This window comes from Symphalangus syndactylus, chromosome 4, assembly GCF_028878055.3.
Source record: "Symphalangus syndactylus isolate Jambi chromosome 4, NHGRI_mSymSyn1-v2.1_pri, whole genome shotgun sequence".
Lineage (NCBI taxonomy): Eukaryota > Metazoa > Chordata > Mammalia > Primates > Hylobatidae > Symphalangus > Symphalangus syndactylus.
Genome location: NC_072426.2, coordinates 68499556 through 68571644, shown reverse-complemented (window position 1 = coordinate 68571644; position 72089 = coordinate 68499556). Strand labels below are relative to the sequence as shown.

Here is a 72089-nt window from a genome sequence, read left to right as displayed (position 1 = left end):
CTGCTGCCATGTAAGACATGCCTTTCACCTTCTGCCAAGATTGTGAGGCCTCCCCAGCCATGTGGAACTGTGAGTCCATTAAACCTCTTTTTCTTTATAAATTACCCAGGTATGTCTTTATAAATTACTTTATAAATTACCCAGGTATTTCTTTATAAGTTACTCAGCTATGTCTTTATCAGCAGCGTGAGAATAGACTAATACAGTTAAGGACCTCGAGATGGAGATATTACCCTGGATTATCTGGATAGGGCCAATGTATTCACAAGAGTCCTTGCAAGAGAGGGGCAGGAGGATCTTACTCAGAGAAGGGGATGTGATGACAGAAGCAGAGATGAGAGGAAGAGAGAGATCTGAAGACAGTGCTGCTGGTTTTGAAGCTGGAGGAAGAGGCCCTAGCCAAGGAATGTGGGCGGCCTCTAGAAGCCCAAAACAGCAAGGAAGTAGACCTTCCCCTTGAGATTCCAGAAAAATGCAGCCCTGTCAACACCTTGATTTTAGAACGTCTAACTTCTTGAACTATAAGACAATACATCTGTGTTGTTTTAAGCCACTAAGTCTGTGGTTACTTGTTTGGTAACAATAGGAAACTAACACATGTCTCCATCCCTGGTGAAAAGTTACTGACTTATGACTCTATTCCCTCAAATCTTGATAGCCCTTCCAGTTCTCAAAGTTCATGTTTCTGTGATTACTAACTAGGGGACCATGTGGAAACCTTGTTCCTTTTTCTTTCAATATGTTGACAGTACATTCCTCTAAACAAATTACGAGTCCTGATTTGAAAGATTCAGAGACAAAAACGCTGGGGCCACAGAAATGAGGTAACTTCACACATGAATTGCAGCTGATAAAAAAAAAAAAATAGCAGAACTGCACCCACGAGACAAGGTACCACTTCCCTAGAGGGAAGCTCAGCTTCATGCACATCCTCTGCGTCCCTCCCTGTATAACCTTGGAATCCACATTCACTTCCAAGAATCCATGTACTTTCAACCTACTGAGGGAATACCTTTCACTTAAAAGTACTGAAATGGTAATCTCCCCTCATCAATATAAACACACATCTAAGAATCACCAGATAGCTGAGAAAATAACAGTGTGAAAAAGAATCAACACATGAAGAAACAGAATTTACAAAGGAAACAAGAGAAGACTGCAAAATAATCATTAGTATCCTCAGAGAAAGGAGAAGCTATCACAACAAGAAAAGGTTTCTCAGAAAAGAAGTGATCAGAGTGGTTGGAAAATAGAAATGATTGTCATCCCCCAACTCCACAAATAAATCTCAATCTGTGGGCTAAGATACAGAAAGGAAATATGTGAAGATTAAATTGGCAACCTGGAAATGCAAGCTGAGGGATCCTCCAGGATACAGTGCAAAAGAAGAAGTAATAAAGTGATGGGGAAAAGGTTAAGAGACAAAGAAAATAGATACGCCAGCTGAAACCCTAGCAGAAGTTGTGAGGAGAAACTCATAGAAGATACATCTTACCGAAATTTTTGATGAGAATAAAGAAGTTTTCACTGCATTTTCTCACTTATAAGTGGGAGCTGAACAATGAGAACACATGGACACAGGGAGGGGAACAACACACACTGGGGCCTGCCGGGGGTTGCAGGGCCAGAGAGAGCACCAGGAAAAATAGTTAATGCATGCTGGGCTTAATACCTAGATGATGGGTTGATAGGTGCAGCAAACCACCATAGCACACATTTACCTATTAACAAACTTGCACGTCCTGCACATGTATCCCGGAACATAAAATAAAATACAAAGAAAAAAGAATTTTTCTTATTACCGATTTCTATTTTAATTCTGTTAAAGTCTGAAAAAATACTCTGTAAGATTTTATTACTAGAAATGTATTCAGACTTGTTTCGTGGCTCAGGATATGATACATTTTGGTGAACATTCCATATGATTTTAAGAAGAATGTGGGCAACATGGTGAGACCTCATCTCTACAAAAAATAAAAATTGCCTGGCATGGTGGTATGCACCTGTAGTCCTAGCTACTTGGGAGGCTGAGCCGGGAGGATTGCTGGAGCCCAGGAGTTTGAGGCTGCAATGAGTGATCATCATGCCACTGCAATCTAGTCTAGGCAACAGAGTAAGACCCTGTCTTTAAAAAAAAACAAAAAGAAGAATGCATATTTTGCAGCTGTTGAGATAATGTTCTATAAAAGAGATTTATTGTGAGAATTAAGTGGATTAATGTGTGTGAAATGACATAATAACATTGAAATATCTCAATAAACACTAGCTGTTATTTTGCTATTGAAAAACAGTTTTCTTTTTTTGTTGTTGTTGTTGAGATGGAGTCTCGCTCTGTCGCCCAGGCTGGAGTGCAGTGGTGCGATCTCGGCTCACTGCAAGCTCCGCCACCTCCCAGGTTCATGCCATTCTCCTGCCTCAGCCTCCTGAGTAGCTGGGACTACAGGCGCCTGCCACCACGCCTGGCTAATTTTTTTGTATTTTTAGCAGAGACAGGGTTTCACCGTGTTCGCCAGGATGGTCTTGATCTGTTGACCTCGTGATCTGCCCGCCTCGGCCTCCCAAAGTGCTGGGATTACAGGCATGAGCCACCACACCCAACCTTCTTTTTTTCAAGTAAGATAAAAATAGATATCTGATATTCCATATTTACCCACATATTTACCACTTGGGTGTTCTTCATTGCTTTCTGTAATTCCAAGTTTCCGTCTGTCATTACCGTACCCTGAACTTTCAACTTTAGATTTGTAGTGTTGATGGGCTGGCAAAAAAAAAAAAATTCTCAGCTTTCATTTCTCACAAAATTTCTTCATTCTGTTTTGAATGATATTCTAGATGGTTATGATATTCTGGGCAAGCAAATTTTTTTCATCTCAACACATTTAATATGCTGTTCCATTATCTCTGGGCTCCACTGCTCAGATGAAATATAAGACATCATCTGTATCCTTGTTCCTTTGGCTATTTTCAAAATTTTCTCTCTAGCTTTTGATTTTACCTTCAGTTCACTCATCTTCAGTTCACGCTAGTTTCTTTTGCCATCTCTAGTCTACTGGTTAAACCCGCCCTGAAAACATTTCATTTCAGATATAGTACTTTTCATTTCTGGAATTTCCATTTGATTTCTTTTATCCATTTCTCCGATAAAATTATAAGTTTGTTTAGTCATTATGGTCATTTCCCTTTAAGTCTTTGAAGATGACCATAATAGCTCCTTCCAAGATTTTGTCTGCTAATTCAAATATCTCAGGGTTTGTTTGTCTTAACTATGGATTCCATGTTCTTGCTTGTTCACCTTTCTAGTGAATTTCAATTGTGTAAAAGATTAACCTATGCCATGGTTTCAATGTGTCCCCTAAAGTTCATGTATTGGAAACTTGATCCCCAGTGTGGAGATGGTGGGAGATGGGACCTTTAAGGGTGTTTAGTTTGTAAAAGCTCTGCCCTCATAAATGGATTAATGCCATTATTGTGAGAGTAGGTTTATTATCACAGGAGTGCGTTTCTTTCCTTTTCTTTTTTCTTTTTTTTTTTTTTTTTGATGGAGTCTCACTCTGTTGCCCAGGCTGGAATGCAGTGGCGTGACCTCAGCTCACTGCAACCTCCGCCTCCTGGGTTCAAGCAATTCTCCTGCCTCATCCTCCTGAGTAGCTGGAATTACAGGTGCATGCCACCATGCCTGGCTAATTTTTGTATTTTTAGTAGAGATGGGGTTTCACCATGTTGGCCAGGCTGGTCTTGAACTCCTGACCTCAGGTGATCCACCTGCCTCAGCCTCCTAAAGTGCTGGGATTACAGGCATGAGCCACTGTGCCCAGCCTAGGAGTGAGTTTCTTATAAAAGGATGAGTTTTGTCCCCTCTTGCTGTCTCTCTCGTCCATATGATGTATTCCATCACGTTATGATGCATAAGAAGGCCGTCAACAGATACTAGTACTTTATATTGGACTTCTCGGCCCCCATAACTATAAGCCAATAAATGTCTGTTCATTATAAATTACCCAGTCTGTGGTATTCTGTTTTGGTAGCACAAAATAGACTAAGCCTATTATGAGCTACTCGTCTATTACCAAGGATTATTATTTTTGCTTTTTAGAAAAATACTTTACTAACAATGTAATAGTTAGACTGAATGACGGAAGGTCAGATTCAGAGAGATCCATTAGAGAATGTTAATGTTACAGATTACAGTGGTAATGGAGAAGTTCAGGTTTTAACAAAGACCTGAACTAAGGATACAGAACTCTATTTATGTATGCCAAGATGTGGAAAATAATCTAAATGTCCATTGACAGATGAATGGATAAAGAAAATATATGCAAACAATGAAGTATTATTCAGCATTAGAAAAGAAGGAAATCCTACAGTATGAGACAACATGGACGAACGTGGAGGACATTACACTATGTGAAATAAGGCAGTCACAGGACAACAAATACTTATAAGTAACAAATACTTTTTTAGATGCTTCATATAAGTGGTTCCACTTATATGAAGCATCTAAAAATAGCCAAAGCTTTTTTAGACGAATGTCAATATGAATGTCAGACACTTCATATAAGTGGTTCCACTTATATGAAGCATCTAAAAATAGCCAAAGCTAAACCCATACAGAGAGTAAGAAGGGTGGTTGCCAGAGGCTGGCGGCAGGGAGGGGGAAATGGGGAGTTGATATTCAATGAGTATAAAGATTTAGTTATACAAGATGAATAAGTTCTAGACATCTGCTGTACAATTAAATGTCTATAGTTAATACTTAAAAGTTTGTTGAAAGACTAGGTCTCGTGTTAAATGCTATTACTACAATTTTTAAAAAGAGAAATGCTGGAAATCAAAAACACTGTAAGAGAAATGAAGAGCCTTTGATGACCTCATTAGTAGACTGAATATGACTGAGGATAGAATCACTAAGTTTGAGGAAATGTCAATAGAAATATTCAAATTGGAAAAACAGAAAATGAAGAAGTGAGAAAGGAACAGAAGAGATTAACTGAAGCAATAATCATTGAGAATTTTGCCCAAATAAATGTCAGACACCAAACCACAAATCCAGGAAGCTCAGAGAGCACCAAGCAGGATAAATCTCTCTCTCTCTTTCTCTTTCTCTCTGTCTCTCTCTCTCTCACACACACACACACAGACACACACACACACACCCTACATGTAGGCATATCATATTCAAACTGAAGAAAAATCAAAGATAAAGTGTTTCAAGAAAGCAAAAGAAGGAAAAAACACTTTACCTCTAGAGGAGCAAAGATAAGAATTACATGTGATGTCTCCTCAGCAAGTAGGCAAGCAAGAATAGAGTGAAGTGAAGTCTTTAAAGTGTTGAGATAAAAGGCCACCAACCTAGAATACTGTACCCTGAGGAATTATTCAAAAGTGAAGGAGAAATGGACTTTCTCAAACAAACAAAAATCGAGTTTGTTGTCAGTAGACCTGCCTTGCAAGAAATGTTGAAGCATGTTCTTCAAAGAGGAGGAAACTGATACAGTCAGAAACTCAGATCTACATAAAGAAAAGATTAGCACTGGAAAATGAATAAGATATGGTTTAACAAAAACTTTTACTTTTCTTATTACTCATTTTTCTAACCAATAAATGTTCAAAATAATAATAGAGGCTGGGTGCAGTGGCTCACACCTGTAATTCTAGCACTTTGGAAGGTGGAGGTGAGAGGATCTCTTGAACCCAAGAGTTTGGGACCAGTCTGGGCAACACAATGAGACCCTGTCTCTACAACAACAACAAAATTAGCCTGGCATGGTGGCTTGCACCTGTAGTGCTACTCAGGAGGTTGAGGCAGGAGGACGTTTGAGCCCCAGAGGTCAAGGCTGCAGTGAGCCATGATTACAATGTTGCACTCCAGCCTGGGCAACAGAGCAAGACCCTGCCTCAAAATAATAATAATAATTGAAGGGAATGGTGGTATATGTCTGTGGCCTCAGCTACTTGGGAGGCTAAGAGTGTCACTTAAGCCCAGCAGGTTGAGGCTGCAGTGAGCCATGATCACACCAATGCACTTCAGCCTAGGCAACAGAGTGAGACTCTGTCTCAAAATAAGAATAATAGTAATAGAAACAGTATCTTTTATTATCTATGCTTATATATACATATTTGTATGTTTATGTAAGTTTATGTATAAGTGAAAACTTTTTAAAAATGGGCCAATTTCTTTGAAATTTCACAATCTAACAAAACTCACAAAAGAAGAAATACTTTGACTAGGCCTATATCTATTAAAGAAAGTGAATCAATAATTAATAACCTTCCAAAACAGGAAGCACCAGACCCAGATGGGTTCACTGGTGAATCTACCAAATATTGAGGAAGAAATTATGGCAATTTTCTACAATCTCTTCCAAAAGACAGAAGCAGAGGGAATATTTCCTAATTTATTCTATGAGGCCAACATTACCTTAATACGAAAACTAGAGAAAGACATTATTAAGAAAGAAGACTACAGATCAATATCCCTCATGAACAAAAATCCCCAATAAAATCTTAACCAAAAGAATGCAACAATTTATAAAAAGATTACACACTATGACCAAGTGAGATTTATGTAAGGTGTGCAAGGTAGTTTCAACATTCAAAAATTAATTAGTGTAATTCCATCACATCAATAGGCTGAAGAAAAATTACATGATCACACAAATAGATGCAGAAAAAGCATTTAATAAAATCCTACATGCATTCATGATAAACCATTCAGAAAACTAGTAATAGAAGGAAACTTTCAACTTGATAAGAAGAAATCTCCAAAAACCTACAGCTAACATCATAGTTAATGGCAAGAAACTAGAAGTTTTCCCACTAAAATCATGAAAAAAGGTAAGGCTCTCCTCTCACTACTCCTTTTCAGTATCATACTGGTAGTCCTAGTTAATACAACAAGACCAGAAAAGGAAATAAAATGTATACAGATTGAGAAAGAAGAAATAAAACTGTGGTTGTTTTCAGATGACATGATTGTATATGTAGAAAATCTGAATGAATTGACAAAGAAATAAACCGCCTAGAACTAATAAGAAATTATAGCAAGATTACAGGACACAGGCTAACATACAAATGTCAATCATATCTTAGTGGTATAGTGGTGAGCAGAGCTGCCTTCCAAATATCAACCATTTTCCTATATAACAGCAAGGAACACATGGAATTTGAAATTAAAACACATTATTACTCACATTAGCACCACCGAAAATGAAATACTTAGCTGTAAATCTAACAAAATCTGTGTAATATCTATATAAGAGAAACTACAAAATTCTGATGAAAGACATCAAAGAACTAAATAAATGGAGAGATATTCCATGTTCATGGATACAAAAAATTAATGGTTTCAAAATGTCAGTTTTTCTAACTTGATCTATAAATCTAATACAATTCCAAAATCCCAAAGGCAAAAGATCCAGAAGGGCCTTCTCAATATTGAAGAACAAAGTCAGAGGATGGCCACTATCTGACTTGAAGACTTTGATCTTTGACAAAAGAATAAAGGCCATACAATGAAGCAAAGAAAGTCTTTTCAAGAAATGTTGCTGGAACAATTGGAAATCCACATGTAAAAGAAAGTCAATCTAGATAGATATAACACCCTTAACTAAATTAACTGAAAATGGATTATAAACCTAAATGTAAAATGCAAAACTATAAAACTTCTAGAAGCTAATACAGGAGAAAACCTAGACGACCTTGGGATGGCAATGACTTTATAAATTCAACACCTAAGGCGTGATCCATGAAAGAAATAATTGATAAGCTGGACTTCATTAAAATTAAATTTTCTTCTCTGCAAAAGACAAGTCAATAGAATAAAAAGAAAAGCTACAGACTGGGAAATAATATTTGCAAAAGACATTATCAGATAAAGAACTGTTATTCAAAATACACAAAGAACTCTTAAAACTCAACAATAAGAAGGCAAATAACCCAACTAAAAAAGGCTTTAACAGATGACTCACCAAAGAAGACACAAGAATGGTAAATACGCATATAAAAAGACGCTCAACAACATATGTCATTAGAGAATTGCAAATTGAAACAACAACAAGCTAACGCTGCACATCTATTCGAATTGCCAAAACCCAAAACGCTGACAACATCATATGCTGGTGAGGATGTGAAGCAACTGGAATTAGCATTCATTGCTAATGGGCATGCAAAAAACCACTTTGTAAAAGCTTGGCAGTCTCAGGTATTCCCCCAAATGAATTGAGAACTTAAATCCATGCAAAAACCTGTATGCACAAGTTCATGACAGCTTTATTTATGATTGTCAAAACTTGGAAGCAAACAAGATGTCCTTCAGTAGGTGAGCAGAAATACAAATGGGTATAGACAAAGAATAAAATGTTCTTCAGTGCTAAAATAGAAATGAATGATTTAAGTCACTAAAAGACATGGGGGAAACTTAGTGCATATTACTAAGTGAAATAAGCCAATCTGAAAATCCTACATATTGTAATGATTTCAATTATACAACATTCAGGAAAAGGCAAAACTATGGATATGATAAAAATATCAGTGATTGGCCAGGCATGGTGGCTCATGCCTGTAATCCCAGCACTTTGGGAGGCCAAGGTGGGTGGATCATGAGGTCAGGAGATCGAAGGCATCCTGGCCAACATAGTGAAACCCTGTCTCTACTAAAAAAAAAAATACAAAAATTAGCCAGGTGTGGTGGGGTATGCCTGTAGTCCCAGCTACTCAGGAGACTGAGGTAGGAGAATGGCTTGAACCTGGGAGGCAGAGGTTGTAGTGAGCCAAGATCTTGCCACTGCACTTCAGCCTGGTGACAGAGCAAGAATCCGTCTCAAAAAAAAAAAAAAAAAAAAAAAAAAAAAAAAAAAAATATATATATATATATATATATATATATATATATATATATATGCAGTGATTGCCAGGTCTTAAAGGAGAGGGTGGGATGAATAGACACAGATAATTTTTTTTTTTTTTTTTGAGACGGAGTTTCATTCTTGTTGCCCAGGCTGGAATGCAATGGCACCATCTCAGCTCACTGCAACCTCTGCCTCCTGGGTTCAAGCGATTCTCCTGCCTCAGCCTCCTGAGTAGCTGGGATTACAGGCCCCCACCACCATGCCCAGCTAATTTTGTATCTTTAGTAGAGACAGGGTTTCACCTTGTTGGTCAGGCTGGTTTCGAACTCCTGACCTCAGGTGATCTGCCCACCTCAGCCTCCCAAAGTTCTGGGATTACAGGCATGAGCTACCACGCCCAGCCCACAGAGAATTTTAGGGCAGTAAAACTACTCTATATGATACCACAATGGTAGATACATGTCATTGAACACTTGTCAAAACTCACAGAACATACAACACTGAGAGTGAACTCTAATGTAAACTATGGACTTTGGTGATAATCACGTGTCTCTATAGGTTCATTGATGGTAACAAAGGCACTTCTCTGGTGTAGGTTGTTGATAATGGAGAGGCTGTGCATGTGTGATGGCAGAGGATATATGGGAATTCTGTTCTTCCTGATCAATTTTGCTGTAAACAAAAAACAACTCTAAAAACAGTATTTGTGAAAAAGTACAGAATGGAATTAATCACTCTAGGACAAAAATTAAGAAAATAGAAACAACAACCATAAAAATGTAGACTATCACCAGAACCAAGATTTTTGAAATGGTAAGTGTGATCAATAGTATTAGCAGAGGCCAGGCACGGTGGCTCATGCCTGTAATCCCAGCACTTTGGGAGGAGAGGCAGGCAGATCAGTAGGTCAAGAGATTGAGACCATCCTGGCCAACATGGTGAAACCCTGTCTCAACTAAAAATACAAAAATTAGCTGGGCATGGTGGCCCACGCCTGTAGTCCCAGCTACTCGGGAGGCTGAGGCAGGAGAACTGCTTGAACCCAGGAGGCGGAGGTGGCAGTGAGCTGAGATCGCGTCACTGCACTGCAACCTGGCGAAAGAGCAAGACTCTGTCTCAAAAAAAAAAAAAAAAAAAGAATGTTAGCAGAAAAAGGCTTCTGAACTTTCTAAAAATGACTTTAACATTACAGACATATACTTAGATCAAGCATGTCTATCATTACTCATCCAGAATAGCGTAATTTAAGCAAAGAAAGGCAGAGAAAGAGGGACAGTGCCAGGTTCTGATGAAGAACACAATGAAAGGATTGTCTTATAATTTGAAACATTTGGAGAAGGAAGCCTATTAGAATTAAATGTATTCAATATATTAGAGTCAAAATCATCAAACAATTTAGTTTTAAAAGTTTGGTGGAAAATGAAGTGCAATTTTAAATTCTTTATTTTAACTGAGTGTTTCCAGAAAACAGTTCTTTCTCACAAAAGGAAGCATAGTATAATCTCTAAAATGGTTTTAAAGGAAAAATATAAAAATATATAAATAAGTAATTTTAAAGCCCTAAATTGGCTCAGTTTTATAAAATACTGGTAGCATCCTCATTTTATCTGTAATGCCTCTATTCAACCCCCCAAAACTTCTATATAAAAAAGATAAATGTATGCAATAGAAAGGAAGCAATTCTCTCCTCCAAAATTGCAAGATCGGTTATGCTTCCATTTCCTCCACCTCTAGCTAAGTCAATCTCTGTGGCTGCTGAATTATAATTTGGCCCCAGGATTGCTGTGAAATTTGTCTGTTGACCAGTATAAGCAGTCCATCTTACAACAGGAAGGCCCAGATACAATAAAAAGGTGATTTGTTGCTGAATTTTCTCAAAAAGAAAATAAAAGAAACAAAGTCGCAGAGGAAACCTGGCCAAACAAAGTACAGCCTGTGAAAATTCTCAGCTGGACAGTGCCTAAGGCGTGTTTGAACTTGACCTTCACCACAGGGTCTCTCATGTTACTGAGGAGCTGCTGCCACCTCATGGAGAACTGAGAGATCTCATTTTCCAAGCGCACGGGTTTCTAATAGCCAAACGATCTTTGACAAAATAAAGGCAACGCAATGAAGCAAAGAAAGTCTTTTCAAGAAATGTTGCTGGAACAATTGGAAATGCACATGCAAAAGAAAACCAATCTGGATAGACATAGCAATTATTTTCTAGGTGCATGGATTCCGCAATCACTCATTTATATCTTGCCTTTTCTCTTTTGTTGGACTATTTAAAAGAAAGCATAACAACCACATGAATCTCACATAGAAAAGCCCATTCTCGTTGGGTGCAATTCTCCTAATTCAATTTTTGATAACCATAGTATTATACAGCACATGCATATGAAATAAATAATATATCATCTCATTTTGAGTGATTACTGCGTGGATTTAGATCTATCATCAGTCAAATTATGTTCCCCAAACTGACTGCAGAGAAATAGCCTAACACCTACAGGCTACAATTCTGCCCTGAATATACACTTTACAAAGCTAATAGCTAAATTGCAAAATTTAGAGAATAACAAAATTAAAAGGGTCTTGATGCTCCTTTTCCACCTTCCCTGCAACATCCTCATTGAAAATCAAAAGATCTTTCCTTGTTTTTTGTATTACTGTCTCTCAACTTTTTTTTTGTTTTGTTTGTTTGAGATGGTGTCTCGCTCTGTCGCCCAAGCGGGAGTGCAGTGGCGCGATTTCGGGTCACTGCAACCTCTGATTCCCGAGTTCAAGCGATTCTCCTTCCTCACCTCCGGAGTAGCTGGGACTACAGGCGCGTGCCACTACGCCCGGCTAATTTTTGCATTTTTAGTAGAGACGGGGTTTCGCCACGTTGGCCAGGCTGGTCTCAAACTCCTGACCTCAAGTGATCCGCCCGCGTGGGCCTCCCAAAGCGCTAGGATTACAGGGGTGAGTCACCACGCTCGGCCGTCTCTCAACTTTCAAGTTCTGTCTTAAGCCACGTGATCCGAGCAATAGAAATGGGCAAGTCTTTCTAGCTTGGTGCAGTGTTTCATGCCTGTAATCCCAACACTTGAGAAGTCCAAGGTGGGAGAATCCCTTAAGGCTGGGAGTTCAAGATCATTCTGGGGAACATAGCAAGACCTCGGCTCTACAAAAAAAAAAAAAAAATTCGGGAAGTCAAGGCGGCAGTGAGCTATGATTATGCCATTGCACTCCAGCCTGGGCGACAAAGTGAGACTTTGTCTCAATTCTTCAAAAAAATGAAGAAGAAATGGGCAAGCCCAAGAACTAAAATAAAATTATAAATTCATTTCCAAGGAACTTTTGTATCTTACTTGCAGAGAAAAACAGTGTTGGGTGTTTTTGTAGAAGCGCCATCGTGTGGATTTTGATCTAGAAAAAATTACCTCAAAGTGTAAAATGTAATTTTTATGAATGATATTCTTCACTGGAGACAGAATGGGATTTCTAATAATTGCATCTTCATCATTTGAAACTCAGTGAGTTTTGGCATTTCCATGGCTTTTGTTTGTTTGTTTGTTTTTAATGCTTTAAGCAGGTACTGTCCCCCAGGAAATTTGTAGATAAAAGCAAGTTATTTACAAATTTGTTCACCTACTTTTGATCCCACCCCAGCTCTGTACTCTGGGCTCACACTTCAACAAATCTTAGTAAAGCTTAAAAACAAATCTGAATTTTCATATTTGTATTTCACATGTCCTTCAAATATTTAGAAAGTTGGAAGAGAAAATCTGAAAGTAAAATGTCTGCTTTCAATTTCTTCACCACAGTCAGTTTACATAGAAACTTAAGGAACCTCCAAAAATAAGTTGTAAAATAATAGGTTATACCACATAAATGTGTATAGATGCATACACACACACACAGACACACAATAGGACTTCAATAGGTGTTTATCATATTACTGTTTACAATGTATCTATGTTACCTATATTCTTTTATAAAGATGAAAATTTTATTAAAAATGAAATAAAAAAGACACATGATGGTAAGATTATCGGATTAGACAAAATTCAAGGCTGAAGCTAATTAAACAAGAAAAAGAGGGAATATTATGTAATGGCAAAAGATGCAACAATAAAGAATATACACGTTGTATTTCTTCATGAACTAAATAACATAAAGCTAAAAATTCCAAAATTGTAAGAATGTGATAAAATCATGTCATGATAATAACCTTAATACAACTCTTTCAGAATTTGACAAAGTACACAAAGTTACAATGTTATAGAAGATGTGAATAATATGTTTTACTTAATACGCATATCTATATAAAACGTTGTATTCCACAAATCCTATAAATTAAACTTCTTACATGTATGAAGTAGCTTTAAAAATCAGTCAAGGCCAGGCACGGTGGCTCACACCTGTAATCCCAGCACTTTGGGAGGCCAAGGCGGGTGGATCACCTGAGGTCAGGAGTTTGAGACCAGCCTGGCCAACATGGCAAAACCCCATCTCTACTAAAAATACAAAAATTAGCCGGGCGTGGTGGTGGGCACCTGTAGTCTCAGCTACTTGGGAGGCTGAGGCAGAAGAATCACTTGAACCCGGGAGGTGGAGGTTATAGTGAGCTGAGATTGCACCAGTGCACTCCAGCCTGGGTGACAGAGTGAGACTCCGTCTCAAAAAAAAAAAAAAAAAAAAAAAAAAAAAAAAAAAAAAAAAAAATCAGTCAAAATTCCAACTCTATTTGTTAGCTTTGTGACCTTGGAAAAGTTCTTTAATCTTTCTAAATTCCTGTTTCCGTCTCTGTAAAATAAAAACTGTCACACTTACTCACTTGACTATTGCGAAGGTTTAAATGATTAATAGGAGTAAGAGCCAAGCATGGGACCTAGCACTTATAAAACAGTAAATAACAGTGTTTTTTCTTTCTGTTATCGTATTTCTTCCTGGTCGTCATCTTCTCCAAGTTGAATGCTAAGTATTTTTCACTCCATCTTCATATCACACCTCTCTATTACTTGGAAAAATTTTAGATGCCACAAACTGAGCTACCCAACATACTCCAACATCATTGCAGCTTCGAATCAGAGTCAGGCAGTTTTATAGACCAGCATGTCAAATGAACTGGTCTTGCCCTTAGCCGCGCTGTATTATCCAACCGTAAGTCTAAAATAAGTAATCATAAAATATTAACAAACCAGTCAGAAAAAAAAAAACTGAATTCTTGGCCATGAAGAAAACCTTAATGAATTTCAAAAAATAGATTTTATGTCACACATTCTCTAACCATAATTGAATTATAAACTAGAAGTTTACAACAAGAAGGAAAATAATAGCCTAAAGCAGAACAATATGAAATTAAGGCATACTCTTCAAAATAGTTCCTATCCAAAGAGGTACTTAAAACTGATATTACAGTCTGGGCAAGATGGCTCATGTTTGGAATCCCAGCACTTTGGGAGGTCAAGGCATGAGGACTGCTTAGGACCAGGAGTTTGAAACCAGCCTGGACAACATGATGAAACCTCATCTCTACAGAAAATTAAAAATTAGCCAGGTGTGGTGGCACAAGACTGTAAGCCCAGCTATTCGGGAGGCTGAGATGGGAGATCACTTGAGCCCGGAAGGTAGAGGCTGTAGTGAGCCATGATTGTGCCATTGCATTCAGACTAAACAACAGAGTGAGACCCTGTCTCAAAAAAAACAAAAACAAAAAACAACAACAAAAAAAACACTGATATTACGAATAAAAAGAATAGTTGATATAAAAATATCTAGGCATAGCTAAACTCTATACTACAGTAGGAAATATCTTAAATGCTTCTATTACTAAAAAGAAAAACTAACAATAAATAAACTAAGTAAGCCAACTAATGAACTTTCTAAAAATTATGATAAATCAAAAGAAAGTCACAGAGAATGAAAAATCAAGGATATTGACCAACCAATCACACTTCTGGCCACACAGTATCTGTACGCAATTGTTCATAGCAGCTTTATTTGTAATAGCCAAGGACAGAAAACAATCAAAATGTCCTACGACAGGTGAATGATTCAATCTATCTGTGGAACATACATGCCTTGAAATATTACTAAGCAATAAAAACAAGTTGTTGATATGCCCAACAACTTGCATTAATATCATGAGCATTATGCCAAGTGGAAAAAGCTAATCTTAAAAGATCACATGCTGGCTGGGCACACTGGCTCACATTTGTAATCCTAACACTTTGAGAGGCTAGTCACTTAAGGCCAGGAGTTAGAGACCAGCTTAGGCAAAATAGCAAGACCCTGTCTCTAAAAAAAAATTTTTAATTAGTTGGGCATGGTGGCATGCACCTGTAGTCGTAGCTACTCAGGAGGCTGAGGAGAGAGGATCACTTGAGCCCAGAAATTCAAGGCTGCAGTGAGCTATGATCACACCACTGCATGCCAGCCTGGGTGACAGACAAGACCCTGTCTCTAAAAAGAAAAAAATAATTTTAAAAATCACATACTATATGATTTCATTTATATAATACTTTTGAAATGACAAAATTATCTATATGGAGCACAAAGTAGTAGTTTCCAAAGGTTAGGGAAAGTAAGAGAAGGAGGAAGCATGACTGTAAAGGGACAGAACAAGAGAGACCTTTGCGGGGAAGAGCCTGTTCCATATCTTCATTGTGGTGGTGACTACACTAATCCACACATGTGATCAAATGGCCCAGAAATACATACATGCCTTGTACTAAGGTTGATCTCCTAGTTTTGATATGTAAGCCATAACCATTGGGAAAACTGGATCAAGGGTACATGGGAATGCTCTGTATTATCTTTATAACTTCTCATGGATCTATAATTAGCTTAAAAAAAGATTTTTTTTAAAAAAAAAAGATTAAATTTTGAAATAAAAAGTATTTAAAATTTATTTCAAAGTTTTTAAATAAAATCTTGGTTTTTGAAAACACGAATGAAACAGATTAAACCTCCAACAGGGCTGAACAAGGGGGAAAAAGAGAGACTATGGAAAATATACAAGTAGGAAGAAGAAATAAGATATTACCCCAACTACAGGTGATATTAAAAGTAAGAGAAATTATATACACAATTCAGTGACAATACGTTTGGAAACTTAGGGTAAACTGATCTACTATGGGCCAGACACGTTTTTAGGCAGGGTCTCCCTGGATAATCACATAATTTTTGCTCACGGAATCCCCAGGAGGCACCATTCCCATAGAACACAATGGAACCCCCTAGAAATCTATAGGGGGAGTACAACTGTGTCTATGAACTGCCCTCATTATAGGAGCTTAATGTAGATCAATTTACAAGACCCCATCTATGCCTTTCTGCAGCATATAGATGCAAAAGCTATAAATACACACATGAGTAAGTCGAATCCAGCAGTGCATTGAAAAAAACGCAACATGGACAAAATACATTCCAAGAATGTAAAGATGGTTTTGAAATAGAAAATCTTCAACATAATTCATTATATAAACTAGCAACAAAACCATTTGATTATATCAATAGTTGGCAAAAAAAAATCTGAAAAAATTTAGCTGCTATTCCAAAAAAGATTAAAGTAAAATATTAAAATAATACAGTTAACTCAATATTCTAAAATAGTAGACTATTTCTTGAAATAAAAGAAACAAAAAAGCAAATGGTACCTTAAAAGACAAAGTACTAAAACTATTGTTATAAAACAGGAACAGACAAAATTATCTTTACTCACACATATTGTGATGAACCTAAAAAACAAGAAACACTAAAAAGAGATTAGCATTAGTAGCAAATTTGGTAAGATGCTGTTATAAGAAATACATAAACAGTAATTTTTTTCTTTTTATGGAGAAAAATAAATGAGAAATGGAAATGGAAAAAAACCTAGACGCGTGATAGTAACCACATATGATAAAATACCTAGAAATACATTAACAAATGTAGTTAGACAGTCTATATGAAGGAAACTCTAAAATTTTATTAACAGACATAAAACAAGAACTGAACAAATGGAAAGGTATGTCATGTTTCTGGATAGGAAGACTTTTTAAAATGTCACTTTTATAAATTAATACATAAATTTAATGCAGCTCCGATCAGGATTCCAAAGGACTTTATTTTGTAACTGGGTAAAATGCTTGCCAAAATAGTAGTTACTAAAAAAAAAAAAAAAAAAAAATAGTGAGAGGAGAACTTAATTTATAAATATACTGTAAATCAAAATGGTTGTGATTTTGGCATAGGACTATGTCAGTGAACAGAACAGAATCTAGAAACAGACTCTACTGTATATGGGAACTTACTCTTTGAAGAAACAGAAGCCATCATTCTCAGCAAACTATCACAAGGACAAAAAACCAAACACCGCATGTTCTCACTCATAGGTGGGAATTGAACAATGAGAACTCATGGACACAGGAAGGGGAACATCACACTCTGGGGACTGTTGTGGGGTGGAGGGGAGGGGGGAGGGATAGCATTAGGAGATATACCTAATGTTATATGATGAGTTAATGGGTGCAGCACACCAACATGGCACATGTATACATATATAACAAACCTGCACGTTGTGCACATGTACCCTAAAACTTAAAGTATAATTTAAAAAAAAAAATGATTCATGCAGCACCGGGGCCTCCTCCCTTTCAACTTTCTCCCAGGTTATAACCTGGAACTACCATCAATGTCTGAATGTCAAACCTCTCTCTGACATTTCTTTCCAGGTCCCTTGCCTGAGTATATCCAGGCTGAAATATTTGGCCACATTAGGAACACCCACCCTTTGGTTCTATCTACTTTTTTCGCCCTCCATCATCAGCTTCTCACTGACTTCACTTCTCTCTTTATCCAGTTCAGATTCATAATGCATCATTATAATTTGTCCCTTGTGTTTACTTTTAGATAACTTGTGGGGACGGACCTATCCCCATTTTGCTCCCTTAGGAAAATCCCAGCTCTGCTTAAATTCAACTTTTTACCAACTCTGTGTCCCTAGATGAATATGCCTAGAAAAACACACAGAATTAAACTGACTGGCCTCTATTTTTGACCACACACTTTAAAAAATCACTTTGCACTACTGATAAGTTCTATTATATTACCCTAATAGAGTTTCTTTCCTATTGTCCTAGATAATTATTTCCCATTTTCTCTTTTCTCAAATCCTCTCTTCCATTTACCTTAGTGATGATCTTGCTTTTTACACGAATAACACAGAAGCAATCCGAAGACAACTCTCACATCCTCCTACCCAAACCTACAAGTCTGTCCATGTGTGCTCCCCTGCGGTCTTGCCATCTGATACCAGGGCTGCACTATCTCTGCCCCTGTCTGAGGTCACTGTCTCCACTCAAGAAGTAGAACCCATTCCTTCTTACCTACTAAAGAGCTTTGTTCCTACCAGTTTCCCTTTTCGTGACTGTTATTTTCTTTATAGTACATCATTTCTGATGCAGGGCAGGTGAGCCCCCAAACTGGGGGTTAGCCCAGGGGACCTCTTGATTTCGCCCAGAAAAGAATTTAACAGCAAGCCAGTGATGTTGGACAGTAACTTTTACTGAAGCAGCAGTACACGGCAGCAGCAGAGGGACTGCTCCTCATGGAACGGGGCTACCCATCAGCAGTGCACCCAGAGCAGCAGCCCAGGGGCAGTTCTGCAGTCATATTTATACCAACTTTAAATCATATGCAAATTAATGGACAGGTTATTTAGAAATTTCTAGAAAAAGAGTGGTAACTTCTGAGTGTTGCCATGGCAATGGTGAACTGACATGGCACTGGTGGACGTGTCTTATGGAGACGTGCTTTCACCTCTTCCATACAGCCAGTCTTCAATCTGGTCCAGAGTAAAGTCCTGCCGCCTACCTCACTGTCTCATTCCCATCAACACAAAAGCATTCTGTAACGTCTCCCATTTTCTCTCTTCCTAGGCCCACTTACCCTCTCTTCACTTCCAGCGAGTACTCTATTCCAACAAGATGTCTATTCTCTCTGCCTCCACTTGCTTCTTTCCCTATCTTCCTTTAACCCACTATCTCTAGGCTTTCATTCCACCCACCTCTGAAATCTGTCAAAGTCACCAGTGACCTCCATATTACCAAATCCAAATGTGAATTCCCTGTTCCTATATGTCTCAGCTCTCAACAGCAGGGGATAGTGTCTAAAAGCACTTTACACCAGAGGACAAGAATCTGGTCTTGAATCAACTGTGAAAATATGGGCAAGTTACCTCCCTGTGCCAAGGTTTCCTCATTTGTAAAAGGATGATGATCATACTACTCTAACACTATATTATAGGGTCTTGGAAGCGTTCTGTGATTTAATATGTATAGAGCACTTAGACCTTGTCTGGCACAACATAACAATTCAATAAATGTTGGCTGTTGTTAGTATTGATTGTTCGCTTCTTCTTGAAACCTTTTTTTAGACTGACTTCTAGGACACCACACACCCCGGATTTTTCTGGCAACTTTCCAGTCTCCTTTGCTGACTCTTTCTTCTACTGTCTAAACAGCAAAGGGTTCTAGGATTACTTAGCACTTTCTTATTATCTATCTATTTTATAGATATATTCTCCCCTTGGTGATCTACTATATATCTCATGTGTCTATGGCTTTAAATTTCATCTATGTGCTAATAATCCTCAAATATGTATTTCCAGATCTCTATTCTCTCCTGAGCCCCATACTCTTATATTCAAATATCTATTCAAGGCGGGGCACGGTGGCTCACGCCTGTAATCCCAGCACTTTGGGAGGCCAAGGTAGGCGGATCACCTGAGGTCGGGAGTTTGAAACCAGCCCGACCAACATAGAGAAACCCTGTCTCTACTAAAAATACAAAAATTAGCCAGGTGTGGTGGCACATGCCTGTAATCCCAGCCACTCGGCTACTCAGGAGGCTGAGGCAGGAGAATCATTTGAACCTGGGAGGCAGAGGTTGAGGTGAGCCGAGATTGTGCCATTGCACTCCAGCCTGGGCAACAAGAGCGAAAACTCCATCTCAATAAATAAATAAATAAACAAACAAAACACCTTTATTCAAAATTTCCACTTGGATATCTAACTGGCAACTCAAATTTAGTAAGGGCAAAATAATTTTTGCCCAAGTCTGTTTCTCCCTCTGTATTTCCCATCTTATAATGGAGCACCATTACCCCGTTGCTAATGCTAAACACCCAGGAATCATCCTTTGATTCCTCTCTTTTCCTCATCCAATCTATTAGCAGGTCTTACTGTATTTACCTTCAGAATACATCTTGGATCTGACCAGTTCTCACTACCACCCTTAGTCCAATCCACCATCATCCCTTCATTAGACTTAAGCAACACCCTCCTCATAGATCTCCTTTCACTCTTGCTCCCAAATGCCAGTTTAGCAAATTTTTTGAAACAAGTATCAGATCACATTTCTTCTATGGCAAAGTTGGTTAATTATCTTCCCAATAACCACGTAACACTTCTTCCTTATTTCCTTACTGCCATTGGAGACAGCAATGTGCCTAACCTAGACTATATTTTCTAGCTTTTTTTGTTAGGTGTGGCCAGGAGATTACATTCCAGCCAGTGAAATAAATGGGAACACTATATATATATCTTCAGGAAGTTCCTCCAAAAGACAACTGACTCAGTAGAGAGTGTGCCCTTTTGTCTTCCTCTCTTTCCTGCTGCCTGGAATATGGATGTGATAAACAGAGCTCTCCCACCCTGCAGCCACTTTGGACCATGAGGTAGTCTTGAAGATGGATAGAAATGGCCAATAGAGTCACTCTCAACAGTCCTGAATGATCATTTTTGGACTTCTCTGGTATGAGAAAACAAACCCTGGTACATTTAAACAATTATTATTCTGAATTTTCAGTTAATATACATCCAAACCTAATCCTAAATAATACAACTCCTCTGTTTTTTCTTAGTCATGCTAGTTAACATATCCACCCCTTCATGTACTTATTTTTCTGTGGTGAGAACTTTTTTATTGGTACATAATTTTTGTATGTATTTATGGAATACAAGTGATATTTTCATACATGTGTAAAATGTGCAATAATCAAGTTATTTGATTATTCAGGCTACCCATCACCTCAAGCATTTATCATTTCTTTGTGGTAAGAACATTCAAAATCCCCTCTTCTAGCTATCTTGAAATATACAATATAGTGTTAACTATAGTCACCCTACCGTGCTATTGAACATTAGAAATTATTCCCTCTATCTGTATTTTTGTAACCCTTAACCAACTTCTCTTCATCCTCCTGCCCATCTTCCCTTTCCAGCCTCTGGTAACTATCATTCTACTCTCTACCTCTGTTAGATCAACTTTTTTAGCTCCCACATATGAGTGAGAACATTCAATATCTGTCTTTCTGTGCCTGGTTTATTTCACTTAACATAATAACCTCCAGTTCCAACCATGTTGCTGCAAATGATTTCATTCTTTTTTATGGTCTAATAGTATTCTTCTTTCTTTATCCGTTCATCCACTGATAGACACTTAGGTTGATTCCATCTTTTGGCTATTGTGAATAGTGCTGCAATAAACACTGGAATGCAGATATTCCTTTCATAAACTGATTTTTTTCCTTTGAATAAATACCCAGTGGTGGAATTGCTGGATCAAATGGTAGTTCCATTTTTAGTTTTTTTGAGAAATCTCCATTCCATGGTCGCTGTGCTAACTTACATTCCCACCAAGAGTGTAGACGAGTTCCCTTTTCTCTGCATCCTCACCAGCATTTATTTTTGTCTTTTTGATAATTGCCATTCTAAAAGGTGTGAAATAATATCTTGTTATGGTTTTGATTTGCATTTCCCTGATGATTAGTGATGTTGAGTATTTCTTTTTCATATACCTATTGGCCATCTGTATGTCTTCTTTTGAGAAAAGTTTACTCAGATCCTTTGCCCACTTTTTAATGGGATCATTTGTTTTGCTGTTGTTTGTAACTTCTGTATTTAAAGCTCTTCAGTGGTTTCCCATCACACTCAGCGTAACATCCAAACTCCACAAAGGATCTACGTGGTCTGACTCCTGCTTCCTTCTTCTAACACCTTCCTGCTCACTTTCTGTGCTACATAAACACTGGCCTTGTTATTCCCTGAACTCACCAAGCACGATCTGCTCAGGCCCTTTCACACTTGCCAGTCCCTCTCCAGTAAACTCTCTTCTCCCACACGTATGCGTATGCATAGCAACATCTTTTCTTGTTGAGAAATGACTAGAGTCTCTGCTCAAATGTCACTTGCCCAGAGAGGACTTGCTTGAGACCGATACACTTTTGATACACTTTTTATCCAGTTAGTGTGGTCTATTTTCTTCCCAGTCTTATTTCAAAATCATGTAATTCATCTTTTTACTCTCTTTTCCACCCTACTATATACACTAACACGAGGACATTGACCCTGATTTATTCACCACTCTATCCCTAGGACTTAGAACCGTGTCTGACAAATAGGAGGTCTGAAATAAATCTTTACTGAATGGATCAACAAGTTATGGAATTTCTATTCAGGGGAGAAAATATTTATTAAATTGTGTTGGCATAGTTTGCTATCTGCCTGGAAGAAAATAAACATCATAAAAACACCATAAACATAAATAAATTCCAGATGGATTACATAATAAAATATAAAGACAAATAAGCAAACAACAAAACTATGAAAATAGTAGGAAAAAAAATGTTTGAGAATGGCTGTACAACCTTGGGATGGGGTTGCCTTCTTAACTAAAAGGGAAACACAAAAGCCATAAAGGATTAATAATGTCATCCACACAAAAGTGAAATAATTAAATTTAAGAGTTAAAAAACAAATGATTGACCAGGTGCAGTGGCTCACACCTATAATCCTAGCACTTTGGGAGACCAAGGTAGTGGATCACTTGAGCTCAGGAGGTCAAGACCAACCTGGGCAACACAGTGAAATCCTCACCTCTACAAAACGAAAACAAAAAAGCCAAATGACTGCTCTGAACCACTGCGCCCGGCCAAGAACAAATGCTCGGTCTCTGACAAGGACATGAGTTGGTTCTTATGCCCTCCCTGAGAACATGTTAAAAATATATTTTAAACATTAAAGAACTTTGGGAGGCCGAGGCGGGCGGATCACGAGGTCAGTAGATTGAGACCATCCTGGCTAACATGGTGAAACCCCATCTCTACTAAACATACAAAAAATTAGCCGGGTGTGGTGGCGGGCACCTGTAGTCCCAGCTACTCGGGAGGCTGAGGCAGGAGAATGGTGTGAACCCGGGAGGTGGAGGTTGCAGTGAGCCGAGATCGGGCCACTGCACTCCAGCCTCGGTGACACAGCGAGCCTCCGTCTCAAAAAAAAAAAAAAAAAAAATTAAAGAACAAATCTTTGTTGTTGTTTTTGTGACGGAGTCTTGCTCTGTCGCCCAGGCTGGAGTGCAGTGGCACAATCTCGGCTCACTGCAACCTCCGCCTCCTGGGTTCAAGTGATTCTCCTGCCTCCCGAGTAGCTGGGACTACAGGCGACCACCACCATGCTTGGCTAATTTTTGCATTTTTAGTAGAGACGGAGTTTCACCATGTTGGTCAGAATGCTCTCGGACTCCTGACCTCAAGTGAACTGCCCACCTTGGCCTCCCAAAGTGCTGGGATTACAGGCGTGAACCATTGCACCCAGCCAAGAACAAATCTTAATAGTAAAGGGCTGAGGCAGAAGGATCACCTAAGCCCAGGAGATCAAGACCAGCCCGGGCAACATAGAGACCCTATCTCTCCAAAAAGTAGAAAAATCTGCAGGGCACAGTAGTGCCTACCTGTAGTCCCCACTACTTGGGAGGCTGAGATGGGATGATTGCATGAGCCCAGGAAGCTGCAGTGAGCTATGATGGCAGCATTGCACTCCTGCCTGAGCAACAGGGCGAGATCCTAACTAAAAATAAAATAGTGAAGGCAGCGAAGAATATTATCCTATGAGATATTTCTACAGATTTATGCAAGATAGAGGCCTCTAATAGATAAAGGAAGAGAAAAAGGAAGTCTAGAACACGTAGGTAGAGACTGCAGAGTGATGAGAGCCAACCTGCCTCAGGGTGGCCAGGAAAGCCCTGATCAGTGTCAGGTATAGTAGAGGTGGGAGGAAGGAGACCAAACATAATCACAAGGAAACTTTCTGGTAATACGAATATTCTGTATCTTAACTGACAGTGCTTCTTTAGAGAGTGGGGAGGACAGGGTCTCACTCTTGCCAGGCTGGAGTGCAGTGGCACAATCACAACTCACTGCCGCCTTGACCTGGATTGCTCAAACGATCCTCTCACCTCAGCCTCTGGAGTAGTGGAGACCATAGCTGCACCACAATATGCCTGGCTATTTTTTTTTTTTTTTTTTAGTTTTTTGTAGAGATGAGATCCCACTATGTTGCCCAAGCTTGTCTGGAACTCTTGGGCTCAAGCAATCTTCCTGCCTCAGCCTCCCAAAGTGCTGGGATTACAGCCGTGAGCTACCACACCTGGCCTTGATTGTGACAGTATTTATACAAGTGCATATATTTATTAAAAATCATCAAGATGTAGCCTTATGTAATCAAAGTAGATTACAGTACTTATGGAATTTCATCTAAGACAATAAACATAAACACTGAAAAACTACAAATTGCATTTTTGCTATTTTGCCTAGAAAATGAAAGAAACCCTAGTTAAACCAAAGTACCAAATGAAAGAAATTAATTAGGTGTCTCAATAAACTTAGAAAAGTCTATAGCTTTTCTTTATTAGTGACAACTACATAGAATTCTGAAATGAAGAAAACCTATGTTCTATTCACACTGACAAAACAAAATTCATAGGGATAACTTTAATAAAGAAGGTATAGGTCCTATGTGAAGACAACCATAAACTACTAAAAACATAGAATCTGAATACAGAAAGATACCCCATGTATCCTAATGGCAAGTCTTGTAACTAAATTATCAGTTTTCTCACAATTAATGCGGGAAATCATGTAATCCCAATTAGAATCCTGATTTTTAAAAACTAATTAAAAATTAAATTTTTGGTTTTTAAAACTTTTAAGGATGCAAAACTTCAAACAAATTCAAAAGACAAGTCACTGGGTGAAGATGTCAGCAATACATATTAATGACAAAAGATTAGTAACTATATTCCATTAAAAGAAATAAACCTCTTTCATATGAATTTTTTTTTAAAGGACCCACCAAAAGGAAAAATGGGTGAGGGATCATTTTGAAGATTCATATGTGAAGAAAAAAAAATAAAGCACGTAGAAGGATTTGCCTTACAAGCCATATACTATGTTTTCTGTTATCTAAAGCCACGATCAAGACTTTTGCTTTACCAAACCCGTGGCAGTCTTATGAAACCTGCAGAGCTATTTTAAGAATGTTTTTTAAAACATAAAATACACAGGATTAAAGAAAAACCAATTATACTAAAATACATTACTTTCTAAGGTTAAGAGCCCCTAAAATAGAAGGTCAAAGTAGATTACAGTACTTATGGGAATTTCATCTAGGGCAATAGCAATACTTCGGCTCAGTAGGAAAAGGCAGGCTTATTTCATGTTTTGTGCAGAACAACAAGCTACATGTATGAAGAAGAATGAGATGGCTCCTTATCCTGTGCCATAAACAATTGAATTCCAAGGGATTCAAGATTTTAAAAGAAAAAATAAAATAAAAATCTCAGAAGAGGTTAAGGAAACTATGTTAAATCTAAGAGTTGAGGAGCCCAGAAGCAATAAAATTTTTTTTAATTGTAAGGAAAATATAGTATAAACAAAATTTAAAAAGGCTTAGGTTAGAAAAAATGCTTATAACATACACATTTAGATTAATATCTGTAGTATACAAAGAGCTCATATAATAAAACCACAAAAAAATTGAACAGAGAAACTGGCAAAGGATATAAATAATCATTTCAAAAAAGAGTCCACAAACATGAAAATGACTGCAGAAAATGCAAACTAAGTTACACTCAAAAGTTACACCTGGCCGGGTGTGATGGCTCGTGCCTATAATCCCAGCACTTTGGGAGGCTGAGGGGGGCAGATCACCTGAGGTCAGGAGTTCGAGACCAGCCTGGCCAACATGGTGAAATCCCGTCTCTACTAAAAATATAAAAATTAATCAGGTATGGTGGCACATGCCTATAATCCCAGCTACTTGGGAGGCTGAGGCAGGAGAATCACTTGAACCCGGGATGCAGAGGTTGCAGTAAGCCAAGATCACGCCACTGCACTCCAGCCTGGGCGACAGAGTCAGACTCTGTCTCAAAAAAAATATATATATATATATACTATCTGGGAAAGATTCATTAGTATTCCAAACCTCAGCATCACACAACATACCTTTGTAACAAACATGCACATGTACTCCCGACTCTAAAATAAAAGTTGAAAAAAAAATTACACCTTGTAAGTATCAAAGTAACTAAAATGTGGTAACACCTCAGGGCTGATGGGGAATGCAGGGAAAGTGATATGTCCATAGTTATTACACTAGTGGAAATGTAAAAGGTTACAGACTTTGGGAAGCTATTGACAAAATATATCAAAACTTAAAAAATGCATTATCTGATGTATGGATCCAACACATAGATATCTTACAAAAGGAAATGTGTACAAGGATATTTATCGTGGTACTATCTACAGTAGGAAAAAAAATAGAAACAAGATAATTGCCCACTACTAGAGGAATAGTTGAATAAATTGTGGTATCCCACACATTAGAATTTTAATATTGTACCATCATGGAAATGGATCTTAGATGTACAGAAATTGGTTTGGAGGGATTTTCACAATCTACTGTTAGGAAAGAAAAGCAGCCAGGTGCAGTGACTCATGCCTGTAATCCCAGCACTTTAGGAGGCCAAGGCAGGATAGCTTAAGCCCAGGAGCTCGAGACCAGCCTGGGCAACACAGGGAGACCCTGTCTATACAAAAAGATGTTTAAAAAATTATCCAGGCATGGTGGTGCACACCTGTAGTCCAGCTACTTGGGAAGCTGAGGTAAGAAGATCACTTGGGACTGGAAGGTCGAGGCTGCAGTGAGCTGCGATCACGCCACTGCACTCCTGCCTGGGTGACAGAGAGAACGCCTGTCTCTAAAAAAAATTAAAAAAAACAACAAAGAAAAACAACATGCAGAGATGAATATACAGATGGTTCCAACTTATAATATATACTTAAAGAAAATTGTAACTATATATAAAGATATATGTATCTATATATATTTGCATATGATTATAAACATCGAGAAATGCAGAAAGAGCACATTAGCTAGGATGCAACAGATAACCTCACGGAGGAGAAGAACGAGAGGGCATGCTCAGGTGACAGAGGAAATGAAAAGAAACCACATCATATATGTATGAAGTTAACTCATTTACAGTTTTCTATGTATATATCCATAAAGAAATACGTAAAAGTAATCTCACTAAAATGTTAATAGTTATTTAAGAGTAGTGGCTTTTCAAGTGGTTTACTTTTTTCTTCCTTATGCAAATAATCAATCTATTATTGATGTAACTAACTTGATGTACAAGCACCTCTGTAAATAAGAAAAACACACACATTCTCACACAACATATATTTGGTTGCAAGAAAAAAGAAAATCCAAGTCAAACTGCCTTCAACAAAATAGGAATTTCTTGGCTCACATAAGTGAAAGCTGAGAAATAGATCTCAATTCAGGTCCAATTTGATCCAGAAGTTCCCAAGGGCTCCAATAGACTCCCTCTCACCCTGGTACTGCCTCAGGCTGGTTCCTTTATATTAGAAAAATGAGCTGCAGCAAGTTCAGAATGTGACTCCTCCCAGCACACTATCTCCAAGAAGATGTCTTCAATAGCTCCTGAAAAAGCCTAGGCAAACATCTTTATCTCAGTAGTCTGGTCTGGGTCAGGTGCCTATCCCTGAACCATTGCTACTGGGGAAGTGGGGCACTGCTAAAAGGTAATTGGGTTAATCTACAAAGCCGAGGGTGTGACAATGCCACCCAAATCACATGCATGATTGTTTGCAGGGGTGGGGGTGGGGGCGGTATGGTGAGAGAAGGAAGTAGGTGCTGGATTGGGCAGCCACAGCACACACAAACAAGAAATTAAAGTCAGTCACAAACATATCCAATAAAATATTAAAAGTACTCAAGCTCATTAGTAATCAAAGAAACACAAATAAAACTAAGTAATTTGTCGCTTCTCCGGTTAAAAAAGAGGAAAAACAAAACAAAACAAACAAAAAAAAAAAAAACAAGAAATAAACTGTATGAGAACTGGTAAAGGGGGCAAGACTGAGAACAGGCGTGAACACATGACTATTCAAAATATGTGTGTATGTGTGTGTGTGCTTGCATTCATGGAACAGCTTTAACTAAGGGGCACTTAAGCAAACTTTATACCACAATCAGAAACATGACTGATTCCTAAATATGAAACAATAAGCTAGCAACAAAACAGTAAAATGTAAAGCCCCATCACAGCAGTCCTCCAGCATGATAGATATTCCCATCTGGGGAGAGAAAAATTAAAAAAAAAAAAAAAAAAAAGACCTGGGTGATTCTATATTCCTGAGCCCCTAGTCTTGACTTAGCCTGTCTATGTCTATTTATTCTTGTCTTTCAACAGTTTAGGCAAAACCCAGGGTGAAGTCTATATAGTTGAGTATACACGGCAGGGTCGGAGTCAGAACAATGTCTTCTGAAAGTTCAATAACGTTTTTACCCCTATACTTAACTAGGGAAATACAGGAAAGACAAAATAACTTCCTAAGTATTACTGGTGAAATGTACCCCCAAGAAATAGAAGCATAATGCTTGAATATGGAGAGGATCTCTGATCTATAATACCTGAAGAATTGTTGAGTTCATTTGAAAAAAATACACAGAAAAAATATTAAGTTGTACTTAAAGATACTATGGATATTAGGTAAGTCTGTGCCAACTCACAGGCAGAACAAGTACTGGTGTAAGAAGGATTCTTTTATGAGCTACGGTGCTAGCCCTACCCTTAGTAAAGAATCACGTCTCTTGACCATGCAAGCTACAATGAATCAAAATCAAGTCTATTTCCACAACACTCAACTAGAATGTCAACACCAAGTATGAGTTTATGGATGGCAATCAAATACATGAAATGAAAACATCACCCCCAGATTTCAGTTTTGAGCAAATTACTGTTTCCATAATTTCTATTCTCACATAAAAAGTGAAGGTACCATAAGTCCCCTAACTTTGTACCTTTTCTAAGTCAGGATTTTCAGTCCACTCTGAGCAGGTGAAAGAAATAAGACCACCTACTCCACTACCTTAACTTTTATGTCACATGACTTACGACGTAGGTTTACATCATGGGATTTACTCTATAACCAAAAAGTCTGAAATACTTCTATTACATATAACAAAAGAGTGATAAAGAAATAGTGGAACTGCCTTAACTCGGTTGTGTTACAAAAAGCTGCTAACTACCCATTGCAAAAGGAGCAATGGTGGAGAGTATGGGCTCAGGAGTAAAAATGCCATCACTGGAATCCAGCTCAATGACTGAGTAGCTATGTGATCTTTGGGGGTTACCTAACATACCTACATTGTGTTGTCCTCATCTTTAAAATGGGCATAATAGGAGTACTAATCTCTTAAGGTTGATGTGAGGTTTAATGAGATAATTCAGCACTTAGAATGGCACCTGGCACCAAGGAAGCTTTCAATAAATATTAACTATTACTCAGAAATTGAATAGTTTTTTATTTGTTTGGGTCAATCTCAGTACTCCTAGACCTCAAAATACTATACTCTAATTGTTCTAATTTGTACCATCTACAAAAGACCCTTTAAGACTGCTTCAATGATTCTGAAAAGAATTAACGAAACCCTGTTACTAGGTGCCTGACCTTAGATATTACAACCGTTTCATTTACAAAACCTCCACTACAAAACACTAAGCTTGCAACAAAATAACAAAATGTAAGCCACATAATATGAGTAACACAACAGTACATATTCCTCAGCTGATGAGAGTAATAGGGAAATGTATATACTTCCTACACAAATGCATCTAGGGAAAGCAGGCTATATTTATTCAAGAACTAGAAAAAGGTTACAATATAAATCTATCAAACAAAATTCATTTTTGTTATATTCAAGTAACTCATATATATTCAAATTTAGACCAAATCAAGACAACAATCCAATACACAGATTATTATATAGCTCAAGGAGCAAAAAACAACAGTCTTGTCAATACAGACTCTACATAAATACACAAATCTCGTTTTAATATAACATGAACAAATCACAAGTACACGTGTTAGTGTTCTTTCTCCAAATTTCTAGTAGTAAATCTTGTATATTTAGTAAAAGCATATAGAATGTATAAAACCTTCAACCACATGTAATGTAGACTAGGAAGTGTAAATCAAATAGAATGTGAGGTTTTCATATGTAAAGATATACATTTCAGAAAGAACCCAACATGAAGTAAATTAACAAACATATTGCAAAGGTGGTCACTCACAAAAATGCTTACCATTTGCAATTGTATACAGAGAACAAACTGCCCAGAAATTAATATTGGAATCTTACTGAGGGGTATTATAGTAACCAACCTTAAAGGACAAATAACTTATTTGGGGGGTTAAAATAGCAGAGATCAGTGTAAATTAAATAACACATGAATGAAAAAAATCTACAATATACAATAGCAAGAGGTGAGAAAACTGAATACTGTGAAGAAGATTTATTAGTCTGTACAAGTTGGTTTTGATGAACTATTGGTTACTTGTTAAATTGTCAAGATTTTCATTGTGACAGTATTTTCCCTCACACATCAGAATCTGGAAGCAATATGCCTTTCTCAAATTATCACTTAAGTGTTTTTTTCCCCACCCCCTCAAAACACAGAAATAGGTTTTTGAATATCAACTAGCCATTATGGAAGCTGTAAGATACAGATATTCATCAACATTACACAAGCTACAATTAAGTTACCTGGACAAACACTACCAACATTTATGAAAAAAGATGTTGGTTTTAAAAGTGTATGAGGAGTTACAATAAACACACTATTCATGTCCTCCTGAAACCAAAATGGGGGAAAATCTTACTGTCATTCTGCCAAACACCACATAACTAAAAATGCTGCACAGAGTCATGAATCCAATGTACATATCACAGGATTAAAACTCCAGTTAAGCAACTGAGCTAATCATTGAAGTAAATTAAAAATACCAAGCTTAACTTATCAATGCTGTTTTAGAAGCATCATCAGAACAAATAGAGATTTAGTTATAAATTGGCCAGGGCTACATTCTGTGATAAGAATTTTGCTTAGTACTAAAAAAGAATCTCAAACATCCTAGAAAAGCTGTGGAATCATGCTCTTTATTATTCCTGAAAGAAAATTTGCCACGTTTGATGGTACCTCTATTCTTCCCCGTGGTTCTAGGAGTTCTAAATACCAAGTAATTCAGAAAATGATAGGAGTATTTAAGCAAAAAGAATAGCAAAAGCAGACTTTGTATCAACATATCCTAGATAGATGGATTTTTTAAAAAATTACATGATAAATGTAAATCATAAAATTGAATGTACTTATAAAGGTACACCTATTTTGCGCTACATAAAAAAACTGTAGACTGCAAACTGTGCATGCTTACCATAACATTTTACCCGGGGTCGATGAGTGGGATTTCTTGCAAATATTTACTGCTATGATATAAAACAATTATGTGCAAACTGCAAGGTCCCTAAAATAGCAGTTAAAGAGTTTATATACAGAAAGATGTCACTATCTGATCAAATATGCAAGAGATGGAATTTCCCAGAGTTTATAACACAGAACAATAACCACCACAGGCTCCTCCTCCTTGGCCTTCTTCCCTGTGTGACAGTTTGACTCCTTTATTCTGGTTCTCACTTTCCCACAGTCCAGGGGTCTGAATGATCTTTTCAACAAGTTCTTCAAAGGCACATTGTACACCATCACAGGTTTTTGCACTTGCCTCTGAAATTCAAGGAAAAAGGTCATTCATAGTATATTCCTTTCTGGCCATATTCTCATGTTTTTCTGGGAAACTATCAGGGCATAAATATCAGCCTATAATATATTAAGATCCAAATCAGTAATTTTTCCCCACAGGTCAATAACTAGTGAATTTCCAAATCTCAAAATTGAGCTACTTAAATTCTATCCATAAGAATACCAGTATATAAATTTATACCAAAAAAATACTGGTTTATAATATTAAAACCTGTGATAGAATTGTAACTTGTAAAGCCCTACTTAAATAGCATGTGAAAGTTTTTTCCTTAAGCTTTCAGTTAACTCTTACAACTCGCTCCTAAGGCAGGTATTATTCCTATTTTAAAATAAGGAAATTCATACAAGTTAAACAATTAACCTGATTATTCTGTGCCTTCAACCAAGCAGCTCCAGGCAGCTGGACAAAATGACAAACCACCATGAAAATTGGTCCCACAGCAAATGTTTGCTCATGAAACTCAAGTGGACACTCAGCACTGCTACCAACTCTACGTTTCCTTAGTGATGATCTTTCTCACTGTCTGAGATGACTACTTTATTCCCTCCTCTCAAAACTCTATCGCAGCTAATAATCTAGCTGCATTATGCTGAGAAAATCAGAAGCAATCTGGCAAGAACTGCCTGATCACCCCACTAATAAATTTACCAAGCTACCTGCATATGTATCCTCATGCTCTGCTTTCCCTCCTGTGAGAACAGATAAACTGTCCCTGCTGCTATCCAAGCCATAGCCTTCTTTTGTTCCTGGAGTCCCATCCCTTCTCATTCACCGAAGGATCAAACGCTCTCTCTATTGGATCATACCAATCAGCCTAAAAGTCTGCCAAATTATTTTCCATCCTATTAAAAAACAAACTTGCTCTCTGGGCCACATGCCCTTCTTGTAGCCACCCATTTCTCTACTCTCTTTGAAACCTCTTCTAAAGAGTTATCCACATAAGCTGTTTCTGCCTTCTTATCTCACATTCTTTCTTCAAACTACTCTACTTAGGCTTTCATTCCCACCACTCCACTGAAATCATTCTTTTCCAAGACCACCAACACCCTTTATCTTCTCAAATCCAATATCCTAATTTTATTTGACATCTTTGGTATTTGATACTGCTAATCACTTCCTCTTCTTTCAAACAAGTTGTTCCCTTGACTTCCAGGACACTGAACATGCCTGAAAATCCTCTGATCCCACTGGCATGTCATATGCAGCCTTATTTGCTGGCACTCCCTCTTTCTGCTGACCTCTAATTGCTGGAATCCCCCAGGGTTCAATCTTCTGCCATTTTCTTTGTTTTGTTTTTGAGACAAGGTCTCACTCTGTCACCTAGGCTGGAGTGCAGTGGGAGCTCCACTGCAGCCCTGGCCTCCCAGGCTCAAGTGATCCTCCCACCTCAGCCTCCAGAGTAGCTGGAATCATAGGCACATGCCACCACACATAGCTGATTTTATTTGGAGATGAGGTCTCACTATGCATTGGCCCAGGCTTCTTCAGCCCTTTTCTATCCACATTTCCTGAAGTCACCACTCTAATCACATGACCTTAAATGCCACCTAAATGCCAATGACCACCATGTCCACCAGTTATCGGAAAAATGTCTCATTCTTATGTCAAAGTGAAATTCTTGATTCCTCACTTCCCTACCCTAAACCTGCTCTTATCTCAATCTTTCACATCCTAATTATTGGCAGCACAATCTACCTCACTGCTCATGCCTAAAACATGGAGTTATCTCTGATTGCTCTCTTTTTTTTTTTTTTTTTGAGACAGAGTCTCGCTCGGTCTCCCAGGCTGGAGTGCAGTGGTGCGATCTCGCTCACTGCAAGCTCTGCCTCCCAGGTTCAAGCGATTCTCCTGCCTCAGCCTCCCGAGTAGCTGGGACTACAGGCACCCGCCACCACGCCTGGCGAATATTTTGTATTTTTAGTAGAGACGGGGTTTCACCGTGTTAGCCATGGTCTCGATCTCCTGACCTCGTAATCTGCCTGCCTTGGCCTCCCAAAGTGCTGGGATTACAGGCGTGAGCCACTGCGCCCGCCCGATTGCTCTCTTTTCTTATCCTCCATACCCAATCCATCCACAAATCCTGTCAGCTGTACCTTCACTGTATCTCCCAGAACTGCCAATTTTCCACCACCCTCTATGGCTACACAGTCAAACCGCTTCTTCCTTCATCTGGGCCACTGCAAGAGAAGAACTAGTCTCTTGCTTCTGTTTCCCCTAGTCCATTTTCTACACAACAGGATCTTTTTAGAGTATCAGGTCACACCGCTGCTTCCTTGCTTTCCACCACAATTGGAATACAATCCATCTCTTTACCATTTGAATGGCATCTCTCACCATCTGCCTTCTCCTTAACACACACTATGCTCCAGTACACACGCTTTCTTCCTGTTCCTTTAACACAGTAGCCTGGTTCCCACCTCAGGAAATATTCGCTCTTCTCTCAGCCTGAGATGATCTCCCTCTAGACTAGGGGTGTCCAGTGTTTTGGTTTCCCTGGGCCACATTAGAAGAAGAAGAATAGTCTTGGGCCACACATAACATACAGTAACACTAATGATAGCTGGAACTTAAAAAAAAAAGCACAACATCTCATAATGTTTTAAGACAGTTTACAAATTTTTGTTGGGCCACATTCAAAGCCATCCTGGGCCACATGCAGCCCATGAGTTGGACAAGCTTGCTCTAGATCCTCACCTGAGGGATTTCTGCTGAAATGGGACAGCCTCTAAGAACTTTCCCTAACCCTAACCCTAACCCTCTCCAGTCATTCTCTCTCCCCTTATAATGTTTTATTTCCTTCATAGCACTACTTACTTATTTAAGTCTGTCTCCCTTACTAGAAGGTAAACTCCATGTGGGCAGAAAGTTTGTCAGTTTTGTCCACTGTTACATCTTGAGTGTTCAACAAATACTGGGTAAACTAATGTATGGAAATGGGGGACATATAGCAAGTAAAAGTACTCAATTCCTTTCTGAAAATCTCAATACTTTCCACTAATTCCACTTTGCTTCTATCTATATATGAAGTCCTCTCAACTTCATTTGCAGATTCCTAGTAGCTTCTAACGCCATGGAATGGTTAAATCAGTAATTCCTAAAGCTGGCTTCATATCAGAATCAACTGGAGTGCTTTCAATAAACTGCCTTTCAAACCTGTAATAAGGCACAGGGCCCAGGTGATTCTGATATAGCTCATCCAATTTTCTAGATGAGGGGTTGGCAAACTATTTCTGTAAAGGGCCAGATAGTAAATATTTAGGCTTCATGGGCCATATGGCCTCTGTTGTAACTACTAAACTCTGCCATATGGCACAAAAGCAGCCACAGACAACATGTAAACACATGGACATGGCTGTGTACCAATACAAATGGTGGGGCCAGATTTGGACCAGGCTGTAGTTTGGCAACCCTTGCTGGACCATGTTTCTCAAAAATTAATGTGCATACAAACCATATGAAGAGCTTGTTAAAATGCAGATTCTAATTGAGAAAATCTGGGGTAGGGCCTGAGCTGAAGCACTGCTAACAAGCTCCCAGGTGGTGCCGATGGTATCAGCATATGGACCAGCAAGGCATAACTTTAGCACTGGGTGCCAAATTTTACTGAATGTCATTATATCCTGTGAGGAATAATTTGACTGTTTTTTAATATGATTTCACATAATATGATCACACATTTTACAGGAAGAAGAATAAAGAACCTTGCTATATAGTTAGATTTTGTAACACAAGGCAACTAGGAACAATACTCTAAATACATTTTATGGTTCATAAAGAAATAAACTTAGCAAAAACTCCATTCAAAAATTCCTCATTAATAACGAAACGACAGATATTCATTCACACACCTACCTATAAATAACATGGAATGCTTTCGTGCAAATTTCAGGCCTTCATTTCTATCGACTTCACGGTTTTCCTAAAACATAAATGCAATGATTAAGAAAGGCTACCAAAATATAGAACCAAAATGCCAAGTGTCTGCCTTCTTACCTTATCAATTTTATTTCCCACTAGCATGTTTACTATGTCATTTCTTGTACAGTATGTTTCCAACTCATTTAACCAATTATCCAGTTTAACAAATGTGTCTCTTCTTGTGACATCATAAACTGAAATAAAAGGAGTCATTTTTTAAATAAGCGTTAAAGAAAGAAGCAATGGCGTATTTCTGATATGTAGCTAGGAGTTAGCATTACTAAGCAATATAGACAAGTCTGTTTTTTATTGTCTTCAACGATTAATATTGAGTGTCTACTGATCCAAATGGAAGAAACAAGTGTTTTTTTTTTAAAGCATACACATTTCAATCCTATTAACATATACTGTCACAGAAATGAAATTATATCCTGTGTAATAAGTGAAAACCCATTTAATACCCATTAAAGCAAAACAACAGCTACAACAGCTATTCCCATTCATAATGATGAATGAGGTCTATCCAAAAACCAGAGTGTTTAGATTCGAATCTGTGGCAAAAAAAAAAAAAAAAAAAAAAACATGAATGTAAACACCTATGACCCCATTAATTTGTTTATTACAAGAACCAAAATTTATAGCTTTGAAAAAATTGTAGTGCATGGGTTCCTGGTGGTCTTCCTGTTATCACTTTCATCTTATGTCATTCTGCATTATAACAAAAAGCTTATTAAAGTGTTTTATAAACTCAAGAGATGCTGAACCAAAAGGCTGTCACTATCAAGCCATAATATTTTAAAAAAGAGAATTCTACCTATTAATACAATTGATCAATATTCATTTTAAACAGTTTCCCAGGAATATCAAGAACAAAAGGGGACTTTTCAACAAATTACACTGAGAATCCACATCTGGTTTCTAAATTTTGTTTGATTATAAATCAATAGTGTTAAGTGCTTTGTGATATTTTTAGGACTAATAAAGCATATTCTACTAATCAACAAATAATTTTCATCCTTTATAAACTGCCGCAAATATTAACATGCTGATGACTGAAGCCCAGTTTCTGTAACACTCCAAGACAGTCCAACATATGCTGATTAATCCTCAATTATGTTCTCATTGACATGTTTTCAAACCAAATAAATTAGTCTTGTCTTTATTTTTTAAGTGCTAGACAAGACTAAAATCAAGTTTTAATATTCATTAATATTACATGAAGTTAATGCAACTACAATTTACATAAAAGTACCTCTAACGAGAAGTAAAACAAAAACATATTAACTTTCACAGACTAGGACAATCAGAAACTCCAATAAATATTTTTAAATAGTAAATTAAACACTTACCTAATATAACACCCTGTGCACCTCTATAATAGCTGGGAGTTAATGTTCTAAACCTCTCTTGACCAGCAGTATCCTAAAAATGATTATTATTATTAAATTAAACAAAGTATAAATAGACCTTCAATATACTAGTTTAAGAGTAGAAAGTCAAACAGCATTACTAAATAGTATTAACGCATGAGCTCATTAAAAAACTGGAACTTAAATAAGATGTGTTCAATTACTGACAAGTGTCACAAAATAAAATTATTTATAAATACTCATCTCTAGAAAAATGAAACTATGTAAAGGTTTTCTGGTGTTTTGAATTTAAGATTTTTATCATACATGAAATGAAACCCATGGTTCTAAACTCCAGCTGCACAATGAAATTTTCTGGGAATCTTGAGTCTAATCTCCAAAAAATTTCTGCTTAATTGGTCTAAGGTAATGACAGGAATTTTTTTTAAAAAAATCTTACCAGGTGCTTTTAATGTAGAATCAAGGCTGAGAACTACTGATTTGAAGAAAATTATGGGGATGTCTTACTTTAGGTAACAGATTTTTAGGTTGGGCTCTTTTAAGTGTTTTCTATGTATCTCCTTTTGAGAAAATGCATATAACCAAGCCATTCTTTATTACATGTTGTTTCTGACTCATGTTAGGGTTAGTGAACAATGTACACTAGGTAGAAAATGTAAATTTCATAAAGCAGGGACTCATCTGTTTAATCACCAGTTTAACCATTGTGCTGAGACCAATTCTTGAAAAAAGACAGTTGCTCAGAATTTGTTGAGAAAAAAAAAAGAATGAATCTATTTAACAAGCCTTTACTTCCGGGCCCAATTCCTTCTCTCTGTTGTCTTTCTACCATCCTTGGACTATGGATTCAAGGTACCTAAGATTATACAAAGCAGCTCAGCCCACCACCTGTTTTATTAAATAAAGTTTTACTGAAACACAGCAGGCCTATTTGCTTACGTATTGCCACATGGCCCACTTCAGGATTGGACTATTTCCTATCTGGCTCTTTAAGAAAAAGTTTGCAGTCTGCTGATGCAAAGTAACCTAAAGAAAAGTAAAAGTAAAAACATGTATCAAACCTCAACTTAGCTACCAGTCCCACTGCTGTAAATGAGGGTTTGCTATGGGACAAGCAGAAGCTCCTCTAGATATAAAAATGTTACAATAACCTGTAAGAGGTTTATAAGATTGGAGAAGAATTCAAACCAGGGGCGTGAGGGGCTTGAGCAAGACAGTAGGGAGGATCTGCAGTCATTTATAACCCCAGAAGAGGTTAAAGTTAAGAGGAAAGTAACGTTTCAATGTAAACCACTTTGAACATTCACCACTCTTCCACAGATATACTTACATCAATTTGAAAGCCTTTCCTTCCAGATCCTTACCACCACAGAAACTAATCCCCACCCTGCCATGCTTAAGTGAAGAAGTAACAGATTTAACGTAAATGTTCTAAACAGATAAATTTATAAAATAAATGATTTTTCTCTTTACAGAAATTCTCTCTGCCTCTAAGTTTCTTACAAAACCTGCCTTGGATTTTTAAATTATTCAATTTGCATATTTACTCACCTTTTCAAGAACAATAATATAAATTAAAAGCTGTTTAAAGCAAAGTGAACTTGCTATCTAAAGCAGATTATAACTTTGATAACATGAGACGAGTCAATATTGTAGTCCACTAATCATTACTGAAATGGCACATGGATGCCCAGTGATCTTTTTTGATCACTATGCTCAAGTAATCAAAACCCAAATTTGCAGGGAAAAAAAAGTAATCAACTAGAAGCCAAAAGATATAACTACTATGCATATCATGGTAAAATGATTACTATGTATATCAGTAAAAGTCATTTTTAGGAAGCAATTGGTAATATATATAGTAAGAAACTAGAAATGCTCTTCATAGCCTTGTACTAGTACCTATTTCAGACAATCTGATTCATAAAAACAAAACAAAAAATGTATATTTTAAAATGACAAATCATTATGAGAACGTATCCTAGCTATTTGCTTACATGCAAAAAATGACAAATTAGTAATATTCAAATTATTCGGTATCCAGATACATTATAACTTTGAGAACTGCACCATGTTAAGCATTTAACTTTTAGTAGTACAGACTATCTTTTTTAGAGAGAAAGAAAAAAAAAAGAAGGAAAAGCCATTATTGAAAAGACAAGCCTTGGATTTGGAACAGCGAATTACTGAATTAGTGAATCTGGAAATTTAAGAAGCAGCTATTTTTCTATACAGTGAATTAGTGAATTTGGAAATGTAAGAAGCAGCTATTTTTCCATACATGGAACACTGTTCTATATTCATAACAAATAGTTTGGGGCAAGGACCAAGTATGAAATGTTTTAGCCCCAAGACTGTGATAACAGGAAAAAAGTTTATTCTATTTGCATAAGGAAACTGTATCCATAACTTCCAGAGCTGGCAGAAAAACAAGTGAACATGAACTTTGTTCTCTCTGGTCTTCATTCAGATCAACTTCAAAAACTGCCTTAATGAAACACAACATAAAAATCAGAACTGCAATTCCAGTTAAAATATCCATAAATCCTGATGTTTTAAAAGTAAAAACCATAGCAAGAAAGTTTTAATGTTGAAATATTACACTTGACTTTGAAACTTTGCTTGTGAATATTTATTAATAATTAGGCCAGATGTTTAGAGCCTTGCCATTTTTTGATTCACTTATAAAAATGTTTAAATAGGTGTTATAATTTAGGGGGTGGAGGGAACCATGTGCAATAGCATTGCATCAGGATTTATAGTAACTATAAAGTGTATATGCTTAAATAGAAGTTAGATTGTTGCTTGTGTTTGTTTTCAGAACAGGAATATGTGGTAGGTATAATAACATCTTTGTAAGATAAATGAAGCACAGCTTTTTGTCTCTATCCTGTGGTTTTATTTTCTGATGGGGGAAGGAAAGAAGAAATTACTGAAAGATACATAGACAAATTCAGGGCTAGGAAAGATCTAGAAAGGCTTAATAATAGATGTAGGGAGTGAAAGTGAAGCAAGGACATACAAAAAGGCAGTAGAAGAAAACAAGGTCATGATGAGTATGTACTTTCAGGAGGTAGGAGGGGCAGGGCTATGCTTAATTATTCTATTTCATCCTAGAAGAAGCTTCCAAGTAGGAGAGAAACTCATAAATAAAACTATAGAAGAATTAGGCAACTATGGATTCATATATTTCTAATACAGAGGAAAGGCCTTCCTAAATACGTTACACCCAAATGCAATGATAAAAATAGCTGATACAACCATATAAATATTAAAACCTTGGAATGACAAGAACACCCTTTACCTCCTCTTCGCCTCCCCATCCCCATATTCATCCTTAACAATATTGGAAGGTAAATGACAAACTGGAAAAAAAAATCTGTAGCATATGGCAGTTAGTATTACACACACATAAGAACACAAACATATGTTCAACTGATACACGATTTAAAGACAAATGATAGCTTACAAAATTGTACCACATGACAAAGAGCTAATAATTTTATTATATAAAGACTTTAATGAAGAAAAAGATGAATGCTAACATATAAAATGGGTAAAATATGTAAAAAGAAAACTTATTTTTTAAAATGATCAATAAACAGGCAAAAATCTCTTATCAGAAGAAACGCAAATATAAGTAAAACAGTAACACTCAGAAGCAAAAACAGAATGATAACAGTACAGATAAGGATGTGGCAGAATGAATATGAATACAATTGGTGGGAGTATAAACTGAAAAAAAAGGCTTTTTGGTGTACATTAATGTTAAGACTTCATATTCATTTCTACTTCCAGCTACACATTCTAAAGTAACTGGACAAGTACACACAGACGTATAAATCAGGATGCTCAAAGAGCTCTAATCTTTCTGAAAAGCTGGCAAAAATGTAAGTATCTCTCACTGAAGGTTGACTAAAAGTACAGCTATGAAATGGAATACTAGCTGGCCATCTAAACGGATACAGCACATACTATGAGTGGGGGTGAGGTGGTAGCAAAGGAGGACAAACAGGTTTAAAAATGTAAGATATAATCCCTTTGTTTTGGAAAACTCACATACTCGTATGCATAGTGGTATATATACATATCCCTAGATATTTTAAAGAATGTTCACTAAAATGTATTCAGTGGTATACTTTTATGGATGTTCTTCTCTGCTACTGTCTTATTGTCTCAATTATCACTTTTAGAATGACCCTGTATTATTCTTACAGCCAGGGGGAAAACCTCTCTTCTTTAAAAAATGTTTATAGGCCTATGGTAAAAATGTCTCTTCAGTAATACCTGCCAGCCTTTTTATTAGGCAGGAACTAGAAAATAAATTTAAAACAAAATGAAACTATGAGAAAAAAACCTCACTGCAACCAGCAAGCCTCAGATACTACTCTATGTATTTCACAAAGCAGCAGCAAGGCCGGAAAGGGATAATAAATCAACCATGAAAAGCATATGGAAATCAGAGGCCCCCACTTTAGTATGGAAAAAGGCAGCATTCTTATATCGTTCAACACATTTTACCATAGTCTAGTCCAACATTTTCCAAATTGTTTTCTGTTAGACATTACTGTTCTGATGGATATTAAACATATTTGGGGGAAAGGGGCAAACAGGTTAACAAATTTAAAGTATTGTATGTTAGGAAACACTGACATAAAACCATTAAACACACTTACATAGTTATTTGTTATTTGGGGATGTGTATTAGAAACAGTGTGCCATTCAGAGAATGCCAAGAAATATGACATCATACAATGCATGAACACTTGCTGTTTTCAATCTGTGACTGATGTACAAACAGCATTTACCATTTAACCACCATGTGGAAATATGTCTCGATTTGATGACTGCTGATCAGTTCTAATATGATTTCTTATGTTACAAACATATACGTATAATTATCACAGTATATGTGAAAATTAGATATATAAAACAGTATATATTTAGAATTAATATATGTATATATATAACCGATCGTATTTAGATAGACAGATATAGATAGATCGGTATGTAGGTGGGTAAATAGACTGATGAAAGGGAGACACAGAGAGAGATAAACATAGACACTAAGCATCTTGGATATTTTTGACAGTTAATGCTACCTTATTTGACACTAGCATGAGGAGGTCTGGCTAGTACAGCAATGGGGATCAGAATGGTTGGATTGACAGGAAAATGAAAAGAAGCCAGTAAAGAAAAACGAGGCATTAAAAATAAGCCCAAAGTTTGAAACCTCAAATTTTATAAATATCTATACTAACAAACAAGAAAAATAAAATTTTTTCCTAAATATCATGTCATTCCTCCTCCCCTTAAAAATTGTCTTTAGTGTTAGTTCAGTCTAGATAGTCTTTTTAAAACTGCAAAGAAACATATCCAATTATGATTCTCTTTGGCAGATGAGATGATTTTTTAATATTCTGTTCTGTTTTGAAATATTCATAAAGAATTATGCATTGTAAAACTTTAAACAAAACATAGCTGCCTAATTGCCCAATTATAAGATATTACTGTTTATCCTTTAATCAGTATCAAATCTCCCAAAAGTTATTTAATACAAATTGTTCATTCACCACCTCTAGAACACTACACAAATCAATTTCTGCATCCTTAAAAAGTTTAATATTTTAAAAATACATTTTAAAAACTCTTACCCATATTGCAAGTTTAGCCTTATTTCCATCCACTGAAATTGTTTTCACCTTAAAGTCAACACCTTAAAGAAATGAAAATTTTGATAAGTCTCCCAGTAAAACAGACTTTTAAAATCCATTACCAAGAAAACCAGAAAACAGAAAAGTCACTTTTATCAAATGCCCAGTTCACACCCCAAATTCTTAGAATTCTGGATGTGGAGATAAAAAGTGTCATTAAAATCCAGGATCTTAGGATTTAATCAGGATAAATAAAAATCAAATGCTTGTAGAATTCACTCACTCACCTACCTTCCATTCTTCCAAAAAGGAAAAACAAAATTCAATTTAAGGTGATAACTCACTATGCATGTTAAAAGTCAAGAGCTGCAATTACAGTGCTCACATAAAGAAGACTATCCATGGCTGACTGTGGATCATGGCAGCTTCCAGGGGCTCCCTAAGCATCCACATGCTACTGTTAAGAGTGCTGTCCACTGCCAGCCAACCACTAACTCAGATCTTGACTGTAAGCAGCTTGGGGAACCGGTAAAAATATTAAAGGGCCACTCACTCCTTGTCATATAATCTCTTTATTTTGTTTTAATCCTAAAAAAATACTATTTTTATGTAATAACCTAATCAATAACTTGCTACAGCACAATTTCAATGAAACAATTTACACATGAAAACATTTATATACAACCATCTAAGAATCTTCATAAGTGAAAGAGGAGTGCCCAAAGTTCTATGAAAAGCTTCTATAAGTACTAATTTATGTAAAGAAAAGAGTTTCATAAGAAGTCACACAAGGCTTTATTACAGCAGCCAAAAAAGAAACCTCTCCCTTTCCAGGAAAAGGAGTTGACACATGCCATCTGGCTTAAATGAATAGCAACTGCCCACATGTCTTTAAAGAGTTCAGTCTACCCCACTGGCCAGAGGGAAAACATTAGCTCAAGAAGCTTGGAAAGAAACTTTCAAAAGATCTTATTAGCTTGTCACAATTAATTCAGAACAGCCCCAACTAAGATGAACAGCACCCTCACATACTAAATGCTTAATAGAACACCTGTCACCAATATGGAAATATATTCGTAATTCTTGGAAGACTTGTGGTGATCCATTACATATACAAATTCGGTAATAAAAATGCACATTCAAAATGTGCATTATGCCAGGTCTTTCTGTATACCAAATATATATATTTTTAAGTTTGGTGTTTTGAGCTGGGGTGATAAAGGAGTTGATAAAGCCTAGAATGATGGGCAACCATTAGTAAAAGGACAGTGCTGATTACATAGACCAAGAAAAACCTAAATATAAAGTTTCTTCACAGCCAAACAAACAAAAAATCCCACATGCTAAATAACCTTGTATTTACCAGGTCTAAATAAAGAAGCTACTGTGCCATTTTAAAAGTGGAACCATCTACATAAACAACATGAAATCATCTACATTTTCTTCCTATTGCTTTAAAAAAAAAAAAAGCAAAGCACAAACCCTGAGAAAATTCAGAGGAGGAAAATGGTTCTGACTTGGTGCAGGTACTAAATGACAGCCACTGGCAGACATTACACAGAGATAGCCTCTGTCATGTACACTCTACAGTTAAATTCTCAAGGTTTTTCAGGGAGTATATAAAGAACTAATTTTTTTTTTCTTAATAATCCCAGATACATGTTCAAGAGCAGACAAGCATCTTTCCTAACTATCAGCTAATTTCTTTACCCAAGAAAAGAAACCCGCCGCTTCCAGAATGTATGTGTTGTCTTCCCATACCCCATCTCCTCTTTCTCTTTTATTATTTCCTGGTTTTGCATGTTTGTTGTCAACAGTCTAATGACTGCCTCTGACATAAGAATAATTTGCATGTGGATAACTAACAACGTCTCTAAGTTATGCTTTTGACATATCTGAAACTTACCAACACCATCCACAGGAGACACTGCCCACTGTGGTTCTGCCATCAAAGCCAACAGACACAGGTAGCCTGAAGGGGCACCTAATCTAAATCCAGGCCCCTAAAGTCCCCAGTCATCTTCCCTAGGTTCCTCTGGTGAATCTCACATGCAGCAATTGAGCTCTTCAGATCTCACATGCTAAAACTGCTTCTTCATCATGCTTCTATTTTGTAAGTGGCTGGTAATTTGTCTTAATTGGTAGCAGCAGTGGTAGTCTTTTTGAGAGATTTGATTTTGCCAGTTTCTTACCCAATTTGATTGAACTATGTCTTCAATCTCTTCGTGTGGATAACATGGAGCTCACAACAGAAACAGAACTGTCATCTCAGCTTTTCCTTGTTCATTTGTGTTTGCATTTTTAATATGATCTTTAATTCAGTTTCTTTGCAAGAATCTTTTTTTAGGCACACTGGTAAATTTTCATGTTGCACTTACTGCTTATTTCAAAGGCTCCATTAATTATATTATCTAGTTTTAACTCAAATAACCTTCATGAAAAAGGCCAAAGAAAATATGAACTCAACAGTAGATGTATGTGAATGGAAGACCAGAAGATATTAATGGAGGCAGAAGCATACGTCTTGTCGAAGAGGAGAAAAATCAATCAATAGAAACTGACTCAGAACTGACACAGATGTTACAACTGTACACCACATGTTCAAAAAGTTAAGTAGACATGAGTGACATAAAAAAGGATCAAACAGAACTTTCTAAAGATGAAAATGGGCTGGGCACAGTGGCTCATGCCTGTAATTCCAACACTTTGAGAGGCTAAGGTGGGAGGATCGCTTGAGGCTAGGAGTTTAAGACCAGCCCTGGCAAAACAGCGAGACTTTGTCTTGACAAAAATAATTTTTTTTTTTTTTGAGACAGAGTCTTGCTCTGTCGCCCAGGCTGGAGTGCAGTGGCAGCGATCTTGGCTCACTGCAAGCTCCGCCTCCTGGGTTCATGCCATTCTCCTGCCTCAGCCTCCTGAGCTGCTGGGACTACAGGCGCCCGCCACCACGCCTGGCTAATTTTTTGTATTTTTAGTAGAGATGAGGTTTCACCGTGTTAGCCAGGATGGTCTCAATCTCCTGACCTCGTGATCCGCCCACCTTGGCCTCCCAAAGTGCTGTGATTACAGGCGTGAGCCTCCACACCCAGCCAAAAATAAACTTTTAAAATTAGCCAGGCATGGTGGCTTGTGCCTGTAGTCCCAGCTTCTCAGGAGGCTAAGGTATGAGGATGGCTTGAGCCTGAAAGGTCGAGGCTGAAATGTGCTGTGGTTGTGCTACTGCAGTCCAGCCTGGATAACAGAGCAAGACCCTGTCTCAAAAAAAAAAAAAAAAGCTAAAAATGGCAATATCTGAGATGAAAAATACACTGGATGGGATTAACAGCAAATTAGATGCTACAGAAGAAAACATCAGTGAATGTGATGACACAGCAAAAGAAACTACCCAAAAGGAAGTAGAAAGAAAAGGTTCAAAGAAAATGAGAGACCATCAATTATCTGTGGGACAACTTCAAGCAGCCTAATATGGAGTTGATGAAAAAGAAGAGAGAAGGGGGGAAAATATATCTGAAGAAATAATGGCTGAAAATTTTCAAATTTGATGAAAAATATAAATCCACAGATCAAAAAAGCTCAATAAGCCCCTAGCAAAAAAAAAAAAAAAAAACTCAGAGACATCATAATGAAATTGTTCTAAGTATTTTAAATTAAATATTTTAAAGAAAAAGAAAAACACAACATCAAAATTTGTATGATGCCACTAAAGCAATACTTATAGGAACACTTATAGCACTAAACACCCATATTAGAAAAGAAAAGTGATCTAAAATCAATGACCTAGGCTTCTAAACTAAGACAACAGAAAAAGCAGCAAATTAAATCCAAAGTAGTAGAAGAAAGAAAATAAAGTTCAAACCAGAAATTAAAAACAGAAAAACAACAACAAAAATCAATGAATCCAAAAGTTGGTTCTATAAGAAAACCAATAAAACTGATAAACTTCTAGTCAAATTGATCAGGAAAAAGAAGACAAAAAATATCATTATAAAGGATGAAAAAATCGCACCATTTATAGATTGTACAGAGGTTAAATGAATGACAGAATGTTATGAACAAGTTTATGCCAATAAATTTGACAACTCAGATAAAAATGGACAACTTCCTTGAAAGATTAAAAGCTACCGGAATTTACTGAAATCGATCACAAAGAAAATATATATACAATATAGATAAAAAAGGAAATGTGAAGAGAGTCGAAGCATATTATTATGAAAAATCCCTAAACATATAAGAAGGCAGTAACGGAAGAATTCAAGAACAAAAACTCTTTAAGGAAATAAATAGCAAAATGACAGAAGTCCTTCCTTATTGGTATATTAAATGCAAATAGAATAAACTCTCCTATCAAAAGATTGGCAGAATACTTTTTAAAAATTCAACTACATGCTTTCTATCAGAGATTCACTTTTGGTCTAGAAACAAATATAGGTTGAGAGTGAAAGGACAGGAAAAGATATTACATACAAATAGTAACCAAAAGATAACAAAGGTAATTATACTAAAATCAGACAAAATAGACTTTAAGTCAAAAACTGTTAGGAGACTAAAGACAAAATATTTTGATAAAAAGGCCAATTCCCAAGAAGATACAACAATTATAAACATATACACCATAGAACAGAAGTCCAGTATATATGAAGCAAACACTTGATAGAATTAAATGGAAAAATAGTGTTACAACAGTCAGAGATTCTATTTATTTATTTATTTTCCTAAACACGAACCCTCCGCTGAAAATACTGATTATTTTTATTGCCTGACTGAATTCCAAAACTTTTTTTTTTTTTTTTACAAATTACATTTTATTTAGATTTTTACAATTACAGTTTTATTACAAAGGATACAATATCAGGACCAACCAAAAAGAAACACATAAGGATGAGGTCTGGGAGGGTCCCAAACACAGAGCTTCCATGCCTCTCCCCTTCCTCTCCCCGCAGAACCAGAGCACATCACCCTCTTGTTTTTTTTTTTTAATCCTCCCATATACCTTATCCTATTTTTTTTTATTTCAATAGGTTTTTAGGAACAGGTGGTATGTGGTTACATGGATAAGTTCTTTAGGGTAATTTCCGAGATTTTGGTGCACCCATCACCCGGGCAGCGTGCACTGTACCTAATGTGCAGTTTTTTTATCCCTCATCCCTCTCCCACCCTTCCTCCTGAGTCCCCAAGTTCCACTGTATCATTCTTATGCCTTTGTGTCTTCACAGCTAAGCTACCACTTATAAATGAGAACATACAATGTTTGGTTTTCCATTCCTGAGTTACTTCACTTAGAGTAATGATCTCCAGTTTCAGCCAGTTTGCTGCAAATGTCATTATTTTGTTCCTTTTTATGGCTGAGTGGTATTCCATGGTATACATATGCCACATTTTATCTACTGGTTGATTGACGGGCATCTGGGCTGGTTCCATATTTTTGCAATTGTGACTTGTGCTGCTATAAACATACATGTGCAAGTGTCTTTTTCATATGATAAACAGTCGGAGATTTTAATACACCACTTCCAATCATGAATAGTGTACTGAGATATATTATCAACAGAAAATAAAGGGTTTGAAGGCCAATTAGAGCCAACAGAATACTCCATATAACAACAAATTTTTTTCACGTATACATGAAACATTCTCCAGGATAGGCCATATGTTGGCTACAAAACAAGTCTTAATACATATAAAAAAACCAAAATCATGCAAACCATTTTTCTGATTACAATGGAATAAACCTAGAAATTAATAACAGAAGGAATACTGGCAAATTCACAAATACGTGAAAATGAAACAATAACCTTTTAAACAACCAATAAAATCACAGAAAAAAATTAGAGAATGCCTTGAGACAAATAAAAATACAATATATTAAAATTTAGGGAATGCCGTGAAAGAAATGTTAAGAGAAAAAAGATTTTTTTTTTTTTTTTTTTTTTTTTTTTTGAGATGGAGTCTTGCTCTGTCACCCAGGCTCGAGTGCAGTGATGCGATACCGGCTCACTGCAACTTCTGCCTCCTGGGTTTAAGTGGTTTACCCATCCCAGCCTCCCTAGTAGCTGGGATTACAGGTGCCCGCCACTATGTCTGGCTAATTTTTGTATTTTTAGTAGAGACGGGGTTTCACCATGTTGGCCAAGCAGATCTCGACCTCCTGACCTCAGGTAATCTGCCTGCCTCAGACTCCCAAAGTGCTGCGATTACAGGCATGAGCCACCATGCCCGGCACAGAAATTTATAGCTGTAAATGAATATATTATAAAGGAAATAAAACTTCAAATCAATAACCTAACTTTATACCTTAAGAAACTAAAAGAGAAGAGTAAACTCTGTGCAAAGCTAGCAGGGCAGAAGTAATAAATAATACGAGCACAGATAATTAGAGAATAAAACACAATAAGGAAAACTGATAACCAAAGTTGTTTTTTCTTAAAGATCAACAAAATAGACAAACTTTTAAACTAGATTAACTTTAAAAAAAAAAAAAGACAGTGAGAGAAAAGATTCAAATTACAAAACTCAGATATGAAAATAGGGTCATCACTACCAATTTTACAGAAAAAAAAGGATCATAAGAGAATACTATGAACAACCATATGTCAACGAATTGGATAAAATAATTACATGGACAAATTCTAACAAATACACAATCTGCCAAAATTTACTCATGAATAGAAAACCTGAATAGACCCATAACTAGTAAGAAGATTGAATCAGTAATCAATCAAGTTTATTCCCAGAATGCAAGAACAGTTGAACTTTAAGAAAAATGAATCAAAGTAATATATCGCGTTAAGAGAATGAAGGTTTTTAAACACATGATGATCATCTTGATGCAGAAAATGCATTTGACAAAATTCAATTCCTTTCATGATAAAACATTCAACAAACTAGGAATAGAAGGGAATTTCCTCAACATGATATACATCATATATGAAAAACCCATGGCTAACGTCATACTCAATGGTGATAAAGCTTTGGTTTTTTTCCAGGTTGTTTTGGCTAGTCTACTTCTTTCGCATTTCCTAGTGAATTTTAGAATCGGCTTGTTGATTTAAAACTAAAAGCCTGGTGGGATTTTGATAGGGATTATGTTGAATCTATAGATCACTTTGGGGAGAACTGACCTCTTAGCAATATTAAATCTTATGGCTACTGAAAAAGTTATATCTTTCCATTCATTTAAGTCTTTAAAAATTAATCTGAAAGTATTTTGTAATTTTCAGTATTACAGGTCTTTGACAAATTTTGGTAAATTTAGCCCTGGGTATTCCATAGATTTTTATTTAAAATTGCATTTAAATTTTTCATCTTCCTTTTATTCATTACTAATAAATAGAAATACAATTGATACTTTAAATATGGATTTTGTATTCCTGTGGATTTTTACATTCTTCTTTTCCAATCTGGATGCGCTTCTTGTCTTACTGCCCTGGCTAAAAATTTCTAGTACAACAGAAGTGGTGAGAGCTTATATTCTTATTTTGTTCCTCATATTAAGGGGAAAACATTCTTTATTTTATCATTAAGTATGATGTTAGCTGTATGTTTTTTATAGATATCCTTTATCAGGTTTCTATTCACAGTTTACTGAGAGATGTTATCAAGAATACATGTTGGATTTTTTTCAAATGCATTTTCTGCATCTATTGAGATGATTACGTGATATTTCTTTTTTAGTTTAAAGTAGTGAAGTATGCATTGATTTTTTTTTTTAACGTTAAACCAACTTTTCCTTTGTGGGATAAACCCCACTTCGTTTTATTGGTTTATTATGTGTTGTTCTTCATGTTTCATATCAACTGATAATTTTTCAAAAGTGCAAAAGCTATTCAGTGTAGAAAGGACAGTCTTTTCAACTAATAGTGTTAGAACAACTGGATATCCATATGCAAAAGGAAAAAAAACAACTTCATACCTCACACTGTATTCAAAAATTAATTCAAAAAATTATACTTAATGTAACACTTTATAAACTATAAAACTTCTGGAAGAAAATATAGGGGAAAATCACTGCAACCTTCTGTCAGGCAAAAGACACAACACTGAACTCATCATCCATAAATGGAAAAATTAAGAAATTAGATTTCATCAAAATAAAAAACATATGCTGTTAGAAATACACTTTTACACCAATGAAAAAAACAAGCCAGAGACCGGGAGGAAAACATTTGCAAAGCATATATCATCTAATAAGGGACTTAAATGCAGAATATATTTCAAAAACTCTCAAAGCCCAACAAAAAGCAAAAAACCCACTTAAAAATTAATGAAAGATTTGAACAGACACTGCAAAAAAATACACATATACAGTCTATATAAATGTGTGTATAGACATTAAAAAGATACTCAACCTTATTAGTCATTAGCAAAATTCAAATTAAACCACAATGAGATCTGAACACATACCTACTTACCCATTTGAAAACAGGTTAAAATTTAAATAAGGCTGCTTGTAGACATATAATAGGTGAGGGGTATAGAAGAATAAGAATTCTCATATGAAGCTAGTGGGAATGTAAAAATGATACAACTACTTTATAAAAATACACACAAACTGTTTTCCAAAGTTAAATATGCATTTATCATATGACCCACCAATTCCATTACTGGGTATGTATTCTAAAGAAATAAAAATTAGTATTCATACAAAATCCTATACCTGGATGTTTACAACAGGACTATTCATAATCACTAAAAACTGGAAACAACACAAATGTCTTACAACTGATGAATAGATAAACCAACTAAAACTGTGGTACATCCACACAATGGAATACAGCTCAGCAATAAAAAGGAACAAACAATTCACAGGAACTTGGATGAAGCTCAAAGGCATTAAGCTAAGTGAAAGCAGTCTCAAAGGTGCACATGTACCCTAAAACTTAAAGTATAATTAAAAAAAAAAAGGTAACATACCATATGATTCCACTTATATGACATTCTCAAAAAAGATAAAACTAGAGACCAGGTAAGTGGCTGCTGAAGTTAGAGGCAGGAGGACCAGACTAGAATAGAACAGAAAGGGATAGCACCAGGTAGTTTTGGGGATGATGGAACTATTTGGTATGCCGACTGTGGTGGTGGCAATTATATGACCATAAACATTTGTTTTAATACATATGTTAAAAATCAAACTGTATACCAAAAAAATCAACTTTAATGTATAATTTTTTTAAAAAACTGCCATGAACTCATATGTAAGAAACACAATAGGTAAAACATATTTTCTGAAAGAATAAATTGTCAAGAATGTGTATTGTAAAACCTCTACTTCTTTTCAATTTAGGATTTACTTTGTTGTGGTCAAGTCTGAGATTGATTCTGTATAATTGTTCCATGGGCTTTTAAAGTCGTGAGGTCTTTATTCAAAAGATTTGCTGATTTTGTTAGTCCAATTCCCTGTGCCTTTATCTGTATCTTTTGGGTCTATCTATCTACAAAATAAATGCAGCAAATCTAATATAACTGTATTTTCATCAAATTCTTTTTTTTTTTTCTTTGAGACAGAGTCTCACTCTGTCACCCAGGCTGCAGTGCAGTGGCATAATCTCGGCTCACTGCAACCTCTGCCTCCTGGATTCAAGTGATTATCCTGCCTCAGCCTCCCGAGTGGCTGGGACTACAGGTGTGAGCCACCATGCCTGGCTAATTTTTGTATTTTTAGTAGAGACGGGGTTTCACCATGTTGGACAGGCTAGTCTCGAACTCCTGAAATCAGGTGATCCGCCCTCCTCAGCATCCCAAAGTGCTGGGATTACAGGCGTGAGTCACTGCACCCAGCCCTCATCGAATTCTTTTCTTGTGTTTTGAAGCTTTATTTATAGAGAGCTTCTACATTTGGTGCCTACTTGTTTATGACTCTTATAGCTGCTTAGTTAATTTACTGGGCCAACATTATATACTATCCACTTTATTCTGTCCAGTGCATTAAACTTAAATTCTACCTAACTTAGGCTATATTTTATCACACGACTTTTGCATTTTTGCATTCGCCTGGTTCATCTATTTTCAACCTTTTCTTACTTCTTTTTCAACTCTAGCTGATAATTTGAATTATTAAGAGAAGTGGACCCAGGCACACTTAATTAATTAACATTTAATTTTACTGCTTCCCTCTTAATTATATTTAGCATTCTTTGACATTCAGGTCAAATCTGTGGTTGATATACTGTGAAATAATTAAAAGAATTCCAAATTAGAAGTTGGGAGGCTGGATTTAGCCCCAGCCTTCTGACTAAGGTATAGCCTAAGGAATACAGACTAAGGTACAGAAATCAAAGATTTCTTTCTTTTTTTTTTTTTTTTCTTTTTGAGATGGAGTCTCTCTCTGTCACCCAGGCTGGAGTGCAGTGGTACGATCTTGGCTCACGGCAACATCCATCTCCTGAGTTTAAGCAATTCTCCTGCCTCAGCCTCCCAGGTACCTGGGATTACACACAACCTGCCACCACGCCTGGCTAATTTTTGTATTTTTAGGGGAGATGGAGGTTTCACCATGTTGACCAGGCTGGTCTGGAACTCCTGACCTTCAGTGATCCACCTGCCTCGGCCTCCCAAAGTGCTGAGATTACAGGTGTGAGCCACTGCGCCTGGCCCAAAGATTTCCAATGTTCAAAGGGGAAAACAAAACTGAAAATTCAAAGTATCCAGAGCAATGACAAAGAAACACTCCATACCAAAACCTATGGAACACAGAATTGGTTGTTAGAGAACATCTTTAACAAAGAATAAGCACTAAAAATAAGGGGACTTAATATTTATCTTAACAAACCAAAAAAATAATGCCAAAAGAAAAGCAGGAAGAACAACGAGGGAAAAAAAATTAAAGCAATCCTCAAAACAATAAAATAGATACATTCCTTAGGAAAAGACAACAAAAATAGACAATTTTAGAAATGAAGAGCCACGATCACAGATAATGAAAAGTTTAAAATAATACTACGTGCAACTATCTTAAGAGAAAATGAATACTTTCCAAGTTACACTCCCAAGACTATTCTAAGAATAGAAAACTTGAAGAGGTTGGAATGGTAAAGAAGGAAGGAGGATCAGATTGATTCAACAGGTAAAATGTAACCTTTAAAGAACAGATAATTCCAATATTATTTAAGCTTGTCATGAAAAAAAAAATTTTTTTTTTTTTAGACAGGTCTTGCTCTGTCACCCAGGCTAGAATACAGTGGTACGATCACAGCTCACTGCAGCCTTGACCTCCCAGGCTCAAGTGATCCTCCTGCCTTGGCCTCACAAAGTGCTGGGATTATAGGCATGAGCCACCACGCCCAGCAGAAGTCATAGGTATTTTTGAAAGCTCACTAAGGAAATAACATCAACCCATAACAACCACAATTTGTCTAAGTGTAGTTGAAATATACCAACCCTCAAAAGACATTTTCACATATTTTAACAATTATAAGTCTTAAAATAGATTAAGAAATATGTTGTGACCCAGTCTGAAGTAGAAAAATGGTTTTACATTCATTTTCTAGGTTTTTATTTGAAAATTGTTTTTAAAGCACCCTTTTTATAGTCAAAAGGTACATAAAACAGGATAAATAAAAAAATAAAAAACAAGATAAAGCGAATTGTGCCTATTTAATCAGATTATAAAAAATTAGTATAACTAATTTCTACAGGATCTAATTTCCATGCTTACCAATTCCATCTATGCTACCAATTACTTAGATAAGTACCTGATTAAGGACCACCATGTGATCCTGTCATAGCAGAAAAAGAAACCTAATACTATCTTTTATCAAACACTCCTATGTAATAAGCAAACAAAAAAAAACTTGTCAAGATATTTTTGTAGGCTGAGAGCAGTGGCTGACACCTGCAATCCTAGCACTTTGGGAGGCCAAGGTAGGAGGACTGCATGAACCCAGGAGTTCAAGACCAGCCTGGGCAACAGTTTGGTGAGATCCCATCTCCAAAAAAAAATACAAAAATCATCCGGGCATGGTGGCATGTGCCTGTAGTTCCAGTTCAGGAGGCTCAAGCAGATCACTTGAGCCCAGGTGGTCAAGGCTGGAGTGAGCTGTGTTTGTGCCACTGCATTCCAGCCTGGCGACAGAACAAGACCCTGCCTCAAAAGAAAAAAAACATGTGTGTATGAGTGTTTATTTTTATGTCAGAAATGTTATCTTGTACTACATTTTTAAATATTTGTGTTTCGTTTCCTTCTTAGTCTCAAATATGCATATGTTGGATTTCCTTTTCTGATTTCCATATCTATCACTTTCTAATTCGTTTTAACATTTTCATTAATTTTGGTAAATTCTACCTGCTTTTTCCATTTCTAGACTCTGTCTCTTATTGTATTTTCCACAGTTCTCTATTATCTATGTGATCCTTTCAATTTCATCTTCATTTCAGTACTGGTTTTATTTTCTAATTTCATTTATTTTTCTTTCCACTCAACCAGCTTACCTTGCATTTTCTCATGCAATCACTCTATTTCTTCCCTGGCCTCTTATATCAACTGCTTTGTGCTCTCAGCAGTAAATACTTCATTAAGCTTTCTAAACTCACGGCAAAATGTTTGATCACAATATTCATCTTCTTTATGGCAATATTTTAGGTTACTGTTCTTCATCTGTCCTTTGTTTTTCTGTTTCTTTCTTCCTTTTTTATTTCCAAACATTCGTGGCAGTCAAGCTTAATGAATTCCTTTTGATTATTCATCTCTGAAGAAGTGCTGGTTGTCCAGAATCTGATATTTGTAGGAGGTTCATGCAGAAGGCCAGAGTGCCTCCAGTTCTGGACTGACAACTTTTTCGTGATTCAGAGATTTACCTAAGAGACAGTTGAGCATTTTACTTCTCAACAGCCAATGCAGACAGGCAGTCTGGAGGTTTTTCACAATGCAGTCATCTCCTCCCCAACTGCTATAGAGATAGACACATATTACTTCCTTCAAAAATGGCTTGTTCATGTGACTCCTTGTTTGGCTTCATTTCCCCAACTTCTTAGAATCAAACCAGGTGCAGGAAAGCTCCTGCCTTGAGCTGAAGAAACCCATTTCACTTTTGTAAACAAGGGGTTTAGGTTTTATACCTCAGGGCGGCCTTGCAGTTTCATGGGTGTTTCTTGCTGTCTCTGAGCTCCACAGCCATGGCATCCTACCTACTTATTCCCACATGCAGCCAGCCTGATGGCCACTGCTCCTGGCAACAATTCCACCTACTTTGTGGCTTGGGGTTCTTAACTGTCTTCTAGTTTAGTGGAACGCTGGGTTTGTGTGTCAGTTTTTCCCTCTCTTTGTTTTTAGCTAATTGCCAACAAAGAAAAATCCTAACTTTATAGTACCATCTGCAAATCCCAAATCCAACAATTATCTTAAAAGAGTATTTTATACAAGACAGAAACTTAAGTGTCTAAGTTACTAAAAGGTAACAATACACTTTCCTTACTACTATTTTACTGTGGGGTAAAATACCAATTTTCATAAAACACTAATTTTCACAAGGCCATTAAGTAATTGTTTTTATTTTTAAAACTCGTGTGGGCTGGGCGTGGTGGCTCACACCTGTAATGCTAGCACTTTGGGAGGCTGAGGTGGGTGGATCACTTGAGGTCAGGAGTTCAAGACCAGCCTGGCCAATATAGTAAAACCCCATCTCTACTAAAAACATAAAAATTAGCAAGGCATGGTGGCACACACCTGCAATCCCAGCTTCGTGGGAGGCTGGGGCAGGAGAATCATTTGAACCTGGGAGGCGGAGATTGCAGTGAGTTGAGATCATGCACCACTGCACTCCGGCCTGGGCAACACAGCGAGACTCTTGTCACAAAAAAAAAAAAAAAAAAAAAATATATATATATATATATATATATATATATATATATATATATACACACACATATATGTTATTACCTAAGGCAGAAAGTAATCTGATGCTTCAATGTAAAAGATATTTTGTTCAACATATTCAAGATCCAGGGCCTATTTGGGGAACAAATTATATATATTTTCACCAGCATACTATAATCTTAGTATTTGTCTTTGCAGAAGACAAAGCCTTTTTAGTAATAAGGGCAACTCACAATTTGTCATGCTACAAGTCCCCAAATTCCATTTGGGTTTGTAATGAAGACAGTTAATATTATATGTATGTTCATTCCTTCAGTAAAATTTTAACTTTAGGCAAGTTTATTTTCCTGCCAGTTGCTACTGCTCTCCTCCTGGCTAGCTAGCCATTACCAATATGTATTCAGGCAGGTTCTGACCAAAATAAGGTTTTACTACTAAGTAATTTTTACAGGAATAAATAATACACCAGTCTGGGCACAGTGGCTCACACCTATAATCTCAACATTTTGGGAGGCCCAAGGCGGGTGGATCACTTGAGGCCAGGAGTTCAAGACCTGCCTGGCCAACATAGCAAAACCCGTCTCTACTAAAAATACAAAAATTAGCCAGGTGTGGTGGTGCATACCTATAGTCCCAGCTACCCAGGAAGCTGAGACACCAGAATCACTTGAACGGGGAGGAGGCAGCTGCAGTGAGCCAAAGTTGTGCCACTTCACTCCCACCTGGGCAACAGAGCAAGACTCTGTCTAAAAATAAATAAATAAAATTAAATAATAATTATTATTATAATACAACAAAGCCAAATTACAATGGATTTTGTATTCGTATTTTAAATGATTCCCTTTCCTATGACACAAATAAGAGTAAATATGTAAATCTTAATATCATGCAAAAGCTAAGTAATGCCTTATTGAAAATTTAGAGGCACCATGAGTTCACATGAAGAAAAAGAAACAAACAAACATGAGCTCCTCCTGAGCTGGGCATGGTGGTACATGGCTGTAGTTCCAGCTACTTGGGAGGCTGAGGCAGGAGGATCACTTGAGCCCAGGAGTCTGAGGCCAGTCTGGGCAACACAGTGAGACACTGCCTCACAAAAAAAGAAAAAAAAAAAAAAAGCTCTTACAGAAGAGCTCTTACAGAAGAAGAATTACTTAAAGAATTCCAAACAAGATACATAGACAGAGTGATGGCATTTTAAAAAAAATCACCATTTGATAACCATCACAGTTGGAATGACAAGATCATATACTGTCCTTATCACTTGTCACAGGCAAGAATTATCAATGGATGCTACAACAGGAGGGCAAAAAGTATAAGAAGGAGGATACCTATATAGTCTCAATATATCTCTATACAAGAAATATATTAGTTATGAAGGGAAGAATAATAACTTCACAGAGGAGTAAGTTGGCATATATCACCTTAAGTAACCAAAGTCCCACCACCAGTAAATGGGATAAATAGACACAATGTGCCTCCTGACACTATGCTCTGAAAAACACTTCTGTGGAATTGCTGCCAAAACTGCATAACCTGAATCTAACTGTAAGGACATACTGGACATATACAAATTGAGAGACATTCTACAAAATAATTATTTACTCTTCAAAAATGTCAAGGCCCTGAAAAGGCAAATAAAGACTGAAGAATTGCTGATTAAAAGAGGCTGAAGAGGCTTGACGCGGTGGCTCACACCTGTAATCCCAGTACTTTGGGAGGCCGAGGTGGGTAGATCACTTGAGGTCAGGAGCTCGAGACCAGCCTGGCCAACATGGCAAACCCTGTCTCTATCAAAAATACAAAAAAAATTAGCCAGGCATAGTGGCATGCGCCTGTACTCCCAGCTACTTGGATCGCTGAGGCAGGAGGATCACTTGAACCTGGAAAGCGCAAGTTGCACTGAGCTGAGATGGTGCCACTGCACTCCAGCCTGAGCAACAGAGCTAGACTCCGTCTCGAAAACAAATTAATTCATTAATTAAATGAAATAAAAGAGGCTAAAGAGAAGTAACTAAATTCAATGTATGATCCTGGACCCGAAACAATTATTTGCCTTTTGCTATATGGGACATTAATGGGACAACGGATAAAATCTGTGTATAGACAATAAAATGTATCTATGTTCATTAAAGAAATACACATTAAAGTATGCAGACGTTGAAGACATCGTGTCTACAATCTACTCTCAATTCATTTTTTTAAAAAAGAATACTGTGTGTATGTAGAGAGAGAATGATAAAGCAAATGTGACAAACATTAACATTTGGAGTAATTTAATAGGATACACAAGAATTATTTGTGCTATTTTTACAAATCTGTGAGTCTGAAATTTTTTCACAATAAAATTTTAAAAATAGACATACAATCAATGAAAACAAATAAAGGCAGTTAAGAGAACTCTTTATTTTCCCTAACAATAATGCTAGGATCATCTTTACTATATTCTCCTCATCAGATCATGAAATTTTAAAGCTGAAAAAAAAAAAGTACTCTCTCTCCCCAAAACCTCCCAATTTACAGATGAAGTTAGTAAGTCAAGTGACTTCAACAAGATTACATGTAATTCAAGGCAAAGACAACCAAGACTATTATCTAGCTCTGACTCAGCTCAGCTACCTTTCAACTATTCCAAGTGGTCTCTTCATCCCTTTACGTTGTAGCTACCTTTCAACTATTCCAAGTGGTCTCTTCATCCCTTTACGTTGTCTACAGTCTAAACGCATGATACCAAAATACTTACCTCTATCTTCTCATATATTCTCATAAGTTAGTGTGACTAACCACTTTCAGGCGATCTAAATTTTATCCTTAAAAGGCATTTAAGTATCATTGCTCCTAACAATCCTTAATAACTAGTATCAATACATATGTGAAGATAAGAATACGTGTCAAACACTGTAGCAAATGCTGAACATACAAAATTAACACACTCTGTTAGGTCCATGATGATGGAGACCAAGTTTGTTATTCAATATTATAACCCCTCCTCTTAGTGGCAGTCCCTGGCATACAATAAGTATTTAAATAACTGTTGTGTATTACAAAATAAAAGACAATCCATAGTATAGGAAAGAAATGTGTGTACAGATAATCACATTAGCAGTTTTAATAAAGTACCATGAGACAACAGATAAGGAAGTTATTTTCTCTTGGTAAGATCTAGAAAGGCTTCAGAGATTTAATGATACCAAAATTAAGTCTTGAAGGACAAATAAGATTTCAACAGACATGGAGGCAGTGGGGTGGTGAGAGGAAAGTAGAAGGATTTAGATTAAAAAGGCCAAAGGCAAGAAAATACTGGCCATTTCTATAGAATTTTTAAACACAGGCTTACCTATTGTTGCTGCAAGTTCTGGATCAAACGTATCATCTGTGAACCTCAAGAGCAGGCTGAAAGAGATATTAAAAAGACAGGTTGGGAACTTGAATTTTCTAATCATATGATAAATGTGTTCATGATTATTTGGTCACAAATTATTAGATGCAGATAAAAATAACTGATGTAGGCCTGTTCCTAGGAATACTGCCTCAGAGCAGGTATACACAGAAAAATTAAATTACTGGAAAGGCAATTTAAAAATCCCAAGAGCAAAGTAGTTTACTATTAAATATATTCCCCATGCTCTTCTACACAATCCCCCAAGTACAAAAGGTGAGGGTTTTTGTTGTTGTTTTTTAACTGTTCTGGTATGTTCTTCTGAGAAAATGATAATAGCAGCATGTCATGCTTTAACTGACATAGATGAAAAGGGAAAAAATAAAAGTCTCTTAGAATGCAACAAACTAGCTTTAAAAAATCTGATTGTGTAATCCATTCTGAATTCAAGCAAAACCAGAAATATACCAAAGCCGAGCATTCTGTAACACTCAGCATGGCTACTACCTAAGAGAAGATACAGTAAAAAGAGAGGTAAAAAGAAAGATCACAGGACAGAGTAGGTAGACTCGGGCAAACACTAGGTAGAGTGTGTAAAACCAAGTAGGCAACTGGAGGCTACTGCAGGCTTTTAAAGAAAGTTAAGACAAGTACTGCTCTTTGTTTTGAAAAGTTAATACTAACAAAAAATGGAAGAAAATCAACGGAAGACAACTGCCACGGTTATGGCAAGAGAGAACAAAGGACTAAACCTAGGAAATGGTAAGAAACTAGAAAGAAAGGATAAAAGCAAAAGACACCAGATTAGAAGGGTACTCTAAGATTTTCCATCTTCCAGAATTATTTTACTTACTATGAAGCAGAAGTGTCACTTATTAGAAACTCTTCAAAAATAAAATCTAAGCTTTTGTTAAAGCCCTTGATTTTAAAGCCATTCAATCTTCCCTCATGTTAACTTCTGAAGTATAAGACTCTCCTAATTGACCTGTTTGCATGAATAAAATCAAAGAAACAGCCATCAGATATCTAAATTACAGAAAAATCTTATGACTCTTTCTATAGGTTGTGATTATTGCTGGTAGAGGTATGTTTTGTCCACAGAGTTTTTGCAAAACATAATGGCCTCCTGGTAGTTTCCAAACCCAGTGTCATTAATTATATTTGAACGATTAACTCTCCCTTACTTGGTTTTGTTTTCTTGTGTTTACCATAAAACCAGCATCATAAAATCAAAGTAAAAAAGAAGAGTCAAATTCTAGATTTATCTACTTAACATCTTGACTATATTTACTTACTTGGAACATAGGTAACAATACTAGTAAGACTCTTAAAGACTACCTATAAAATTTTTATTCTCTCCCAACATACTCAGTTACCCATAATTTAAGAAAAGATACATAATATCTACACGTGGTCACCACAGAAAATATTACTACAAAAACATAAGTTAACATTACCTTGTAGACTAGTTGTAATAATATCATAATAATAATACAATAATGATGATATTGGGTATTATTTATTGTACATATGGCAATGTGCAGACACAAAGCCAGAGGTTTTTCTCTCATAATTGCTAATCCTTAAATGGCCTTTGCTATTAACAAAGGAGAGGCAGGGAATTGGTGGCATGGTGTGAAGCAACAAATTTTAATACAGGCTCTGGGTATACATCAGATCTTAGACAGGGGTACCCTGGTAGCCCAAAAAGTATTCTATGTATGCCTTTTTCTAGGCAGAGAGTCCATTTCTCTATTAGACTTTGAAAGGGGCAGAGAGTCCATTTCTCTGTTAGATTTTGAAAGGAACTGACAATCTCAAAATAATTAAGAAGCACACTTTTTTTTTTTTTTTTTTAAGAGACAGGGTCTCACTCTGTCACCCAGGCTGGAATGCAGTGGCACAATCACAGCTCACTAATCCTCCCACCTTAGCCCCCCAAGTAACTGGCATGACAGGTGTGCATCACCACGGCTGGCTAATTTTTTTACTTTTATTTTTTTAGAGGCATGGTCTCGTTATGTTTCCCAAGCTGGTCTCGAACTCCTGGCCTCAAGAGATCCTCCTGTCTCAGCCTCCTGAGTAGCTAGGATTACAGGATGAGCCACTGCACCTGGCAGAAGCACCATTCTTATAGTATTGTATGTTTACACCCTCATATTTTCCAAGTTAAAGGAGCAAAATGTTTCCCATGCAGAAGTAGAGATGGAAGGAGTAACTACCACCATGGCACTTAGATGTGACCAAATTTATAATATACAGAGTGTGATTATGACTAATCTACATTTTTTAAATTTACAAATGAAATTCACCAAAAAAAAAAAAAAAAAATGGGAAGGCAAGGGGCATAGGAGGGACAGCAATTTAGATAATCGGTCTCTCTAATCCCTTCCAGTTCTTGATACATTCTGCTACTCTTTACCTCACCAGGCCTAGCCACAGAATCGGAGTCTTACACATTTAGGGTCTGAGAGGTTTCTATTCCAACCCCCTCGCTTTTGAAATGAAGGCCTACAGCATTCAAGTATCACACACAAGGTCACACAAGTGGCAGCCCCAGTTTCATAATCCTGATCTCCTGACTACTATCACATACCCTTTAGACTCTAACACTATGAAATACACTAGAAAGTAATCCACTAATTCGGATTAAACATATCCTTTGTTTTCCCCAACAACACAAGTGCTGTCTCACTTCCACTAGCTCCAGCTCTGTAATGAAATAGAAGCAAACTTGGTTAAAACAATCCTTTAAGATCATATCCACAACAAATGTTTTTGTACTAATTCACTTTAAAAGGCATAGACTTCTATTTCAGTGGAGTCATTTATCCTCATCTTATCCAGAAACATAAGTGCTTAAGATTGTTTTCCATAGCATACCACATAGGCCAATAATGTATATCTAGACAAATAAGACAACTTTCTCACTATATGTAATCCTTTCACGAAAGAAATAGTGATAAAAACCTGCAGCGAGCAGTTGATTATCCATTGCTACGTATTGAGGAAAAAGTTTAAAACAGATTAGGCCCACGGTAAATTTGTTTGTTTCGGTGGCATGAACCAGGGAGACTGATAAATCCACTTAACATGCCTTACTCTACAAGGAGAACCTAGGTTGGGTGTCATGCCTTGTGTCTGTAATCCCAGCACTTTAGGAGTATGAGGTAGGAGGTTGGCTTGAGCCCGTGTGTTGGAGACCACCTGGGCAACATAGGAAAATCCCATCTATGAAAAAAATTTTAGAAGTAGGGCCGGTTGTGGTGGCTCATGCGTTTGTTCCTAGCACTTCGGGAGGTCAAGGCAGGAGGATATGTTGAGCTCAGGAGTTCGAGACAGCCTGGGCAACACAGTGAGTCCTCCTCTCTATACAAAATAAAAAAACACTAGTCAGACATGGTGACTCATGCCTATAGTCTAGCTACTCAAAAGGCTGAGGTGGGAGGATCACTTGAGCACAGGAGATTGAGACTGCAGTGAGCTATGATCATGCCACTGCACTTGAGTCTGGGTGACAGAATAAGACCCTGTCTCAAAAAAACAGCGGGTAGAGCAGAGGAATTTTGTTTATATACTCCAGTTAACCTTCCGGAAATTTTAACACACCCTAACTCGTCATCCATGCAATACATTTAGAAAAAGTGCTAACCGACCATGTACTGGGTTGAACTACGTGAAATGACAACCAACCATTCTTGACTTCAAAAACACTAATTTCATATGCCTGAACTTAAATGAGAACCATATCTCAAGGAGAAAAGGAGAAAAGAAAAAGAAAGATCACAGGCTGTGAAATTCCTATTAAGACAATGTTTACATTAACTTTTTAAGCCTCAAATATGTATGTGCAATAATAGATGATCATGTAAATAATTTTACTCATGCCTTTTACACACACAGAGACAAATCATGCGGGTTTGCTAACTCATAGTATTTCATTATTCTATTCCTTGGTATATGCAAATCCTTCATTCCAGTAGACACAGAGGACATTACATGAGGAGGACTATGAAAACGTGTTGTCAGACTGGTGGCTCACGCCTGTAATCCTAGCACTTTGGGAGGCCGAGGTGGGAGGATCACGAGGTCAAGAGATCGAGACCATCCTGGCCAACATGGTGAAACCCCATCTCTACTAAAAGTACAAAAGTTAGCTGGGCATGATGGTGCACGCCTGTAGTCCCAGCTACTCGGGAGGCTGAAGCAGGAGAATCGCTTGAACCCGGGAAGCGGAGGTTGCAGTGACCCCAGATGGCGCCACTGCACTCTAGCCTGGCAATAGAGCGAGACTCCGTCTCAAAAAATAAATAAATAAGTAAATAATATCAGAATATATTACATAAGCTTTCAAATTCTGAAGAAGCTTTTAAAAAGTAAGACTTTACGAAGTGACTTTTACAAGTTATTTGAGGAGAGCTTTCATTCTAGTTTGTAGAATTAAGGCTACTTCAATTTATGAAATATAAAAAATTATTTGAAAGATATGTGTACCAGAAGGTATAGCTAAAATATGAAACTGATTACAGCCCCTGGAGTGTAAATGTGGTTTAAGGATCAAGACGGCCTTGAACATAACCTACTCATAATCAGATGGCAAGAATGACATCACCTGGAGAACTCTGTTCCAAGACCTGGATGAAATCACAGCCCTCTAGCAACATCCACCTAGACCCATGTCTTACCTTATACTCAACTCCACTGTTAATATTATTTTCCCCAAGGAAAAAGTCAAAAATGAAAGGACAACACTAATCTTGTCTCCATAGGATGTGGCAAAATGAGAAATAACAATTACATTTTATTTTCAAAGGTGGCCCACGGCTGAAGCACTCGGACCTTACACTAAAGCGAAATTTTCCAGCAGTCACAAGATCCAGTTCTTTCACAGCCGACTAATAAAAAAGTAAAAGAATCGACATTAAGCTGCGCCCGAACAGGCCAGGAATGGGACCTAAGGCGTCACGAAACTTCCCGAGGACATTATGTATTTAGAGAAGGCCCCACAGAAACCCTCAAGTGGGAAAGTTATGTCTCCCGGGTCTCGGGGTGACAGGCAACCTCAACCCCGAGGGGCTCGAGGCAAGGCGCCCCCCGGTCAGATTCGGGCCCAAACCAGCCCGCCACGCCCTGAGCTCCGCGCAGCAAACCGACCGGCCCAGTGGCGGCCCTCGGAATGGTGTTTTCTCGGCGCTACAGGAAGGAGAGCGACCCAGAGAACTTGGGCCTGGCAGAGGCCGGGAACCAGGCAGGCGCGGGTGGGGAGAGGGGAGCAGAAGCCGCGGGAGAGCGCGGCCCAGAGGCCGAGGAGAGCGCATGCGGAGCCGGCCCGAGCCCGCCGCTGCAGTTTACAGTTCCCGTCGCGGCCCAGGAGACAGCAGCCACCGGGGCAGAAAGAGCCCAGCCACCCTCGTCACGACCCGCACCTCCGCCTCACCTGGACTTGCCCACCCCACTCTCGCCGATGATGAGGATCTTCAGGGTGGTTAGCACGTCCTCGTCCATCCTGACCCCACTCCGCTCCGAGCCCAGCTGGCCGCCGCGGTGCGCCTCAGCCCTTCAGTAGAGTGACCTGCTGCGCATGCGCGCCGCTCCACTTCTGCCACCTTCCTTTCACGCCGGGTGTTCACGCTGCCGAAGCCCTGGACTCCCCAGTTCCGCCTTGAGGTAGCTCCACGGCTGCTCAACCCAGAATCCCCGGCGTTTTTCTGGACTGCGTGTTTCTCCCCTGCGCAAACGCAGGTGGGGAGCGCTGTGTGTGACTTTGTTGGCTTCTTCTTGAGGTCTACCTCCGCCCCAACATCAACCTCACCCTCCTTTCGAGTCAGTGGGAGGACTGAGTCAGGAGAATATCAAGCTGTTTTATTTCAGCAGCTGCTCATAACAGCTGCACTGCGGTGGGAAAAGCACTGTGCTTGAAGCAGATTATCTTAAATTTAGGTCCAACTCTACCTTATAACTGCCTTGTCATACTACCCAGCTTTCTTAGCCTTTCTCCATCTCTGAGAGACACAGTAACACTTCTTAGAACATCTGCTTCTTATTGTTATGAAGGTTAAATGAGTTAATTTGTGAAGACACATTGTTAACCAAAGTGCTCTATAAAAGGTGTGATCAGGTATTAACTTGCTGGCTTCCCCTCTGTTATAGTGGAGAGCACCCTCTGCACCCTAATTCATCTGGAAAGGGAGGCGTAGACTTCAGGTAGGTCAGGTGCATTACTTCTGGCAATGCAACTTCAAGCCAACTCTCCCTCCTCATAAGAACTGCAAACACCCAGACTGCAGGAAGTGTATGTCTACACCTTGCCTCCTGCATTAAGTTGTAAATCTTAGTGAAGGTACCAAACCTCATTCATAATACTTAGCACCGTGCCTGATACATGGCAGGCACTCAATAAACCTCAGTTCTCTTGTCTTATTTCCTTATACCTGCAGCTAATGTCATATACAATGGATATTTGATTAAAGACTACATATAAATAAAATTTCAAATGTTAAGAAATTAATTTGTTAAATAGCTGGAAAAACCCTTTCAAAAGATATCCAAATGGCTTCTCCTCCTTCAGGTCTTCGCTCAAATGTTGCATTCTTAAAGAGGCCTTCCCTGTCCATTCTACTGAAATATGCAAATCCCTCCAGCATTCTCTAGACCTCTTTACATTGTTTTTCTGCATAGGACTTAACCACTCTCTGATACACTATTTTACCACTTTATTAGAAGTCTCATGAAGGCAAGGATTTTTTGTTTTGTCTACTGGTGTGTCTTCAGCATCTAGAGTACTTCATGGCACATAATATGTGCTAAATAAATGTATGCTGAATGAATTAATTGAATGAATGTTGTAGAGTCCATTCCTAACTTTAGAGAATAATGTCAATGAAACAACCTCCACTTCTCATCAAATAGCCCTTGAAACTTCAGTCAAGTCTATCTAGCTTACTTTTCATTACGACAAAAAGATCTTATTTATGAGGTTCACAGTATTGTCAAGCTCTCCTGCCCTGGGGTCCCCAGATCCCTAGAAATCCCTGAAAACCTTTCAGGGGGGTTGCCAGATCAAACTATTTTCATAGTTAATATGTTATTTTTTCATGCACATTCTCTGATGATAATATAATGGAGTTTTCCAGAGACTATATATTAATAACATGTAATAGCAAAACAGATTGAAGGCAGAACAAGATATGTGAACTTACTAGTTTTCTATATTAAGCCAGATATTAAAGGGATTTCCTAAAATGTAAAACATTGCCACTGTTCTCAATTTTGTTTTGTTTTAAAGTAGTTATTTTCATCAACATTTATATTAACTGGTAATAAGTTTATTATTGTTTTTAAGTAAGTTAACATGTTTAAAATTTTCTCAGTTTTAATTTCTAGTAGGATAAATAAGAGATGTGATCTCTTTGGGGTTCTTATAATCAAAAGCTCTTTCAGGTCCTCAATGATTTTTAAGAGTATACAATAATTTGTACAACCAAAAAGTGTGAGAACCATTGCACTGTGCTATTCACACCAAGATAAATACAAAATCAAAAACTTCATCAATAAATCCAGGGCTATCTCTTGCAACCTGTAATACTGTTGACAGACTTTGGCAATATCATTTTCTCTTGGATTTCCTCCATCTCTTGGCCATTTCCTCTCTTTTTCTTTTCTTTTCTTTTTTTTTTTTTTTTTTTAAGAGATGAGATATTGCTATGCTGCCCAGGGTGGACTCTAACTTCTGGGCTCAAGAAGTAATCCTCCTACCTCAGCCTTTGAGTAGCTGGAACTGCAGGCATGCATCACCACGCCTAACTAATTTTTTAAAAAATTTTTTAGAGATGGGGTCTTGCTATGTTGCTAGTCTCAAACTGCTGGGCTCAAGCAATCCCCCTGTCTCAGCCTCTTGAATTGCTGGAATTAGAGGCATGCACCACCGCGAACAGCTCCTCTTGGCTATTTCTCAGTTATTTTTCTGCGATCCTCTAGCTCATTTTTTAAACAATTTTGTCTTTAGGATTTTAGCCTGATTTTATCTTCTTGCTCTACTTACACTGTCCCCGGTTGTCTTCTTGGCTTCTTCATCCCCAAATTTATATCTCTGGCTGAGATTTTTCTCCTGAGGTTCAGGACAACATATACAACGGCCAAGTCATCCCCACATGGGGGCTGGCAATAAAGAGCTGTATGTAAAAGACACAACTGTCCCATGCTTAGTGAAGGAGAGGGGAAAGAAAAGGGAAAGAAAAACATCAAACATTTCTCCAGTGTTTCAAGCCTCAGCACCACCAATCCGAGAGAAAACCCAAGACAGAAACAAGAAGGAATATGAGTTTCATTTCAGCCACAGGGAATTTTATGTAAAGGTGAGCCTTGAAGGCCAAATTTTTTAGAACTTTTCTAGAGCGGTGGTTCCAAGATTCAGGACAGATAGCAAGACACTAAAAAAACGAACCAAGGAGATGGCATTCCTAACCAACAATTTGGCCTAGGTGTTCCGTTCTATATACTATTATCCTTACATCCCTGGGAAACACAGCCAAATCCTTTCTTAGGTTTCAGACATACCTGACTGCACTTTTCCCTGCGGATCCATCTTCTAGTATTAATTATTTTTACCATACTCCAAATATATGATCACCTCATAAAGGAATGTCTATGGCAATATTCTTAAGACCTGAAGTTTGGGATGAGCAATGAGCAAGCCCAGTATGTAGGAATAAATTGAAATGGCAAAACCACTTGGAGATGTGATGGAGAAGGCCCATCACATGTTGCTGTCAGTAACATGCCTACAGCAGGCAGCCCCAGAGATGGACAACAGATGAGAGAAAAAACAAATTCAGGCCTTTGACTTTTCTCCATCCTTCAGCATCAGTAATGAAGAGAAGAGAAATGCTGCTTGCAGAACTCACATTCTGTGAACAGGTACCAACAGGGGGACTGTGACTCATGGCTTATGTAGGACTGCTTGGGTCCAAGTGTAACAGGCGTCTGTGGCTGGAGTTTAGGAGTTGGTAGTGAGAGAAGTCATACAGCATTGCCACCTCCACCCCCAGCTCCATTGCCCCTGGCTGAGCTGAGGTTCCGAAACAACCCCCACCCTCTCCAGGTACTGCTTCTCCTTGCCTCGGTTGATATGCACAGGAGCTTTGGCATGCAGTCAAGGAAGAGTTTACTTTTTGTTGTTGTTGTTGTTGTTGTTGTTAGAGATAGGGTTTCACTATGTTTCCCAGGCTGAACTCAAACTCCTGGGCTCAAAATATCCTCTTTCCTTAGCCTCCCAAGTGGCTGGGACTACAGGCACATTCCACCATGCCTGGTTTAAAGAGGAGTTCATTTCGTTGTTTAATTATTTGGGTGAAGGCTTGGGGATTTGAGAGAGAAGGGTTAGAAGTAAAGTCTGTGGAAAAGGTAGCTGAAATGTCATTTTGACCACTTGGGTGGGGTTTTAGCCTATGATTAGAGGGGTCAGGGTCAAGAGCTGGAGTAGCTACTTTAGGCTTGCAGCCCGACACAAGCAACGCTGTCTGAGGGCCCATGGGACAGGATAGCCAGGGCTGAGAAGAAGGTCATTGCACTATTTTTTTCCATTTGACCCAAGACCCTTTTCCAACCTTCTCTGTTAGAATTTGTATAATATCACCTTCTACCAAGGAACTTATTTTACAGCAGAAGTGTGGCTGTGGGCTCAGGCATGCCCTTGGACTTCACTAGTGTTATCACCAGACCCCACTTCAGGAAGCAGCTAGTATGATAAGACAATGGGATGGCCCAATGCCCACTCAGTTAAGGTGGCAGCAGGGAGATAATATTCTGTAAGGTTGCACTGCTGCTCTATAGGATGTAGTAAAAACTTTAAACCTGCAACCTACAAATGATGCTGTTTTCCTAATAAAATTCACAGTCAGTGAGGAGCATCTGACCTCTTGGATCATTACATGTTTCTCTTATGTGACTCCCACCCTGGCCCCAGCACTCACTGGGCTATGGTAACATTATTTTCTGCCTTTGCTTCCTCAGATCTAGGGTGGAAAAGGCTGCCTACTGAAGTTAATTTCTGGGTTCCTCACTTCTTGGTGACCCTAACCTGACCATGCTGCTGTAAATAGTCTTTTGATTATACTCTCTTGAGACTTCTGAGTTAGTTTTTGTTTCTTGCTGGGACCCTGACTAACCATTCTATTCATTTATTCATTGACCTGAGCACCTAAAGCTCACTTCCTTGGAAGAATTAAGAGACAGCATCTTTGGCACAAATATTAGTGTTTTCAGGAAAGTTACCATCAGCAATGACGATGAAACTTTTTTTTTTTTGAGACAGTCTCTTTCTGTCACCCAGGCTGGAGTTCAGTGGCGCCATCTTGGCTCACTGCAAGCTCCACCTCCCGGGTTCTCGCCATTCTCCTGCCTCCGCTTCCCGGGTAGCTAGGACTACAGGCGTCCGCCACCATGCCCAGCTAACTTTTTGTATTTTTAGTAGAGACGGGGTTTCACCATGTTAGTCAGGATGGTCTCAATCTCCTGACCTCATGATCTGCCCGTCTTGGCCTACCAAAGTGCTGGGATTACAGGTGTGAGCCACCGCGCCCAGCCAGTGAAACTTTTTTAAGAGGCGGTTTCTTGCCATATTCCCAGGCTGGAGTGCAGTGGCTCTTCACAGGTATGATCATAAAGCACTGCAGCCTCTAATTCCTGGGCTCAAAGGATCCTCCCACCTTAGCCTCCCCAGGAGCTGGGACTGTAGGTGCATGCCACCATGCCCAGCTCTGATTACACAACTTTAAGAGGCTTTGTGGGCGAGAGACATCAATCCATGATAGCATGAGCAGGAGGAAAAGATGGCAGAGTCGATATGATAAAAGCCTGGGACCCACATAAATAGTCAACTGATCTTTGACAAGGGGCAAAGGTGACACAATGGATAAAAAATAATCTTCTCAACAAATGGTGCCGGAAAAACTGGAGAGCCACATATGAAAAAATGCATCTAGAAACAGACCTTACGCTTTTCACAAAAATTAACTCAAAATGGATTACAGACCTAATGCGTGACACAAAACTATAAAGCTCCTAGAAGATACCATAGGAGAAAATCTAGATAACCTTGAGTATGGCAATGACATTTTAGATACAACACTGAAGACGTTTCATGATCCGTGAAAGAAACTGATAAGCTGGACATAATTAAAACTTTAAAATTTTTCTCTGAGAAAGACAATGTTAAAAGAATGAGAAGACACCTCTGCCAAAAGACTGCTATCCAAATGTACAAAGAAACCTTAAAACTCAATAATATGAAAACTAACAATCCAACCAAAAACTGGACCAAAGACCTTAAAAGATACCTCACCAAAAAAGATATACAGATGGCAAAAAAGCATATGAAAAGATGCTCCAAATCATATGTCATTGGGGAAATAAAAAGAAAACAGTGAGATACCACTATACACCTATTAGGATGGCCAACATCCAGAACACTGACAACACCAAATGCTGAGTAGGATATGGAGCAACAGGAACTCTGATTCATTGCTGGTGGAAATGCAAAATGGTACAGCAACTTTGGAAGTCAGTTTGATGGTTCCTCATACTACTACATATACAGACTCTTACCATGCAATTCAGCATGCAATTCAGTTCTCTTTGGTATTTGCCCAAAGAAGTTTAAAATTTATGTCCACACAAAAACCTGCCGTCATATGTTTATAGCAGTTTTATTCACAATTGCCAAAACTTGGAAGCAACCAAGATATCCTTCAGTAGGAAAATGGATACATGAACTGTGTTCGAGCCAGAGAATGGAATATTATTCAGCATGGAAAAGAAATGAAATAACAAGTCATAAAAAGACATGGGGGAAACTTAAATGCATGTTACTCAGTGAAAGAAGCCAATCTGAAAAGTCTGCATATTATATAATCCCAACCATATTACATTCTGGAAAAGGTACAACTATAGACACAGTAAAAAGATCAGTGGTTGCTAGAAGTTAGTAGGGAGGAAGGGATGAATAGGCATAGAATAAAGGATTTTTTAGGTCAGTGAAACTACTTTCCGTGATACTATAATAGTGGATACATACCATATACATTTATTCAAACCCATAAAATGTACAACAGCAAGAGTAAGCCCCAATATATACTATG

At 37.5% G+C, this 72089-nt stretch overlaps 1 protein-coding gene across 4 annotated transcripts; it reads right to left on the bottom strand.

Annotated features, from left to right (window-relative positions):
* Positions 1–29839: 29839 nt before the first annotated feature.
* Positions 29840–65790, bottom strand: RAB18 (RAB18, member RAS oncogene family). 4 transcript variants are annotated; one of them, XM_055274999.2, is made up of 8 exons: positions 65390–65551; positions 59911–59966; positions 42767–42828; positions 38052–38138; positions 37092–37164; positions 35818–35936; positions 35677–35743; positions 29840–31787 (listed from the first exon to the last, which is right to left on the bottom strand). In XM_055274999.2, exons 1-8 carry the CDS (start codon positions 65455–65457, stop codon positions 31612–31614), a joined length of 708 nt encoding a protein of 235 aa, XP_055130974.1. In that variant the 5' UTR covers positions 65458–65551; the 3' UTR covers positions 29840–31611. The 4 variants fall into 4 exon arrangements, with proteins under 4 accessions (XP_055130974.1, XP_055130975.1, XP_055130976.1 ...); XM_055275000.2 differs by lacking the exon at positions 38052–38138 and having other exon boundaries at positions 65390–65790; XM_055275001.2 differs by lacking the exons at positions 35677–35743; positions 38052–38138.
* Positions 65791–72089: the final 6299 nt, after the last annotated feature.

What these genes read in the sequence shown, in the direction of transcription:
- RAB18 (XM_055274999.2), bottom strand. Translation starts at nt 65,457, where the DNA reads ATGGACGAGGACGTGCTAACCACCCTGAAGATCCTCATCATCGGCGAG. An exon ending in AGTGGGGTGGGCAAGTCCAG is followed by an intron (nt 59,967 to 65,389) that starts GTGAGGCGGAGG and finishes TATCTCTTTCAG; the next exon opens with CCTGCTCTTGAGGTTCACAG. An exon ending in AGAACTTGCAGCAACAATAG is followed by an intron (nt 42,829 to 59,910) that starts GTAAGCCTGTGT and finishes CATTTCTTTAAG; the next exon opens with GTGTTGACTTTAAGGTGAAA.